The sequence below is a fragment of the Helianthus annuus genome, chromosome 1 (assembly GCF_002127325.2).
Source record: "Helianthus annuus cultivar XRQ/B chromosome 1, HanXRQr2.0-SUNRISE, whole genome shotgun sequence".
NCBI classification, from domain to species: Eukaryota; Viridiplantae; Streptophyta; class Magnoliopsida; order Asterales; family Asteraceae; genus Helianthus; species Helianthus annuus.
The window spans coordinates 96,575,354-96,647,442 of NC_035433.2; the positions used below are offsets into that span (position 1 = coordinate 96,575,354).

At 36.9% G+C, this 72,089-nt stretch overlaps 2 protein-coding genes and 2 long non-coding RNA genes across 5 annotated transcripts; 1 reads left to right on the forward strand and 3 right to left on the reverse strand.

Annotated features, from left to right (window-relative positions):
• Positions 1 to 19,081: 19,081 nt before the first annotated feature.
• Positions 19,082 to 21,762, reverse strand: LOC110930477 (putative ripening-related protein 1). Its single transcript, XM_022173780.2, has 3 exons — positions 21,604 to 21,762; positions 20,416 to 20,682; positions 19,082 to 19,291 (listed from the first exon to the last, which is right to left on the reverse strand). The coding sequence occupies exons 1-3, from the start codon at positions 21,760 to 21,762 to the stop codon at positions 19,148 to 19,150; spliced, it is 570 nt and encodes a 189-aa protein (XP_022029472.1). The 3' UTR covers positions 19,082 to 19,147.
• Positions 19,533 to 20,313, forward strand: LOC110876447. The gene is made up of 2 exons (XR_002556659.2): positions 19,533 to 19,748; positions 20,054 to 20,313. It is a non-coding gene; the product is annotated as an uncharacterized LOC110876447 (long non-coding RNA).
• A 9,198-nt stretch (positions 21,763 to 30,960) lies between the features above and the next one.
• Positions 30,961 to 32,740, reverse strand: LOC110876439 (kiwellin-1). Of its 2 annotated transcripts, none has more exons than XM_035990610.1 (2): positions 32,381 to 32,740; positions 30,961 to 32,070 (listed from the first exon to the last, which is right to left on the reverse strand). In XM_035990610.1, the coding sequence occupies exon 2, from the start codon at positions 31,649 to 31,651 to the stop codon at positions 31,103 to 31,105; it is 549 nt and encodes a 182-aa protein (XP_035846503.1). In that variant the 5' UTR covers positions 31,652 to 32,070; positions 32,381 to 32,740; the 3' UTR covers positions 30,961 to 31,102. The 2 variants fall into 2 exon arrangements, with proteins under 2 accessions (XP_035846503.1, XP_021980307.1); XM_022124615.2 differs by having other exon boundaries at positions 30,961 to 32,075; positions 32,381 to 32,732.
• Positions 32,741 to 37,900: 5,160 nt separating this feature from the next.
• Positions 37,901 to 39,499, reverse strand: LOC110939546. The gene is made up of 3 exons (XR_002592320.2): positions 39,381 to 39,499; positions 38,582 to 38,646; positions 37,901 to 38,502 (listed from the first exon to the last, which is right to left on the reverse strand). It is a non-coding gene; the product is annotated as an uncharacterized LOC110939546 (long non-coding RNA).
• Positions 39,500 to 72,089: the final 32,590 nt, after the last annotated feature.

The following is a 72,089-nucleotide window of genomic DNA, read 5'->3' on the forward strand; positions in this document are numbered from 1 at the left end:
TGTACTGTAACAGACCTTCTGGAACTTGATCATAAGTTAAGTATGCCCTAAATATTCTTTACATAGCTTAGAAATAGGCTTTGAGGTGTTTGGTGCGCAAAAATAAACTTTATGCTCATTCAGGGACTAAAAGTGTCAAAAAGTGCATAAGTTTGCATTTTCGCGCATATTTTACGTTCTGAATACTTCCGGACTTCCAAAAATTTATGTAAGCATTAAAATATTTTGTTTTAGTGTTTGGTATGATAAATTTCATTCGTCGCTTAATTTGGATCGTTTTTGCGTTCATTACGACTCCCGTCGTAATTAAGCGAATAACGCAACCGTACGACCAAACGAACCGACATCCGTGATGTCTTTGAGCATATTTTAAGTTCCCTATACTTTAATATCATTTTAGAGCCTTGAAATGAGGTTAAAGGGGTTTAAAAGTGCCAACAAAAAATCAAGTTTTACAAGTGTAGGGCCCATTTTTAAAATTTCTGGCAGATTCAATGAACCTAGTCCATTTTGAAGTGTTAATGGTTTTCACCCATGGTTTTGCAAAACCATGGGATGGTATTCAATGAACATAGTCCACATTAGGGGCTCCCATGGTTTTTGAAAACCATGTGCCCACATGTAAGGTCTAGATCAAATCACGTTTTTCGATGAACGATCTTAACGGTTCAAGGAAATCTATAAATACCCCTCACCCATTTCATTCTTCCTCACATTTGAATCTGATTATACACTCTCTAAGTGGAAGTATATGCTTCCTACCTAAGAGTGAATCGGGTTCGAATCTTGCGGGACCTTCTGTAAGTATTCTTTCGCGTTTTTCATTCGTTTTAGCGTTAAAGTCAAACTGCGTTTGACTTTCTGCATTAACCAGTTTATGGTCAATGCAAAGTTCGTTTGAACTTCATAACGTGAGCGTAATCACGATGGTTATAGTCCCTAGTAACTATACCTACTGATTACCACGTTATCTAGGCTTAGTGACGAGTCGTAGTTTCGGCCAAAATGCGTTTTCTCGCGTATTTTGTAACCAACTACTCTAGGGTATTAAAACCGTTTGTTTTAATACCAAACCTGTTTTCTAACTTTACTAAACATGTTCTAGCATGTTTAGCTCGTCGCTTTTAGATTTGTGCTTGTTTAGGGTCGTAAAGGTAAGCGATCTAATCAATCGCTTATGCTTACGAACCCGACCCATTGTTCGATCTTTAGGATCCGACCAAACACATTAGGTGACCATAGTTGTATAGGGAATAACCTTCCGAGGTTATACCTAATGGTCACGACGTTTAGTTAGTTATATGATAGGTAGTTTATATGCCTTAGGTAAATTACCAAAATGCCCTTTTTACGCATAAATTCATTTTAAGTCTATGTAACGAAATTTTTGACATCTAAACTGATTTAACAACAATATTAAACATGTTAAGGCATATCTTGCTTGTCATAGGACTAGTTAGGCATTCCAAACGCGTTTTACGCAAACGACGCGTTAAAGTGGCATAAGCTACCTAAACGGGTCGTAATGGGTCAAAAGCACTTAGGATAGGTTTCGTTTTAGTACGTAGGCTTTGTTAAACCATATTACATAAGTTCCCATACTTATTTGGTTTACGAACCCTTGTACTACCCGATCCTCCGATAGGTCCGTTTATTAATGTAGATACCTATATAGGTGCCGTTTGATTCCGTGATCTTCTAGCTTTGCTTGGTGGTTATCCTAAGACTTCTAAGCACCCTCAAGTGAGTACATGGACCCCTCTTTTACTGTTTTCCAAACATTTTGGGGTGAAACACATGTGCCTACTTGTTACTTTCATGATTTCATGCTTTTATATCATATACTTGCTATGTTCATTAGTACACTATTAGTACATGATTTCATTATGTTTTTGCTATGTATGCCCATTGTGTGCATACTTAGTACATCGTTTTACATAACATTTCATGCTATGTATGTTTATCATACTTAGTACATTTTACATCACATGCTATGTATGCCCATTGTGTGCATACTTAGTACATCGTTTTACATAACATTTCATGCTATGTATGTTCATCATACTTAGTACATCGTTTTACAAGACATCTTATACTTGGTATCATGCTATGTATGTCCATCCGTCGCATACTTAGTACATTGTTTGTGCATTCTTACCTATGGTTTGGTTGTTACATATTTCACTTGCCATACATGACATTTTGTTTACACAATACTTGATTGACATTTGACAACGGTTTAGACATGGGCAATTTACATTGGTGGTTTATGTGGGTAAGTGATTTGAGTAACGAGACGTGTGTAATGTGATACAAGCATGGTGGATACGCCGCTGGAACTTCCTATATATAAGTGCTTGTATTATATTACATGGCGTAGCGTTATTTAAATCATTCATTTGGATTTATACATTTTTACACAAATAACATATTTTTCACAAGACATTGTTTTACAAAACAGTTTGTTTTATACAAACTCATTTTTACTTGGTTATTCATTTAACCTTACATCATTCTTTTAACTATACATATCTATCATCGATTTTCAAACGTTTTATAAAAGCAAACACTTAAACTGGATTCATGACAAGTTTTTGGTTAAACATTTTCTTAAACCTAAGTCATGGATCCTATTTTTCATAAAACCTATGTACTCGCCGGCATTTTTATGCTGACGTATTTTCACATGTGTTTCAGGTACAATAGTTGATGATATTTGATGATGATATTGATGCATGCTCACATAGGATTCGACGAGACCTTAGTGACATTAAAAGATGCAAGACTAGTTAATTTTTGTTATGTTTCTTTATTGTTAAGACATTGTAACTCATTTAATTCAATAAAACGAAATTTGTTTAATCCATGGTTGTGAAACAATGATTCTGTTACAACACTCCCCCACGTTTCCGCCACGTTTTGTTGTTTTACGTGGTCGGGGTGTGACATAGCCCCTGGCTCCCAGCACGGTGTGAGGTTTGTCGAACCTAATAGCGCTATTAACTAGTACCCCATTTGCCAAACCCGGAAACTAATCGGTATAATGCGTAGGGACTTTTCAGATAGAGTTTCGTTTAGTCTGCTGAAGACATGAAATATAAACTATAGTATTTAATGGTTGGCGAGTTCACAATTTCAGCTTTTAAGTAAAGTAAGTTTCAAATACATTAATTTAAACATGTCATGTGTAGCTAACCCACGGTTAAGCCACTAAATTGTGTAGTACCGAATACCTGACTGTAGTAAGTTGTCGTGCCCCATAACAATGTCAATCGTCATTGATATAAAGTCAAGGTCAAAAGTTAACCTGTGACACCTGTGTCACCACCACCATCAAACAAATACCAAGCCAATGAAATATTGTATTTCATACTTGGGATCTGTATAAATATGTGTATCTTTTGCACGTATCAATTTTTGTTCGATTTCGAGCTTTAAATCGCTTTCTGGAAGGTTATACGCGACCTGATGCGTAAATATAACCAGTTTAATGCAACAAACACTCCGGAATAGTGAAATAGGCTTAACATACCTTAAATAACCATTACATAACTTAGAAATAAGTTTTGGGTGGTTTGGTATGCCGAAATCAAGTTTATTCGCTTACAGGGACTAAATTCGACAAACTGCGAAAGTATGTCAATTTGTACTGTAACAGACCTTCTGGAACTTGATCATAAGTTAAGTATGCCCTAAATATTCTTTACATAGCTTAGAAATAGGCTTTGAGGTGTTTGGTGTGCAAAAATAAACTTTATGCTCATTCAGGGACTAAAAGTGTCAAAAAGTGCATAAGTTTGCATTTTCGCGCATATTTTACGTTCTGAATACTTCCGGACTTCCAAAAATTTATGTAAGCATTAAAATATTTTGTTTTAGTGTTTGGTATGATAAATTCCATTCGTCGCTTAATTTGGATCGTTTTTGCGTTCGTTACGACTCCCGTCGTAATTAAGCGAATAACGCAACCGTACGACCAAACGAACCGACATCCGTGATGTCTTTGAGCATATTTTAAGTTCCCTATACTTTAATATCATTTTAGAGCCTTGAAATGAGGTTAAAGGGGTTTAAAAGTGCCAACAAAAAATCAAGTTTTACAAGTGTAGGGCCCATTTTTGAAATTTCTGGCAGATTCAATGAACCTAGTCCATTTTGAAGTGTTAATGGTTTTCACCCATGGTTTTGCAAAACCATGGGATGGTATTCAATGAACATAGTCCACATTAGGGGCTCCCATGGATTTTGAAAACCATGTGTCACGTTTTTCGACGAACGATCTTAACGGTTCAAGGAAATCTATAAATACCCCTCACCCATTTCATTCTTCCTCACATTTGAATCTGATTCTACACTCTCTAAGTGGAAGTATATGCTTCCTACCTAAGAGTGAATCGGGTTCGAATCTTGCGGGACCTTCTGTAAGTATTCTTTCGCGTTTTTCATTCGTTTTAGCGTTAAAGTCAAACTGCGTTTGACTTTCTGCATTAACCAGTTTATGGTCAATGCGAAGTTCGTTTGAACTTCATAACGTGAGCGTAATCACGATGGTTATAGTCCCTAGTAACTATACCTACTGATAACCACGTTATCTAGGCTCAGTGACGAGTCGTAGTTTCGGCCAAAATGCGTTTTCTCGCGTATTTTGTAACCAAACTACTCTAGGGTATTAAAACCGTTTGTTTTAATACCAAACCTGTTTTCTAACTTTACTAAACATGTTCTAGCATGTTTAGCTCGTCGCTTTTAGATTTGTGCTTGTTTAGGGTCGTAAAGGCAAGCGATCTAATCAATCGCTTATGCTTACGAACCCGACCCATTGTTCGATCTTTAGGATCCGACCAAACACATTAGGTGACCATAGTTGTATAGGGAATAACCTTCCGAGGTTATACCTTATGGTCACGACGTTTAGTTAGTTATATGATAGGTAGTTTATATGCCTTAGGTAAATTACCAAAATGCCCTTTTTACGCATAAATTCATTTTAAGTCTATGTAACGAAATTTTTGACATCAAAAATGATTTAACAACAATATTAAACATGTTAAGGCATATCTTGCTTGTCATAGGACTAGTTAGGCATTCCAAACGCGTTTTACGCAAACGACGCGTTAAAGTGGCATAACCTACCTAAACGGGTCGTAATGGGTCAAAAGCACTTAGGATAGGTTTCGTTTTAGTACGTAGGCTTTGTTAAACCATATTACATAAGTTCCCATACTTATTTGGTTTACGAACCCTTGTACTACCCGATCCTCCGATAGGTCCGTTTATTAATGTAGATACCTATATAGGTGCCGTTTGATTCCGTGATCTTCTAGCTTTGCTTGGTGGTTATCCTAAGACTTCTAAGCACCCTCAAGTGAGTACATGGACCCCTCTTTTACTGTTTTCCAAACATTTTGGGGTGAAACACATGTGCCTACTTGTTACTTTCATGATTTCATGCTTTTATATCATATACTTGCTATGTTCATTAGTACACTATTAGTACATGATTTCATTATGTTTTTGCTATGTATGCCCATTGTGTGCATACTTAGTACATCGTTTTACATAACATTTCATGCTATGTATGTTTATCATACTTAGTACATTTTACATCACATGCTATGTATGCCCATTGTGTGCATACTTAGTACATCGTTTTACATAACATTTCATGCTATGTATGTTCATCATACTTAGTACATCGTTTTACAAGACATCTTATACTTGGTATCATGCTATGTATGTCCATCCGTCGCATACTTAGTACATTGTTTGTGCATTCTTACCTATGGTTTGGTTGTTACATATTTCACTTGCCATACATGACATTTTGTTTACACAATACTTGATTGACATTTGACAACGGTTTAGACATGGGCAATTTACATTGGTGGTTTATGTGGGTAAGTGATTTGAGTAACGAGACGTGTGTAATGTGATACAAGCATGGTGGATACGCCGCTGGTACTTCCTATATATAAGTGCTTGTATTATATTACATGGCGTAGCGTTATTTAAATCATTCATTTGGATTTATACATTTTTACACAAATAACATATTTTTTCACAAGACATTGTTTTACAAAACAGTTTGTTTTATACAAACTCATTTTTACTTGGTTATTCATTTAACCTTACATCATTCTTTTAACTATACATATCTATCATCGATTTTCAAACGTTTTATAAAAGCAAACACTTAAACTGGATTCATGACAAGTTTTTGGTTAAACATTTTCTTAAACCTAAGTCATGGATCCTATTTTTCATAAAACCTATGTACTCGCCGGCATTTTTATGCTGACGTATTTTCACATGTGTTTCAGGTACAATAGTTGATGATATTTGATGATGATATTGATGCATGCTCACATAGGATTCGACGAGACCTTAGTGACATTAAAAGATGCAAGACTAGTTAATTTTTGTTATGTTTCTTTATTGTTAAGACATTGTAACTCATTTAATTCAATAAAACGAAATTTGTTTAATCCATGGTTGTGAAACAATGATTCTGTTACAACACTCCCCGACGTTTCCGCCACGTTTTGTTGTTTTACGTGGTCGGGGTGTGACAGAAAAGTTGGTATCAGAGCCAATGGTTATAGAGAATTAGGTTATTAGTAATGCTTTGAACTAGACTATAACCTTCCTAGGACCCTAACGCGAGTTTACTTGCGTTTAGTCATAAAACAATACCGTCACTTATCCTTAGGTGACAACCACAACAAGAACATAAATTTGATCTGCTTTGAAAACTAATCATCTGTTCTAGGATGATTGATTACTAGGTTTTGAACCCTTTGTTATAAGGTTTCGAACCCTTTAAGTTTTCAAAATTTCGTCAAAGTTTGGGTCTAAATAATGTGAACACGTGCAAACTGGAAGAGTAGGTGCCTGTACCCTGAGTTTTCTGTCTAAGGCTAGAGTGTTCGTACAAATCCGCAGTATCGGACCAGTCACTCTTACCTGGGAACTCTTGGGGTGAGTGTCCACTTATAGGCGAGCATGTCTTCGCGATACATTATATTGACCCGCTTACTTTGATTAGTCACTATCTCATTTGTTTGCCTTTGGTAACAAACAAATGGTCACAATCTTCATGCGTTGTCATTCTCTTTTGACTATCTTTTGCTTATTTCCTCCTATGCCTTCCATTGTCTTCAAGATGCCTCTTCGTCTCAACAATACTCAAATGTCTAAACCTGGTGCTGCAATTACCCAGCGAATAGGCGTCGTACTCAAGAGGACCGTTGATTTAGCTACCACCATGACTCGCCTCAGGGATGAAGCTGTCTAAGGGAACTGCTCCTTGGTGCAATCAATGCCACCGTCATCATCCGAATCAAATACCCTGTTTTAAGTGTACCCACAGTGGACGATGGGGACATTTGGTTAACATGTGCCGCTTTGCAATCCAAAGCAAAGCTGTTACAATCTTGCTGCTGCTTAACCTTCAATTTCTGCTTCATATGTCGCCTTGGCATATCTAGCGCCTCAACCTCATGAACTTTCTACCTTGTGTATCGACGTAAGCACGCCTAGTGCAGGGTGTCGGAACACCTCTCGTTACACAAACTCCAAAATCCATATAGGATCTTTCTATCCTCATAATTAGATCCTTGTGGGTGAGTAACATTCATCGGAGTCCTTAATTAAATTCTCTGTATGATTCAATACGTACATTACAATTCAATAAGGACAAAGCCGAATTCCTATTAAGATTTTTCTATCTTCATAGATAGATTCTTGAAAATGATTAAAGTGCCAAATGAAATCCACGGATTGGATTCCTGGTGTACTTTAAGTATCCGCGTCCAAAGATAACAAATTAATAACTGAGTTAAGCAACTATGTGATTATGTGCTTATGTGTTCCCTTTTATGCTTTTGGTGTAATCCAAGTTTTTGTTATCCAAATCCTCGTAGAATCGTCCATATCATTCGTATAAGGGATTCATAGTAGGATATCCAAAGGTACTATATTAAATCCTCAATGGGCTTTTACGTAATAGTAAAGACCCCTGGATTATATTGTACTATTCCATAATTAGACCCCTTGAGTGGTCTAGTTAAACAGATTGATCCAAAAATCTAGTTAGGAATATCATGTGATGATATAGCTGAAAGGACTCCTTGGTGGCCTAGTTAAAAAGATCATCTGTCGATCTAATTAAAAGGACCCTATGGTAGTCTAGTCACCCTCATCACAAGTTTGATATTCTTCCCCAAAACATTACAAAACAAACTGTGCGGACTGTGCAAGGAATTACGTAATTATGGATGCATACATAATTATGGAATTTAGTGCATAGAAACCACAGCAAGTTTTGTCGTGTATCTAGAGTTAACCCTGTTCATTTTCGTATCTGAAGAAATTGTGAAAAATGACTCATTCCGTTCATTTTCGTATCTGAAGAAATTGTGGAAAATGACTCATTCCGTTCATTTTCGTATCTGAAGAAATTGTAGAAAATGACTCATTCCGTTCATTTTCGTTTCTGAAGAAATTATGGAAAATGACTCATTCCGTTCATTTTCGTTTCTGAAGAAATCGTAGAAAATGACTCAATCCGTTCATTTTCGTTTCTGAAGAAATTATGGAAAATGACTCATTCCGTTCATTTTTGTTTCTGAAGAATACCCATTAAGGAAAATGACTCATTCCGTGCATTTTCATTTCTAAAGGATACCCATTAAGGAAAATGACTCATTCCGTGCATTTTCGTTTCTAAAGGATACCCATTAAGGAAAATGACTCATTCCGTGCATTTTGGTTTCTAAAGGATACCCATTAAGGAAAATGACTCATTCCGTGCATTTTCGTTTCTAAAGGATACCCATTAAGGAAAATGACTCATTCCGTGCATTTTCGTTTCTAAAGGATACCCATTAAGGAAAATGACTCATTCTGTGCATTTTTCGTTTCTGAAAATTTTCCCTCGAAGGGAAATGAATATCCCTAATCTTTCCTTCATTTCCGTTTCTGAAGAGTCTCCGTTAAGGAAATGACAGGATATTGCCTTGCATATCTTTGGTGTCTTTTTGACACAAAGTCACAGATAGACTCCTACGAATAAATTTCGGGACGAAATTTCCTAAAGTAGGGGAGACTGTGACACCTGTGTCACCACCACCATCAAACAAATACCAAGCCAATGAAATATTGTATTTCATACTTGGGATCTGTATAAATATGTGTATCTTTTGCACGTATCAATTCTTGTTCGATTTCGGGCTTCAAATCGCTTTCTGGAAGGTTATACGCGATCTGATACGTAAATATAACCAGTTTAATGCAACAAACACTCAGGAACAGTGAAATAGGCTTAACATACCTTAAGTAACCATTACATAACTTAGAAATAAGTTTTGGGTGGTTTGGTATGCCGAAATCAAGTTTATTCGCTTACAGGGACTAAATTCGACAAACTGCGAAAGTATGTCAATTTGTACTGTAACAGACCTTCCGGAACTTGATCATAAGTTAAGTATGCCCTAAATATTCTTTACATAGCTTAGAAATAGGCTTTGAGGTGTTTGGTGAGCAAAAATAAACTTTATGCTCATTCAGGGACTAAAAGCGTCAAAAAGTGCATAAGTTTGCATTTTCGTGCATATTTTACGTTCTGAATACTTCCGGACTTCCAAAAATTTATGTAAGCATTAAAATATTTTGTTTTAGTGTTTGGTATGATAAATTTCATTCGTCGCTTAATTTGGATCGTTTTTGCGTTCGTTACGACTCCCGTCGTAATTAAGCGAATAACGCAACCGTACGACCAAACGAACCGACATCCGTGATGTCTTTGAGCATATTTTAAGTTCCCTATACTTTAGTACCATTTTAGAGCCTTGAAATGAGGTTAAAGGGGTTTAAAAGTGCCAAAAAAATCAAGTTTTACAAGTGTAGGGACCATTTTTGAAATTTCTGGCAGATTTAATGAACCTAGTCCATTTTGAAGTGTTAATGGTTTTCACCCATGGTTTTGCAAAACCATGGGATGGTATTCAATGAACATAGTCCACATTAGGGGCTCCCATGGTTTTTGAAAACCATGTGCCCACATGTAAGGTCTAGATCAAATCACGTTTTTCGACGAACGATCTTAACGGTTCAAGGAAATCTATAAATACCCCTCACCCATTTCATTCTTCCTCACATTTGAATCTGATTCTACACTCTCTAAGTGGAAGTATATGCTTCCTACCTGAGAGTGAATCGGGTTCGAATCTTGCGGGGACCTTCTGTAAGTATTCTTTCGCGTTTTTCATTCGTTTTAGCGTTAAAGTCAAACTGCGTTTGACTTTCTGCATTAACCAGTTTATGGTCAATGCGAAGTTCGTTTGAACTTCATAACGTGAGCGTAATCACGATGGTTATAGTCCCTAGTAACTATACCTACTGATTACCACGTTATCTAGGCTCAGTGACGAGTCGTAGTTTCGGCCAAAATGCGTTTTCTCGCGTATTTTGTAACCAAACTACTCTAGGGTATTAAAACCGTTTGTTTTAATACCAAACCTGTTTTCTAACTTTACTAAACATGTTCTAGCATGTTTAGCTCGTCGCTTTTAGATTTGTGCTTGTTTAGGTCGTAAAGGTAAGCGATCTAATCAATCGCTTATGCTTACGAACCCGACCCATTGTTCGATCTTTAGGATCCGACCAAACACATTAGGTGACCATAGTTGTATAGGGAATAACCTTCCGAGGTTATACCTAATGGTCACGACGTTTAGTTAGTTATATGATAGGTAGTTTATATGCCTTAGGTAAATTACCAAAATGCCCTTTTTACGCATAAATTCATTTTAAGTCTATGTAACGAAATTTTTGACATCTAAACTGATTTAACAACAATATTAAACATGTTAAGGCATATCTTGCTTGTCATAGGACTAGTTAGGCATTCCAAACGCGTTTTACGCAAACGACGCGTTAAAGTGGCATAAGCTACCTAAACGGGTCGTAATGGGTCAAAAGCACTTAGGATAGGTTTCGTTTTAGTACGTAGGCTTTGTTAAACCATATTACATAAGTTCCCATACTTATTTGGTTTACGAACCCTTGTACTACCCGATCCTCCGATAGGTCCGTTTATTAATGTAGATACCTATATAGGTGCCGTTTGATTCCGTGATCTTCTAGCTTTGCTTGGTGGTTATCCTAAGACTTCTAAGCACCCTCAAGTGAGTACATGGACCCCTCTTTTACTGTTTTCCAAACATTTTGGGGTGAAACACATGTGCCTACTTGTTACTTTCATGATTTCATGCTTTTATATCATATACTTGCTATGTTCATTAGTACACTATTAGTACATGATTTCATTATGTTTTTGCTATGTATGCCCATTGTGTGCATACTTAGTACATCGTTTTACATAACATTTCATGCTATGTATGTTTATCATACTTAGTACATTTTACATCACATGCTATGTATGCCCATTGTGTGCATACTTAGTACATCGTTTTACATAACATTTCATGCTATGTATGTTCATCATACTTAGTACATCGTTTTACAAGACATCTTATACTTGGTATCATGCTATGTATGTCCATCCGTCGCATACTTAGTACATTGTTTGTGCATTCTTACCTATGGTTTGGTTGTTACATATTTCACTTGCCATACATGACATTTTGTTTACACAATACTTGATTGACATTTGACAACGGTTTAGACATGGGCAATTTACATTGGTGGTTTATGTGGGTAAGTGATTTGAGTAACGAGACGTGTGTAATGTGATACAAGCATGGTGGATACGCCGCTGGTACTTCCTATATATAAGTGCTTGTATTATATTACATGGCGTAGCGTTATTTAAATCATTCATTTGGATTTATACATTTTTACACAAATAACATATTTTTCACAAGACATTGTTTTACAAAACAGTTTGTTTTATACAAACTCATTTTTACTTGGTTATTCATTTAACCTTACATCATTCTTTTAACTATACATATCTATCATCGATTTTCAAACGTTTTATAAAAGCAAACACTTAAACTGGATTCATGACAAGTTTTTGGTTAAACATTTTCTTAAACCTAAGTCATGGATCCTATTTTTCGTAAAACCTATGTACTCGCCGGCATTTTTATGCTGACGTATTTTCACATGTGTTTCAGGTACAATAGTTGATGATATTTGATGATGATATTGATGCATGCTCACATAGGATTCGACGAGACCTTAGTGACATTAAAAGATGCAAGACTAGTTAATTTTTGTTATGTTTCTTTATTGTTAAGACATTGTAACTCATTTAATTCAATAAAACGAAATTTGTTTAATCCATGGTTGTGAAACAATGATTCTGTTACAACACTCCCCGACGTTTCCGCCACGTTTTGTTGTTTTACGTGGTCGGGGTGTGACATAGCCACTGGCTCCCAGCACGGTGTGAGGTTTGTCGAACCTAATAGCGCTATTAACTAGTACCCCATTTGCCAAACCCGGAAACTAATCGGTATAATGCGTAGGGACTTTTCAGATAGAGTTTCGTTTAGTCTGCTGAAGACATGAAATATAAACTATAGTATTTAATAGGCAATATTCCAACCCAGGAATATAGAGTTGTCCCAAATCCAGGGATAGTGTGGTTCCCAAACCTAGGAACGCATGCTTTTAATAAAAGTGTGAACTCACCTTAGTTTAAGCTTGGTTAGATTTAGATGGAGAAATAATGAGGATAGTCAACCACGTCCTAGAATGATTACCATTTAATTTGTTAGGGTGTGTTCATGCAATACATGAAATTCTACATGCATCTAACACATAGCACACCACATGTTGACACCTGAACATTTAACCAAATAGATACATGCACATCACCATAACATTCAACATGTTAAAAAATTCCCACAAAAGTTTCAATCAAGTTCAGGCATTCCATGATAATATATGCAACTTGCAAACACAAATAAATCAACTTGTCATAATTCAGCTTTGACTCCTAAAACAAGGATGTTTTCGGTGATTCTATTAAAATAGTAAACAAGCTTGAAAATGACGAATATTTTATGTGACGCTTATTTTGGTTGGCTAGGATTTGTGTAAAATTCACAAGGCCTAACAGTTTATACAAAAATTATGAAAATTCATTTACTAAGCAGTTATCAGATTCATTACTTTTTGACTACAGTTTACGGAAAAATTCATTTAAAAATCCTCGTTTATTCTTTCTATGAAATTCCAGTTGGCGATTTCCGTGACCTCCTGGAAATACCTACAGTAAAAATTTGAGATCATAACTCATTTCCTACATTGAGTTTTGACATTCGTAATGGGCTGCAAATTCTGCCAGAAAACGTAGCCTGAACCTTTGATATGGATAAATTCATAAAACATTCAGTTTTCATCGACAAAATGCAATTCCAATGAGGTTTGTAATATATTTCCTGGAAGTTCATCATGGACCGAAGAAAAATCAGTTTTTAATAAGATTTGACCTGGTTACAGCCGTTGAAAGTTGGCTGAAAATTTCAGACAGATTGTATTTGCTTACAACTTTTCACAAAAACGTTTTCATGATGTTATTTGACCTAGTTTCGACCTTTACTCTATGTATAACATCAAGTACATCAGATTCAACAATAATCTACCACCAATATCAAGTTATAATTGAAACCCTAGCATACGTGCATAATTATTATTATTTTCATTACTTTCTCAGCTGGATAAGCTTGGTATCAACCAATACTGGTATCGAAAATACAGGTACGGTCCGGTTCATTATCGGTACATGAAGATAAAAATCGGCACCAGCCTGATACAGAAAACGCCAAAAGTCGGTACCGGATTGAGTTTGAAAATCTTTTAGTTCAGGAAATTCGGTACTGCCACACGGTACCATTTTCTCATCCCTGATCACGGGTGCCGTACAAACAACAACGGTATCATACAACTTTTTCTTGTTGATTTTCTTCAACTTTTAATGATTTCCTTTTTTAGTTTCATGGGTAGGGATGAGCTCGGTGGCAACCAATACCGAAAATACCGGTTACGGTACTGACATATGAAGGTAAAAGTTGGTAGCGAACCGGTACTAGGAACGCCAAAAGTTGGTACCGAATTGGTACTTAGGATCCTTCGGTTTGGGAATTCGGTACCGGTACCCAGTATTATTTGCTCATCTCTGGCCACGAGTTTCATATGAACAACATCATTAACATACAACTTTTTTGGTTGATTTTCTTTGGATTATTTTTTAATGTTTTTTACATTTTCTTTTATTCTTGTTAGTGGTTCCGCGTGCAACGCGCTCGTATTGATTTCAAAACACATGTAAACACAGACTAAATAAGAAAAGAAGTTCGCCGCAACGCGGCTAGGGTGATAAACCTAGTTTTAATTAAAAGCTAGAGTAAACTGCAATTTTACCCCCTGGGGTTTAAGCCACTTGGCACTCTGACCCCCTCCCAGGAAAATATTGCTATTTCACCCCCCAACATTGTTGTTATGTCGCAAGATTACCCTCTGCCGTTAATGAACTTAACAGTTCTATTAAATGGTATGTAAAATGACTATATTATCCTGTCTTCTTACCCCCCATGATTTGCTCTACTCTACAATATTACCCCCTATGTAAAATGACTATATTACTCTTTCTTTTAACCCCCTATGGTTCTCTGTATTCTGCAATATTACCCCCCAGTGTTATAGATTGTTCCAAACATTACCCCCGCAGGAAACAAAAGCTTTTCCCGCCTAAAAACCTGCTGCAAAACACATAAATGATAACACATACCTACTGCAAATTGTTGCCTGTTTGTTGAGGTAGATTATGTACACACTCATCAACAATAACAATAGATTAACTCCAAAACATGATGCAATGCAAACATGATGCAAACTGATGCAATGCAAACCCGCCGCAAACATCAGTCTCCACCAGCAAACATGCAAACATGGAAACCTGCTGCAGTTTCTACCTTTCTAAGATGATTAAGCTAATGTGAACAAACTACACTTTTCTATCATCGGAAAATAAAATATCAAGCATAAACCTTATCCCGAGATCAACAAGTATAAATTATGTATAACATTGGCACATATTTATCATTTCTGCATCCAAGGCCACTTCAGCAACAAAATAAGTCAATCTATATATAATCTACCTACATTCCTAGTCTGTTTGTGGTCCAAAACACCTTTTTAGCATCCAAACCACCATCGCTTTTCTTTGAATACTAATAAACATTCGGTTTAGAGATTTTACATCTCGTTTAATATACGCATATAGTATGTCATCACTCTACCTCTTACAGATAACTAGCTTGACTACAAAAGTCAAAATCAAACCTAGAAAGCCAATTTCACTTCAAAACATTGTAAATAGAAAAATTATAAACTCAGATCCAACGTATTTCAAAACTAACAGACAGTACGGCGATAACTACAGATCTACAGTCATACAGTGATCATTAAACATTTAAACCTAACACTACAAGAACAAACTAGCAGGTAATTGATCCATACAAATCAAGCGACTAAGCAATCAACAAAGTGAGATGTGAAAACTGGAAACGACCTTGTGACTGGATGATTGAAGCTCTAGAAATCCGTCCCGATAAACTTTGCTTTCTGCGTTTTGTGCTTCGTGTAGGTTATGGACCATCTGCTTACGTCATCCGCCATTATCGTGCTTCTTTACTACTCTGTTCTTATCTGGATTCAAGCGATCGTATATTTCAAATTCAATGCCTGTGGTGTAGGGAGTTGATCGCCAGTGGTGGAAGGTGTGGGGAGTGGTGGGTAGGAAGCTTAGGGGGTAAGATGTTTATTAAGTTAATATATAGGATGTTTTATTGAGTAAGCCATAAAAACCTAGTGTAAATGACAATAATACCCTTTGACCGTTTATAAGTTAGGTTGACTTTAAACACTTTTTAACGACAGGGGGCAATCTTGTGACATAACAACAATGTTGGGGGGGGGGGGTCAAATAGTAATATTTTCAAGGGAGGGGGTCAGAGTGCTAATTAGCTTAAACCACAGGGAGTAAAATTAATTGCAGTTTACTCTAAAAGCTAATTTGCATGTTGGATTGTTGTATGTTTATTTTTAATAAGATAATGTACGCCAGTTCATACAAACCAAAATGCTGTTGGTAATCGAACATGCGAATCACAGGTTTGAATATAAAAGAATTGAGAATCAAGAATAATAAACTTGCTTGTATTGAATGAAAAGTGATGATTACAATTGACATACATGAACCCTATATATACTATACGAATAGATGCGATTGTAGAGACGTGTCTCTTCATAAACGGTTGCGATTCTTGAACTTGTGGATGAGATTGATCTTGAAGAGGTGTGTCTCCTTGAAAAATCACGTCCCCTTTGTCTCTGTGATGTAGGCATCGATGTGAACAGGTACGTCGATGTGAACAGGTACGTCTCCTGGAGAGGCGTCCCTTGATTAAGTTTGTAGGTTACAAACTTTCATCTTGTCGCTTCCGGTCCTCGCACTTACTAACTAATCTAATTATAACATAAACTGACTATCTACTAATTACAGAATGACCCCTATACCTATATTTAGTTTAAAACACCAATACTCCCCTGTAAACTAAATATAGTTTAACAAAGGTCTTCAACTTGCTTGACTTGCAGTAGCATTGGTTCCTCTTCCAATGCGAGATTGGCTTCTTGTTGCGTGTCTTTCTCCTTTTCCTTCCACTTGGTGCAATCTTTTGCAAAATGACCAAGTTCTCCACAATCATAACATCTGAACTTGCTTTTGTCTTGGTTTCTTGGACCCATATCTTTTCCACGTCCTCTTCCTTTTGAAAGATCCATGTCCTTGACTTCTGCCATGGTTTTGAACACCACGACCCTTTCCATGATGCAAACTTTCAAACTGATTATTTGTGCTTGCCATCATGAGTCCTCCTTGATTATTATCTTCTTGCTTGTCTTGACTTTTGAGACGTTCTTCAAAAGCTATTATTCTTCCTACTGCTTCTTCAAATGGTATTTTGTCTATTTCCGAATATTGTTCGATATTTGCCACGATGGGTAGGAACTTCTTCGGAACGGAGATGAGTAATTTCCTTACGAGTTTCTTGTCTTTGATAGTGGTACCGAGAGTTTTAAATTTGGCTTTTATACCACTCAACTTGCTTGCGAAACTACTTACTGTTTCGTTCTCATCCATCTTTAGAACTTCTAGTTCGCTCCTCAAAGTTTGTAGACGTGCTTTCTGAACCATATCTGCTCCGAGATAACGAACTTTGATTGCATCCCATACTTCATTTGCTTTTTCGTATTGCGCAACTTGCATCAAAACATCTTCTGGTAACGTTTGGAAGATAAGTGCTTTCGTTGTGTGCGCCTTCTTTTCATTTATCCCTTCCGTTGAAACAACTGTTTCCCAAAGACTATATGCCTTCAAGATTGTTTCCATCATAACTGCCTATTGGGTGTAATTCGTCTCTTTCAATTTTGGGCATTGAAGAGATACATTCCCTTGCTCGTGGAGTGACGTTGCGTTTCCATCTTTTTTTGTCATGCCTCTTTTCTTTCTCGCCTTGCTTTTCTTGCCTATCTTGCTTATGATCGGATGATCCCTTTCTTGACCGAGTAGATCAAATTTCTTCCTTAGTACTTGCGTCTGGCCAACTTGCTAACCAGGTTCTTGCGTTTCTGACCGACTTGCTAATCAGATTTTATGTACCCTGACCCACTTGCTAATCAGGTTCTGACCGACTTGCTGATCAGATTCTTGCTAACTTGCTGTTGCGAGTGATAAAAAAAAATATCCAACCAACTTGCTAATTGGACTTAGTTTGATCGACCCGCTGTACTTGCTTTTTCTTGCTTTGAATCGTGATGATTCAACGTGCTACTTGCTAGTTTGAACCAAACGGTCCGGAACTTGCTATTTGAACCAAGAATCGGTTTGACTTGCTAGAACCGATACGGGTTCGATTTCTTGCTATACGTATCGTTTATGATTCAAAATTGACTTGCTACTTTAAAGATTTTCAAAAAAATTTACTTGTAATTTTGTGTTGGAATCATTTGCTAAAATATAGATTTGAACATATTATGTTTAAATTCACATGAACTATCAAAAAGTCAAAATATCGTTTGTTGTTTTTTTGCAAGAAGACAAACAATTTGAAAAAATAAACAAATCTGACCTTTCAGAATTTGTTTAAAAGTTGTTCCTTGTTGACTTTCTTTGCTTTTCAAATAACGAGACTAATGAATTTCATAAAATCATTCAGAACTGAAAAATAAAATCTGACTTTTACGATAAGGGACAAACTTCGATTGTTTTCCACTTTGATTCCAACACAGATGTATTCTATTTTAAAAAAAAACTTCTGATATGTTTTCGATGATGATCACTATCCGTACTTGTTCGCTTTCTTATGGTTCAACTAAATCAAAAGAAGAAAAAAAACGCACTTACGAAATCGAAACACGTAGCCTGGTTCTCTGATTCAAACAGCAAACCCCGATTATCGTTTCTTGCTCGTAATCTTGTAATCTTGCACTGAGATTTTTCTTTCTTGCTTCCTGGATCGATTAACGTGGTGCTCTGATACCACTGTTGGTAATCGAACATGCGAATCACAGGTTTGAATATAAAAGAATTGAGAATCAAGAATAATAAACTTGCTTGTATTGAATGAAAAGTGATCATTACAATTGACATACATGAACCCTATATATACTATACGAATAGATGCGATTGTAGAGACGTGTCTCTTCATAAACGGTTGCGATTCTTGAACTTGTGGATGAGATTGATCTTGAAGAGGTGTGTCTCCTTGAAAAATCACGTCCCCTTTGTCTCTGTGATGTAGGCATCGATGTGAACAGGTACGTCTCCTGGAGAGGCGTCCCTTGATTAAGTTTGTAGCTTACAAACTTTCATCTTGTCGCTTCCGGTCCTCGCACTTACTAACTAATCTAATTATAACATAAACTGACTATCTACTAATTACAGAATGACCCCTATATCTATATTTAGTTTAAAACACCAATAAATGCTATGTTACTTTATTTAAACAAAAGAATAACAACAGCTACATTATAATAAATACTCCTCAAATTTTAAAAGCCAATAAAATAAGTAGCATCATTTTACTTGATAATGGACCATAGAAAGAGAAAGTTATGCATCTGACCAAGTTATTTCTAATTCTCCCTGATTAACTTCTGATACATCCAAAGCTTCCCAAACTGCTTTAGAGGCATCAACAATGTTATTGCGGCATGGGGGTTGATAGGCATGCTCTTCATCACAACCCATATTAGACAGGGGCGGACTTACGTACAAATTACGGGTTCCCGGGAACCCAGTCTTTTTTTAATTTTTAGTGTAAATATATATAAGAAGCTGAAAAGGAACCCATAAGTATATTGTAAAAAGAACCCATAAACATGAAAGGCCTTGGTTCCACTGGTTAAAATCGCGCTTTTCTTCCTAACCCACCCGGGTTCGAATCTCGGCACTGCATATTTTTTTGTCCGTTTTTTTTTAATTTCTCTTTTAATTTTTTTTCTTTAAAGTAATAAAAACATTAAAACCCATTTAGGGTTATATTGGAAAACATACGGCCGCCAAATACACGAACAGCAGCAGCGAACAGCAGCATCTCCGCAGCAAACAAGCCTCCGCCCTCCGCCCTCCTCCGCCTCCGGCTGCTCCGCCGCCTCCGGCTCCTGCTGCTCCACCGCCTCCGCCTCCGTCACTCCGTGATTACAGATTTACAGTTAGTTTTATGTCTCTTTGTTTTATACGAACTAATTGATTATCCTCATCTTAGTTCGATTGATTACTCGATTGATTACTTGATGTACAGCTTTCATCTGTTGATTACTTGATTACATAAAAATTGGGGTTAAAAATTGGGTTTTTAAGTTAACAGTGGGTTTAAAAATTGGGTTTAAAAATTCGATTAAGTGGTTTTTAATAAAAATTGGGTTTAAAAATTGGGTTTCATCTGTTCATCTGTTCTGTTGATATTGCTTACTTGATTAAGTGGCTTTTAAGTTAATATTGCTTACTTGATTACAGAACAGTTCGATTAAGTGGTGGATACATGAACGATTCTTGCATTTGTTACATTGAAAAGGAGTTCTTACAACAAGTTTCCGTTGAGAGTGTAATGCAACGTTTTCAAAAGATGAAAACTCGTCGTCAACAACTTTAGGTAGTTTTTTTATTTGTAAAGACTATCGTATTTTATATTGTGTTTTTAAATTTCTAATGACGATTTTCTTTTCATCATTGTATCGTACTTTTATTATGTGATGAACCTTACCCGATCCGAACCATCGAACCGACCCGAAATTCTTTATGTTTGGTTACATGAAATTGGAGTATCTAAAAAAGTGAACCCAGTGAAAAATATTCCTGGATCCGCCACTGATATTAGAGTCACACTCATCAACAACCATGGCCTGTACACTTCGTCCATTACCATTGATAGTGATGAAATTGCCACACCTGCTACCTCCATTGAACCACCCTGTTGATAGTGCTACTACCGCGGTGTCATCGGAGTGGAAACTACCATCGCATGCTGATTCGCTACCTCCATCACCTCCTTCTTGGAAACTGTTCAATGTTAGTGTCGCCTCCGTTGTACTTGAAACCGGTGGCGAACATTCGTAGGTCGTGTAATATTTGGTGCATGTACAAGACTAGTCCCACTAGTTTGTATTAGTTCGTTTGTTATAATTTACACGTGTGACACAATGCTTGTACGAATGTTCTATAAATCATAAAGGTTTAACTGAGAAAAGTTAAAGGTGTTAACCTAAGAATCTCAGTTGTCAAAGTTAATCTCGTTAGTTAAGTTGTTAGTGCCCTAAAAGTAGATGTTAGAAAGTTTGGGCTAATGATGTAACTTGTATTAAAACAATTGGAAACGACGTGTTCATTGTGAACATCACAACGTTTCCTCCTATGACTATAAATAGAGTCGCCGGCAACCCCATTTGTATCTATCAAATCAAATCAGTTTATGTATAAATCGTTCGTTCGTCATAGATTGTGTTTATGCAAGTTTATATATTCTCTATTATTTGAGTTAAACTAGTAGAAATACATGCGCTATACAACGGAGTTTCGGTTGGTATCGGTTCGATTTAGTTCGACGCCGGTACTAGGCATAGAACTCGAAATAAATATGCCAAAGAAGATATTGGCATGTATTCTACACTGATCAAAAATCAAAAAAATAATTTTACATTTGAACAGTATCATTGTGGCAAGTTAAACCGCAAGAGAAATTAACGTTTTCAAAACTAAAAAAAATAAAAATAAAAAAAATATGTTTTTTAAAAACTAATGAGTAAACTTCCGTTTTGCTCCCTGTGGTTTGGTCACTTTAACGGTTTTGCCCCAAACCTTTCAAAATAGCCATTTTACTCCCTGATCTTTGAAGGCCTTCATGATTTTGCTCCCCATCCCTAACTCCATCCAAATTGTTTATTAACTGAAATGGTATTTTGGTAATTTCAAATATAAAACTGGGTGTATTTTAGTAACACTATAAATAAAAGATTATATTATATATATAATAATAATAATACAGATTCATCTTCTCTCTCTTAACACACATTCCAAACCCTACCCCCCATTCCATTTTCAAACCCCCTCTCATATTCTCTGCCGGCGACCGGAGAAGTTCCGGCCGACCACCGGCCTTCTTGTTTCTCCGACACACCAACCCCGCACAACCATCCCTTCCCCTCACCTACTTTACTCTGACGATACATCCCCAACTTCCTCTGCAACACCCTTTGCCCCGTCTTACACACACCACAACGAGAGAGAGAGAGACGCGGAAGAGAGATGCCGGCAACGTCACCTGCTTTCCTCTGATGAAACACCCCCAAATGCCGCTGATTTTCGATGATGATGATGATGTTGCCGTTGATTGTTGAGGACGATGATGATTTACTGATACTGTTGGTGTCGACGGCGAAGGAAGCCGCTGGTGGCAGCCTCTCAACTGGATCTAGGGTTTCGAAACAAGGTTGTGGTGGTCAGGGGCCGTTCTTAGAAGAGCTTTGACAGGGCCACGGCCCGAGCAAGTTTTTTTGCCGTAGTGCTAATTTTCCGCATCTCGATCGAAATTTTTTATATATACTATGTTTGGCCCGGGCTTGCCCGGGCTTTTTTGAGTGCCCGTGTCTTTCGGCCCTGGCATGTTCAACGGGCAAGATCCGCCACTGGTGGTGGTGGCCAGATCTGTGGAGTTTGCGATGGTGGTTGAGGACTGGTGGTGATGGCGGTGGCGGGCTGGTGGTAATGGTGATGGCGGTTTGGTGGAAATGGCAGGTAGTGGTGGTAGTCGATTAGCAGCAGATGGAGGGGATAGGTTGTAGGTGATGAGTGGTGAGGCCGTTGGATCTGTTGACCAAGTATTGATTTCTATATATTTCTTGTTATTACTTCCATTAATCTTCAACACTACAAAAAGGGTTGCAGCGTGTTCTTAATGGTTTTTGATGCTAGAATTAATGATCAAGATTAAGGGATTTGATCTAGTATTGATTTCCTAATGGTGATGTACTGGTGGTTTGGTTTTGAATGTGTTTGATGATACATAACAGACAAAAATAGATTTATCAATAAACAAATTGATTTTAGGAATTAATAACAAATAATTTAATACTTACATTTATAAAATTACTGAAATGCCCTTTTACTTAACGAATACTTTGGATGGAGTTAGGGACGGGGAGCAAAATTATGAAGGCCTTCAAAGATCAGGGAGTAAAATGGCTATTTTAAAAGGTTTGGGGCAACACCATTAAAGTCACTAAACCACAGGGAGCAAAACAGCAAAACGGAAGTTTACTCAAAACTAATACTAATTAATTTCTTTTTAAAGTAATATGTTTTTTAAATGCTAACACCACCAGTGGTGCAAAGGTTGGCTTAATGAGAAAAATTTACTTTTACTGTACATCCTCTTTACATTAATATTGTTTATATAACTTGCCGTCGTGGATCTGCCACAGCTCAGCCGCGCGCCGCCGTGGCCGGCTCCATCATCTTCGACGCTGCATTCTCTCTCTTTCTTACAGGTTACACAGAGTCTTTATTTATTGGACAAGACACGTGTTCCCTTTGTATACAGACACCTATTTACTGTTTGGTATGAAATCTCTAAAAAGCCCTTCGTTACTGTTCATTGCATTCGTTTATTAATATATAGGAGAATTGATCCTTTGGGCCATCAATAACACCACATATTATTCAGCAATACATATTTCTGTAGTCACGTGCTATGCACAGCTGTCATTACGAATTTGTTACGTTTGTTAGATCAGTTAGTTATCTGTATTATTTGTAATATATATAGAATAGCTTCTTGTAATTAGGTCAGTTGAATAAAAATCAGTTTTTCCCCAATTTCAATTTCTCTCTGATTACATGGTATCAGAGCAGGAATCTTTCTTCTTCTGATCGATTTTTCATCCTTTCAATCTTCAAATCGTTCATAATCTTCAAAGATCATTCGTAATTCTTCAAATCGTTCATAATCTTCATCGATTTTCAATCACATTTTCTTGTTGATTCACTATGTCTGGTTCAAATTCAATGATAATCGATCCATCAAATCCGCTGTACCTTCATCCTTCAGATCATCCTGGCATGATTCTCGTCTCAAAAACGTTCGATGGCGTTGGATTCACAACCTGGAAGCGAGCTATGACCATCGCTCTTTCAGCCAAGAACAAATTTGGATTTGTCAAGGATGATTCTCTTCGACCTTCTGATACTACTCAATTTGCTCTTTGGGAACGATGTAATAACATGATAATTTCCTGGATCTTGAACACGTTATCGCGAGAAATCGGTGAAAGCGTTCTCTATACCGAATCGGCACATCAACTTTGGGCAGAATTAAATGATAGGTATGGCAAAGCGAATGGTGCAAAGCTATATCAGTTGCAAAAAAATTTGTGCGAAATTACTCAAGGTAACAATGATATTGCTACCTATTTTACTAAAATCAAATCCAATTGGGATGAATTGAGTGCTTGCAATCTTATTCCATCTTGTTCCTGTGGAGCATCTCGTGTTCTTGCAAAACGAGAAGAAGATCAGCGCTTAATTCAGTTTCTTATGGGATTAAATCCTTCTTATGATGTGGTTCGGGGTACTATCCTTATGATGCAACCTTTACCTTCAATCAATCAGGCGTATGCACTTCTTATTCAAGATGAGAAACAACGAGAAATATCATCTGCTGCTCAATTCTCCACCGAGTCTGCTTCTATGCATGTTAATTCTCAGTTTCAGGGCACTTTGAATGGAAAATTTGAAAATAAAAAACATCTTGTTTGTTCACACTGCAAGAAAAATGGTCACACTGCTAGTAAGTGTTATCGACTTGTTGGTTTCCCCAAGGAGCTGCAAATATGGCATTTGAAGATGATTCTGATCCGTCGAGCCACAGTGAATCTTTCATTACCACAGAACAATACAATGATTTGATGAAACTTTTGCAAAAGGCACAGTTGACCAAAGAGCCTGCTGAAATTCAGCCTACTACAACAATTAGCCATGCAAATTTTGCAGGTATGATAACTTCTAATTCTAAAAATTCGAGTATCAATTGGATCATAGATACCGGTGCTAGTGACCACATGTGTCATGATGCTAGCTTGTTCACAGACATTAAACTCCTTTCCAAACCATTTCTCATCGGTCTTCCAAATGGACATGTAATTACAGTTCATAAAATTGGCACTGTTCATTTAACTCAAGACCTTTCTCTTTCTCAGGTCTTATTTGTTCCAGAATTTAAACATAACCTTTTATCCGTGTCTAAACTTTGTCAAGATACTCATGGCATAATTTATTTTTCTGATAAATGTTGCATGCTACAGGCCCTTTCACTGAAGAGGCCACTGGCTCTTGGTAATCTCGTGCGCGGTCTCTACATTTTGAATGCAACCAATAAGCTGTTCATTGATTCCGTTTCTTTTACTACTTCTCATTGTAATTCTGTTGTTACTAGTGCAATTTGGCACAAAAGACTTGGTCATTTACCTTCTTATAAAATGAAACAATTGCCTATTAATTCTAATATTTCTTTGCATTCTTTTGAGCATTGTGATGTTTGTCCTAAAGCTAGGCAACATAAACTTCCTTTTCCACATAGTACTAGATCAACTGTTGCTATATTTGATCTTGTTCATATTGATGTTTGGGGTCCCTATCATACTCCTACTTACAATGGACACAAGTACTTTCTTACTATTGTGGATGATTATAGTCGTACCACTTGGACACACTTATTAGCCACCAAAAGTAATGCCTTTCCTGTTCTTCAAGGTTTTGTTGAAATGGTTGCTACACAATTCAATAAGCACATTAAATGTATTAGATCTGATAATGCGTTTGAACTTGGTTCAGGAAATAAAGAAAAGATTATTTTTTAACCAAAGGTATTATTCATCACACTAGTTGTGTCCAAGTTCCACAACAGAATGGCATTGTGGAACGCAAACATAAACATTTGTTGGAAACCTCTCGAGCTTTACTTTTCCAATCAAAGCTCCCTCTTAAATTCTGGGGTGATTGTGTCTTGACGGCCACATACTTAATAAACAGGTTTCCTTCAAAAGTTCTTAATGGATTGACTCCATTTGAGGTGTTGACATCCAAATCACCATCTTATAATCACCTCAAGGCTTTTGGTTGCCTATGTTATGCTTCCACTCTCAAACAAGGCCGTGATAAGTTCCAACCAAGGGCCTCTCCTTGTCTTTTCATAGGCTATCCTTATGGCAAAAAGGGTTATAAATTTATAACTTACACAGTCATCAGATTTGTGTTTCAAGAGATGTTGTGTTCTTTGAACACATGTTTCCTTCAATACAATCATCTCATACATCTTCGATTTTTCCGTCTCTTGATAACATTTCTTCTTTCTTTGAAGATATTCCTTCTTATTCTCCTACTTCCTCTCATTCTCCTGATTTTGTACCCTCTAATTCTGATCCTCACTATCCTGTTTCTTCTCAGCCTGCTGTCATTCGTAGGTCTTCTAGAACAGTTGTAACCCCTTCTTACTTGAAGGATTATGTTTGCAATCATGTTTCTAGTTCTTCTGAACTTTCTGACTGCACTCATACCTTATTACATGCGTGTTCTGCTGCTGTACAATTACCTGTTACCACCTTGAATATGCCAAGCCAATCTTTACTTCATTCACTTGACCTGTTACACGAGCCTACTTCTTACAAACAGGCTGTCAAATATCAAGCATGGCAAGAGGCTATAAATAAAGAATTTACAGCCCTTCAAGCTAATCATACATGGGACATTGTTGATTTACCTCCGGGTAAGAAACCAATTAAGTGTAAATGGGTTTATAAGATCAAATATCATGCCAATGGTAGTATTGAACGATGTAAAGCACGATTGGTTGTCCGAGGTGACACACAACAATCAGGAATTGATTATAATGAGACGTTTTCCCCTGTTGTAAAAATGACGACCATTCGTAGCCTAATTGCTATTGCGACTAAATTGAAATGGCCAATGTATCAACTTGATGTCAATAATGCTTTTTTGCATGGTGATCTCGATGAAGAAATCTATATGTCTCCTCCACCGGGTATGGATATTCCTTCTCATCAAGTTTTGAAACTTCAAAAATCTCTTTACGGTCTAAAACAGGCTTCTCGTCAATGGTATGGTAAATTGTCCACTGTTCTCAAACAGAAAGGCTTTGTTCGATCTTCTAATGATTATTCATTATTTTCAAAGTCCATGGGCAATTCTACGGTTCATGTTGCAGTTTATGTTGATGACATTTTGGTCACCGGTAACAATTCACAAGAGATTGTTGATCTTAAAGATTTTTTACATACCACATTTCAAATTAAAGATCTTGGGATACTTAATTACTTTCTTGGTCTTGAAGTCCTACATCATTCTACTGGTACCATTTTGACTCAACGAAAATTTGCTATGGACCTGGTCAAAGAGTTTGATGATTCTGCTCTTCCTGTTTCTGCCTGCCCATTACCTCCTCACCTACAGCTTCGTACTTCAGATGGTGATGTTCTTCCAGATCCTCTAAAATACCGCCAATTGGTTGGTAAGTTGAATTATCTAACTCACACTCGTCCAGACTTGGCATTTGCTGTTCAGTTTCTTAGCCAGTTTATGCAAGATCCAAGACTTCCACATTGGACTGCTGCATTACATACTATTGCTTATGTTAAAAGAACTGCTTCTCAAGGCTTGTTTTTTAATAACTCTCCTACATTTGAGTTACATGCCTACTGTGATTCGGATTGGGCATCGTGTCCTAACACTCGTAAATCTGTCAGTGGATACTTTGTATCATTCGGAGGTAGTCCTCTTTCTTGGAAATCAAAAAAGCAACCTACTGTGGCTTTAAGCTCTGCAGAAGCAGAATATCGATCGATGAGACGCGTCACTGCTGAACTTGCTTGGTTAACAAGATTATTGTCTGAACTAAAGGTTCCCAGTGTCACTCCAATCCCTCTCAAATGTGACAGCCAAGCCGCTATTCACATCGCTAAAAATCCTCTTTTCCATGAACGCACTAAACACATTGAATTGGACTGCCATTTTGTCCGAGAAAAGCTGCAAGAAGGTCTGATTACTTTGTCTCATACTCATACAATTGATCAGGTTGCTGACATTTTTACCAAGAGTTTGCCCACTGCTCAACATTCGGTTCTGCTGCACAAGTTGGGTGTCTTAGACCCTCCAACTTGAGGGGGGGTGTAGTCACGTGCTATGCACAGCTGTCATTACGAATTTGTTACGTTTGTTAGATCAGTTAGTTATCTGTATTAATTATTTGTAATATATATAGAATAGCTTCTTGTAATTAGGTCAGTTGAATAAAAATCAGTTTTTCCCCAATTTCAATTTCTCTCTGATTACAATTTCCCACCCCACACCAAGCTTTGAATGGCTTACAATATTTATTGCATGTTCTCTATATTCCTTGTTATACTCAAGGGGAAGCCATTGTGGATTTACATACGGATAAATAAGATATAAGTTGAATGCAATTGCATGTAGAAACGTTGTAAAACAATTATTAAGGTTTTGGTACATTCGTATGGTAATCTTGCATTTCCAGAGGCCCCATGTGAGTATTTAGATGATTTTAATTTTGGTTCAAAGTTTCAATTCCTAAGGTAAAAGAATGTTATAAAGGGAAGTGTTGTTACAACTATATCCTTCATGGACTAGTTCGGTTAACTACTATTTGATAAGGGGTCTACTGTAGTTTCCATTATTGTAAGCAACAACTAAATTATTCGTTAGTATTACATTTAAGCTGATCAGCCAATATTAGCCAATACTTGGGATCAGATTAATTATCTCTCTCTCCATCTCTCTTAATTAGTTTCTTAATTTCTCTAAATCTTATAGATATTGAATGGTTATGTCGTAGATCTCAAAATGAAGTGCATGTGGTGTGTTGGCTTTTTCTTCACCGGAGATGAGGGGAGCCTAGGCATTGAAGAACATGCAACCAAATTTTTTAGGAATTTAGGTTTTTCATTTTTTATGTAAAAGCATAAGATTGTCATTTATATAACTTTAACGTAAAAATATAATGGGCATCCACCTAAATGACCAAAAGCGTTATCTGCTTGTGACCAATTTGTACCAAATGTGCAAGTTCTTATACTTTGGGATGTCATACCACAAACCGAGCTTGTTATTTATGTTGGATTTTCTCATCACATACAACAAAGACTTTAAACTCATTACAATATTTCTTTACAAATTCAAACTTTACACAATTGAACTTCAATTTAAGATGTTTTACTATACTTGTTAGATATTTTGACGAGGCTTGAAAACCCACCATGCTCATCTTAACATACATGTTTAAAACATCCGTTATCACTGATGAAACTATAATTCAAAAACCTGGCTACGAAACCATGTCTACCATGTGCATCATATCATAAGATGCAAATCCAAATACTTACATAATAAAATCTGCCAATATTAGCCCACATTCACACACAAGACTCACATAATACATCTGAATCTTTCCAAAAAAAACGTTCACAATAACTAAGAAATCAATTGGGTCATTTACACCATCGCCACTTCTCAAATATTGGGACACACTTCCTATAATCATTACAAAGCAATCCTAAACATATATTATTAATCCAATTACCCCATCCTTATTTTCGAAGACTAGGGTGTGAATTTCACTCAAAACATATGCCGACCACGAAATTCATGATATTGAGTCGGTTGTAGGTAAAAACCAAGTTGACATTTAATTAAACAGGTGAGATTCCAGTAAATGGAGTGGGTTCACACATTGGATGGTTTATATTTTCATTTTCTTGAAAACATATTTTATGTGATCATAGTTATTTTAATGTAATGTTTTGTAGACATTTGTATATATATATTTTTTGTTTCGAATTTTTTAAGTGAACTTCAATACGCTTTTCAGGTTGGTGCCACAAACACGCATAAGATTTTCTGGTAAGTAAAATGCTTGGATGCTCCCTGTGGTTTGTTAAAATAACACCTATAGTCCCCAACTTTTAGAAATTACATGTATGCTCCCTATGGTTTGCTTGTTTGTTACTTGGATAATCCCTGAAGTGGATGGACGTTAGTTTTCTCAGTTAAGTGGATATAAAATGACAATTTTATCCTTAATGATAAAAAATAGAAATTGATTTGGGCCCACCCTTTTTATTTTATTTTATTTTATTTTTAAAACCCCACCACCACAGGTCCACAATTCATCTTCAACCTCTATCCACCACCATCACCCTCCATCCACCACCGTCGGCCGCCTCAAACCTTCACCATCACCGCCACAATCACTATCCACCATTTGTGGACTAAAGATCCCACCATCACCCTCCACCATTTAACACTAAACAGTAAACAACTTTTTTGAACCTAAAATCTGCAACTAAGATCCCATAAAAAGATCCCATCATCACTCTCCTCCATTTGTGGACTAAAGATCCCACCATCTGTGTTTAACTTAGAAAAATGAAACAAAATCATGAATAATCCAACTGAGATAACATAACCCAACGAACATACCTTAAACATAAATCATAATATGAGCCTCAAATCTAAAAAACCATCGTTTATACCATAAACAGGTGTCACTGGATTTCTCATAACATATCTAGCTAGAAAACATATGTTTACCCTGTCGCCGAAAATTTTGTCTGAACCACCTGATAGCCCCTGCACCATTAATCCCATCTTTGATCATCATCAAAAATCCACCATGGAACACCACAACATTAATCTCTTTGTATTCTTCCATCATCGCCGCCATAGTAACATCCTTCACCGGAAACCCATAGCAATGCCAATAGTAACCATCATCGCCAGAAAACACCGTGATGGTCAGATCTCTTCCGTTCACTCTGCTCTCTTTCTCTCTCTGCGAATCGATCCAGTGCGAAGTCACGATGGCGTTTGGTGGCTGTTTAGAGTGAGAGACGATTTGGGGGGTTTTTTAGAAGAAGAAGGAGCTGGGGGTGGATTTTTATATATTATATTATATTAATAATTAACTGTGGGGTCTAATGATATTTAACAAGGGGTAGTTTTGTCATTTTACATAGACTTAACTGAGAAAACTAACATCCATCCACTTCAGGGACTATCTGAGTAACAAACTAGCAAACCATAGAGAGCACACATGTAATTTCCAAAAGTTGGGGACTATATGTGTTATTTTACCAAACCACAGGGAGCATCCGTGCATTTTACTTTTTCTAGTCGGTGTAAATTGTTCGTGACTTGATTAACCCATACAAATAAAAATTGAAGACATAAGTCTATAATAGGCTTGTAGTTGGCTAGCTCTATTTTTGTGTGCATTTGAATTAAAAGCTAATTTGCATGTTAAATTGTTGTATGTATATTTTTAATAAGATAATGTACGTCAGTTCTTACAAACCAGATTGCTATGTTACTTTATTTAAACAAAAGAATAACAACAGTTACATTATAATAAATTCTCCTCAAATTTTAAAGATAATAAAATAAGTAGCATCATATTAGTTGATAATGGAACATAGAAAGAGAAAGTTATGCATCTGACCAAGTTATTTCTAATTCTCCCTGATTAACTTCTGATACACCCAAAGCTTCCCAAACAGCTTTAGAGGCATCAACAATGTTATTGCGGCATGGGGGTTGATAGGCATGCTCTTCATCACAACCCATATTAGAGTCACACTCATCAACAACCATGGCCTGTACACTTCGTCCATTACCATTGATACTGATGAAATTGCCACACCTACTACCTCCATTGAACCACCCTGTTGACAGTGCTACTACCGCAGTGTCATCGGAGTGGAAACTACCGTCGCATGCTGATTCGCTACCTCCATCACCTCCTTCTTGGAAACTGTTCAATGTTAGTGTCGCCTCCGTTGTACTTGAAACCGGTGGCGAACATTCGTAGGTCGTGTAAAATTGTCCTTCGACGCAACACTCCGAGTTATTTTCGGTGTTGCATTGTTGAGATGGTTCTTTACCAGTTATGCCTGCGCTAGGCTGGCAGGTTTGAGCCTCAATCTGTGGGGAGCATGCAAGAACAAGAACCAGCAATGCAACCAGGAAGGCACCCATGCTCAAGATCTTTGTATTTGATTAGTTATTCTTTCGTTCTCTACTACAGTTATGAAAGGTAGGGTGAAAGCAGTGGCGGATCCAGGAATATTTTTCACTGGGTTCACTTTTTTAGATACTCCAATTTCATGTAACCAAACATAAAGAATTTCGGGTCGGTTCGATGGTTCGGATCGGGTAAGGTTCATCACATAATAAAAGTACGATACAATGATGAAAAGAAAATCGTCATTAGAAATTTAAAAACACAATATAAAATACGATAGTCTTTACAAATAAAAAAACTACCTAAAGTTGTTGACGACGAGTTTTCATCTTTTGAAAACGTTGCATTACACTCTCAACGGAAACTTGTTGTAAGAACTCCTTTTCAATGTAACAAATGCAAGAATCGTTCATGTATCCACCACTTAATCGAACTGTTCTGTAATCAAGTAAGCAATATTAACTTAAAAGCCACTTAATCAAGTAAGCAATATCAACAGAACAGATGAACAGATGAAACCCAATTTTTAAACCCAATTTTTATTAAAAACCACTTAATCGAATTTTTAAACCCAATTTTTAAACCCACTGTTAACTTAAAAACCCAATTTTTAACCCCAATTTTTATGTAATCAAGTAATCAACAGATGAAAGCTGTACATCAAGTAATCAATCGAGTAATCAATCGAACTAAGATGAGGATAATCAATTAGTTCGTATAAAACAAAGAGACATAAAACTAACTGTAAATCTGTAATCACGGAGTGACGGAGGCGGAGGCGGTGGAGCAGCAGGAGCCGGAGGCGGCGGAGCAGCCGGAGGCGGAGGAGGGCGGAGGGCGGAGGCTTGTTTGCTGCGGAGATGCTGCTGTTCGCTGCTGCTGTTCGTGTATTTGGCGGCCGTATGTTTTCCAATATAACCCTAAATGGGTTTTAATGTTTTTATTACTTTAAAGAAAAAAAATTAAAAGAGAAATTAAAAAAAAACGGACAAAAAAATATGCAGTGCCGAGATTCGAACCCGGGTGGGTTAGGAAGAAAAGCGCGATTTTAACCAGTGGAACCAAGGCCTTTCATGTTTATGGGTTCCTTTTACAATATACTTATGGGTTCCTTTTCAGCTTCTTATATATATTTACACTAAAAATTAAAAAAAGACTGGGTTCCCGGGAACCCGTAATTTGTACGTAAGTCCGCCCCTGGGTGAAAGTTGTTGGTATTTATAAGAGGTCTTGGTTGCTGAGGAAGAGTTTTTCTCTAATGTGTTCATATTCTACAATGAAAGAGGACTTGGTCTTCTAGCAAAAGCTTATTTGGTTAACCACCACTTGCACCAATAAGTAAATGCCCATTTGTAAAACCCCCCAACCCCCCCCCCCCCCCCCCCCCCCACTTGCACCCAGAATTAATACGGATATAAACAAAAGAGCGGATTTTTTTTGTGAAAGGATCATTTCATGTTCGAGCCATTTTCTTTCGCAAAACATATAGCAAAAAAGTTGCAATATTAAAAAAATGGTTTTTAAATGATTTCCTATATATATATATATAACTAAAACCACGTTAACACTTACAGAGTCAAAGCATGAAAAACTTTTGTATAAACCATAAAAGTTAATAAACAATAATATCTGTCTAAAATAAAATACTAAGTACTTATATCAAACATAACCAAATTACCATAAGGAGAATTTAATTTGGTTCTTGAGGTTTATGAGGAAATTTCTAGCAAATTACACCCTGCCAACTTACTAGCATTTGGTCCATTTCAACCACCACTTGCACCAATAAGTAAATACCCACTTGGAAACCATTGACTACTAGGAGCTCCTTGTAATAAATGTAGGAGTTAAGGGTTTTTTTTTTTTTTTTTTTTTCCTTGTTTTGCAAAAATTACACTTCAATACAAAAGTTATGTCACTGCTGGAATTCATTCTGAATTGACTAACTCCAATTTCATTAATATTTTATGATATAACTACTGGTTAATCTTGTTAGTTAAGTTAGAAAGTTTAGTTAGTATTGTTAGTGCCCTAAATGTAATTGTTAGAAAGTTTGGGCTAATGATGGAACTTGTATTAAAGCCAATTGGAAGCGACGCGTTCATTGTGAACGTCACAACGTTTCCTCCTGTGACTATAAAAAGAGTCATCGGCAACCCCATTCATATCAATCAATTCAAATCAGTTTTATGAGAGATCGTTCATTCTTCATAGTTTGCGTTTATGGAAGTTTATATTTCACAATCGTTTGTGTTAAATTGATTCTTTGGGCCATCAATAACATCACATATCATATATTTCCCCACACCAAGCTTTGTATGGCTTAATATATTTATTGCATGTTCTCTATATTCCTTGTCATACTCAAGGGGAAGCCATTGAGGATTTACATAGAGATAAGAAGATATAAGTTGAGAACAATTGCATGAAGAAAGGTTGTAAGGCAATTATTAAGGTTTTGGGACATTCGTATGGTCATCTTGCATTTCCAGATGCCACATGTTAGTATTTAGATGATTTTAACTTTGGTTCAAAGTTTCAATTCCTAAGGTAAAAGAATGTTATAAGGGGAAGTGTTGTTACAACTATATCCTTCATGGAGTAGTTCGGTTAATTAAATTTGATAAGGGCTGGGTAGGTCCACTCGGAGGATCAAGATAAACCTACTTCCTTGTTAGTTAACACACACACAGGTGTGGAATCCAAGTCGGTATGCAACCAAGCCAAAGAACACAAAATACAAGAAGAAATTCAAAGTTTAAAGCTCATGTATTTATCCAGCAGAGTTTTGTTACAAGATGATAATACAAGAAATTCTCTCAAAACTCTCTGATGTGTGCTCTCTTGTCTAAACTGTTTGCTACAAGCTGTTTATATAGGCATAGTACTGGCCCAATAAGAAGCCCACGAAAGACTTAAACCCACGAAAGAAGTCTTTCGTGGACTGCAACCAACGAACAACCAGGGACGAAAGATGTTCTTCACTGCCATGTTCTTTGTGGTCTTTAGGACAAATAATGATCTTTTGTTGGCATGATCTTTCGTGAAATATAATCCCACGAAGAAGGAGTTCTTTGTGGGTTGGCCGCACACATACATACAGACTTGCAGACACACATAAGCAGCAGCAAACAATTTATAAACAACTAACAGTTTGCACATGCGCAACTGTTTTACATTAAACACATAATAGACATCGTACCAGGTCAAGATAGGAGGATATGTTGACCTCGGTCTTCACTTCATAATTGAGCCGAACCGTAATGAGCCGTATCCACACAATATGCATTAACAAACTCCCCACTGGATGTTGCTCGTGATGGTTCGTTCCTCACACTTTCGGATCTTCAGATGTCTTCACTTGTAACAAACAGGAGGTGCATCAGCAAACTCCCCCTTAAACATTGCTCGTGAGACGTTGATCTTCAAATATTTAGATCCTTGTGGAGTTTATGAGTGGTCAGCTGCAAATCGATCATCTTGATGCTCTGATTGCATCCATGTCGTGTCTTCATTCCGAAGCTTATCATCTAACACGTTCTCTTTGCCTTTAGTTGGTTCGGATGCCTCATCTGCACACGCAACAGAGCTTAACACGTAATGAGAACAAACGCTTGGAATATAGTCAATATAAACAAATGATACACATGTGACCAACTCTCAATCAACTACCGTCCAACAACAGTTTGAAAGTTTAAAAATTTGATCATTTTTAGAATTTTAACTTTCAAAACTTGTTAACTTCGACCGTTTATGAAGATGCAAGTGTTTTGGTTTTGATCAGGTTTAGTAGGAAAAGACTCGAGTTCCAACATCGGGCAATCAAAAATAAAATAGAAATAAAATCTTTTTGGATTTTATAAAGTTTATATTAAAACACACCTAAAATCTTTTTGGAATTTTTGCATATTTCAAAAGTAAAGACGGAAAGCAGTAAATAAATAAATACAGAGATGCAGAAAGGGAGAAATTTAAATAAATATTTACAGATATTTTTTTGCGAGTTTCGAGGGTAAGAGAATCATATCAGTGTAAGGTCACGCCAAAACGCTCTTGTTGTTCAATTAGTTAACATTTAGATAAGCATCCTACAACGATTATCAGTATTGTTTTCCACTTAAACTAAACAATCAGATGTACTCGCGGTTAGGCGATACGATTAAGGTATGATTTATACTTACCAACCGGTGTTCATCCACACACGACACATTCCCGTATCAAGGTATCCACTCAAACTCAACTTGATATTCGATGCATGCAGGGCACGAGAGCAAGTCCGTGAATTGGTTAGTACCATCGTACCTACAAAGAGACGAACTTGACTCTCGGATGATAAATGTGATTTAGAATCACTTATTCTGTGATATTTTTATCACTTATTGATGGTCGTATGCTTCATGTATTATATACATGTATGTATGATATTTACACGTATGTATGGTATCATGGAAGTTCTAGACTTGCGTCCCCGTTGTTTTCGGTAAAAAAACAACTATGATACCCAGATGAGAAACAACATAAAGACCACGTATCTCAGAACCTCGGCAATCTATCAAACGAAATTTCGGTACCAAGACCATATGCCAATGAGCGGTTCCCACACGGTCTTCAGTCGATTTAGGTTTATATCACCCTGCACGCTTTAAAATGATTGTGAGCCTACCGATACATCTTATATAGAGCTACTTATCGTTTTTCATTTTAAGTTCAAAGAGGTTTCGACAAACCACTGATGCGTTTTCTCTTTCTCTCTCCAGGAAACTCATTTTTGTTTTTCTATTGTTTTTTATTTTTCTGATTTGGAAATTACTCCCCCTAAAATTCAAAAAGAAAAAAAAAATATATTCACAAAAACGATTTCCCGATGTGGATTAACTCATGTTTTACCTCGATGCCGTTTACAAAAATTAATTTTAATCAGAAATGATTTATCGAATTTTGGAAAAATGAATTGGCACATTGGTAATCGGTGTGGACCAAAACAATATTGATGAGTTTCATATTGAAACAATCACGTATGAGGTAATATTCGAGATCAACGTGTCTGGTCAAGAGTGTTGTATGAGATTTTAGTAATTCGCAAAGCAGCTTAAATATCGACAAAGATAGGAGAGATTAGAAATTTAAAGCCGTAATCCGGCAATTTCTGCGTGCATTGCCAGGAATCTGAATGTTCTCCCAAACTAGATATCCACCCGGTGTGGATTTCAAGGTCGATTTTGCAGCTACTTCAATGAACCGAGAATTCTCTTCATAGCAACAAGATCAGAAACCTCCGGGTCTACAACAACAAGATAGGAGGATATCTTGACCTCGATCTTCACTTCGTAATTGAGCCGAACCGTAACGAGCCGTATCCATACAATATGCATCAACAGGGTGTACTGTAGTTTCCATTCTTGTAATGTCGTTTGTATAACATTTAAGCCGATCAACCAATATTAGCTAATACCTAAGTTCGGATTAATTGGCTCTCTCTCCATCTCTCTTAATTAGTTTCTTTCTCTAAATCTTACCGTAATGTTTGTATGAACATTGAAGATCTTTTGACATGCTACGCTTATCTGAATTATGGATATTGAATGACTATGTCGCTAGATGTCAAAATCAAGTGCATGTGGTGTGTTGGTTTTTTATTCACCGGAGATGAAGGGAGCCTAGCGTTGGAGAAGATGCAACCGGATTTTTTAGGAATCTAGGTTTTTCATTTTTTATGTAAAAGCGTAAGATTGTAATTTGTATAGCTTTAACATAAAAAATAAAACAGGCATCCACCTAAATAACTAAGAGCGTTATCTATCTGCTCGTGAACAATGTGTACAAAATGTGTAAGTTCTTATACTTTGGGATGTCATACCATGAACCAAGCTTGTTATTTATGTTGGATTTACTCATCCCATACAACAAAGACTTTAAACTCATTACAACATTTCTTTACAAATTCAAACTTTACACAATTGAACTTCAATCTAAGATGTTTTACTATACTTGTTGGATATTTTGACGATGCTTGAAAACCCACCATGCTCAGCCTAACATGCATGCTTAAAACATCCGTTATCTTATTACTGATGAGACTATAATTCTAAAACCTGGCTACGAAACTATGTCTACCATGTGAATCATATAATAAGATGCAAATCCAAAAACTTACATAATAAAATCTGCCAATATTAGCATACATTCACACACAAGACTCACATAATACATCTTAATCTTTCTAAAAAAACATTCACAATAACTAAGAAATCAATTGGGTCATTTACACCATCGCCACTTCTCAAATCTTGAGACACATTTCCTATAATAATTACAAAGCAATCCTAAAACATATATAATTAATCCAATTATATTTATAAATGTTTACCCCATCCCTCTTTCCAAAGACAAGAGGGTGTGAATTTCAACCAAAACATATGCCGAACATGAATTTCCTGATATTAAGTTGGTTGTAGGTGAAAATCAAGTTCACATTTAATTAAACTAGGGGTATTCGAGCGTTCGCGCGTTGCGCAACATTCACTTGGTTACAGCAGCGAGATTTGGTTATGTCGATAACTGAATAGCATTATGTTATCACGCTGCTGTTAACAAACGCAGCCATCAAAAAATTGTATGTTCAGGCATGCATGTTGGTGTGATTAACAACATTCAGCCATGTTTTACAAGGCTGATTTGTTACGCTGCTTGTATATGCAGCGTGTAGTTAGCAGGCAGTCATCATCATCTGCACAAAAGGAATTAGCTCTTGACCGCCATCCCACTTGCCGTTCTTGTATTGGTTGACAAAAGGACGAACTTCTGTTAACTGGGTCTTAGTTCGTGAGGCTCCCTTTGCCAGGCCTTTTCAACGGTGGATCTGAGTCTGCAGGTGAAATAAAGCACGTTTGATGTGAGTATTTGTGTTGTGTAGATGTGTAAATGTTTTGGTTGACGAGGCTTACCGTGGAATTCCAATTGACGCTTCGCTCTAGTTGTAATGCTTTCTTTTTGAGCTGGAGTTGAAGACCTGTTTCAATGAAACCAGTTTGTATTAGCAGATTATGTGTTTATTTTATTTCTCTGGCCTGTTAGTTTGATTTAAAAACTACTTGTAAATTAATAAATTATTGTACAATAAAACATATTGACGAGCTATCAACAACCTAGGTTGTATTCTACCTGTTGAAGTGGGTAAATTATATAATTTAAGCAAAGACAAAATGGGTCAGGGGCTAAACAGGTCAAAATGAATCTTATTTGTACTCATATGTTCACGACGACCAAAATTGTTCTATTTAAAAAAATATATATTCTCATTTCAGTGCTAAAGCTCTCGTTAATATAGTTCCAACATTAAATATTCAGAAAACACAAAAAACATGGGCAAGTAGTGGCGCGGCCAGCTCAATACGACCCTGCACATTTTGAGCGGCCTATGAAAATTACCCATTCAAACCACCAGCCACTTGCCTCATCCTGACGTTTTAATTTTTAAGTTAGCTGAGGTCACTAACAGAATGAAAGCTACTAGACAAAAAAAGTAATAGTAACCATCAGATTCGCCTATTGAAACAGTTGCTGAAGGAATTAAAGCGTATAATACCGAGTTTAGTACTATAGTTATCCTAATGCATCTAAAGCGTATTCACGACACTCTTATATAACAACTTCTGCATTTTTAACCTGAACGGGTCAAATAAATTGTTAACTGTGGGATAAAATGTGTTTCAGTTGTTTAAGATAACACGAAAGCATTACCACCTTGGTTTTTAGCTTTCAAACTCGTGAACGCCACAATGGCAAGCGAGGCAGACGTCTCGATGCTTCGACGATTGAATCGATGGATATAGGTTGCTATCTCCTTCAACAGAGCGATGCTCATGTCTTGATTACTGTCAAAGAAGAAGTTTGTTAGGTGAGCGTTCTGTCAAGGATTGTAATAATACTTACCTTAATAACATCACAGTTTAAACGACTAAATAACAATTTAAGATTTAAAAGGCGAAATTAAGTTGATATATCTTTGTGTGCTGACAACCTAAATAACAGCAGTATTAACCTACTTTTTTCACTTGATATATCTTTTAGTGTACTGTTTGATATATCTCTCATAATTGCCTAAGTTGATATATCTTGAAAGTTGAAAGAGCGACATACAGTTGATATATCTTACTGGTCATGGTCAACTGTACTGTAAGAATCTGATGGATACAGTTTTTGATGGTTACAGTTTTTGGTCATAGTCAACCGTATGTCACTCTTTCGACATACAGTATAGTTGACCATGACCAAAAAAACTAAAAAAATCTAAAAAAATTAAAAAAATCTATTTTTTTTATTTTTTTAATATTTTTTATGTTAAAATCGCTACTTTTAGTAGCCAAAACAAAAAAAAAATATTTTGGCTACTAAAAGTAGCGATTTTTTTATAAAAAATATTAAAAAAAAATTCTTTTTTTTTTGTGTTTTTTAGCAATTTTTAGGCAATTTTGGTTGTGTTCACATTGGTTATCGCGGTTCTCGCAATAAAGGGTGGTTCCTAACGGATCTTTGTCCTATATATATATTAAGTGAATTTCAATACACTTTTTGTGGTGGTGCGTAAAACACGCATAAAATCAGTCCATAAATGGTTTATTAACCACTACTATTCCTTGTTTACACGTATGTTTTTTAGTTAACTGTTATATATTAAAATAATAACAAAAACAACACAAATATTAATACTAATAAACGTACCTGCGTATAAAGATATGTATCGATCTCATCCTCCATGTATATGCCGCAGCGGACGGCAAAACCTGCAAGTGCTATAGCACACTCCACATAGGCTAGGCAGAATGAAACCTTTGCGCGAGCGGGTGCGCCTGTTCCTATGCCTCCGCAGGCTGGTTGGCCAGATAAGGATAAAAGTTCAACGACGATAAAACCTCAACGAAGATCTCTATGTAGCTCGACATATGCGGTAACTCAAAAAGCCGATTTCATGGTGAATCAATCGAATAAACTCATGGGCTTTACCCGTCTCACCGAGGGTCTCAAGAGACAAACAACACACTCCACTGTGACCTGCGACACCCATTCGTCTAAGCTAGGCATAATGGCTACTGGCTTCGAAATCAGGGGAAACTCCAAGTATGGGTGACCCGGAAGTGGCTCCACATGTTGCTGCTCCTACTCCTCGATCAGGTCATCCATCTCCTCGCCCATCATCCTGGAAAACAAAATAATAACATTATGTATTTTAGACTATATTCACTCGTCTTACCGACGTCGAACTCGACAAAATAATTATATTATATATTTTAGCTTATACATGGTTGTTATACCGACATCGGTGTCGAACTTGAAAAAAATAATTATGTTATATATTTTAGACTATAGACGCTCGTCAAACCAGAGTTCGAGTCGACAATACAATAACATTATGTATTCTAGCCTATACATGTGCGTCATACCAACGTCGCCGACGTCCAACTCGACAAAATAATTATATTATATATTTTAGACTACACACGTTCGTCATACTGACATTGAAGTCAAACTCGACAAATTAATAAGATTATATATTTTATGCTGATATATGCTCGTCATAACAACGTCGACATCGAACTCGACACAACAATAAGATTATATAGTTTATGCCAATATACGCTCGTTGTACCGATGTCGACGTCGAACTCGACAAAAAAATTGTATTATATATTTTAGCCTATGAACGCTCGTCACACCGACGTGGATGTCGAACTCCACAAAATAATAACATTATTTATTTTATCCTATATACGCTCGTCATATTGATGTGGATGTCGAACTCCAAAAAATAATAACATTATGTATTTTAAACTATATACGCTAGTCATACCCACATCGACGTCGACGTCAAACTCGACAAAATAATAATATTATATATTTTAGCCAATATACAGTCGTTATACATGCTCGTCATACCGACGTCGACATTGAACTAGACTAAATAGTTATATTATATATTTTAGCCTATACACGGTCGTTATATTGACGTCGACGTCGCACTCGACAAAATAACAATATTATATATTTTAGACTATTCACGCTCGTCATACATACTTGAGTTCAACGTCAAACTCGATAAAAAAAATAACATTATATATTTTAGTGTATATAGGAGTGTCATACTAACGTCGACGTTGAACTCGACAAAATAATTATATTATATATTTTAGACTACACAATCTCGTCCACGATTAATGGAGACCAAAATCATTTCTTTTCTTTCTAGATGTCGTTGACCGACTTTGTTGTAGTTTGGGTTTCTGAGAGTTTACAACTGAAGTTGTTCCACGAGAGCCCTGTGACAGTATTGTAGGATCGTTTGCTGACCCGAACGAGTCGTTCAGAGGTGTTTTCGTCAAGTACAGGTGCGGAAAACAAGTAAATGACGTAGGAATAGCTTGTATAACACTTTAAACTCCTTTTCTATTGATTTGACGATGAATACAACCTGTTTTCGATCCGGCAGCACTTTGGTACGAAAATCAGGAACGTTTACAAATGAATCCGCTCATAAGGTATTTATAGGACATTGGGACCGCTTATTGGACAGGCCCAATAAGCGGCCCAACATGACATATAAGCGATCCATCATGTTGTCACATGAGCGGCCCATATACTTGACACATAAGCGGCCCAAGATAGTGTCATATGAGCGGTCCACTATCACCATGTACCTATGAGCGATCCAAACATTATAAACCTATACAATCTCATAATTTCTCGTATTACGTGCCTAGATCTAACGTTCTAAGATAATGACTCGATACAAGACGTAATCAGCAGATGTAATGCACCAACAGACTCCCCCTCAGATGTTGATGGAGTCGACTATCGAGTCACACCATGCTGTATCTTCACATCTTCAGTCTTGATCAGTCTTCGAGCTTTTCTTTCGCTATCTACAGACTCCCCCTCTCGATTTACTGGTATTCACATCTTCAGTAACATCTTCAGGATCGACGCCTGGCTTTCCTGCATACACTCTACCTCAAAGTAAATTTCTTTTGCAAATTGATTTCAACAACTATGCACCAACATTTTACTCCCTTCAAAAAACAATCTATGATGAACCACTTGAAGAAGGCTAGATTTAACGACAACAGTTAGATTTACACAAACACTCCCCCTCAAATTCTGTTCATCATGTTTAGCATTCGGAATTTTGAAAATCAGTTTTCCAATATCAGTTGTCGAAAATCTTTTTGACTTTTTCAAAAATTATGCTAAAACACACACAAAATCTTTTTTGGATTTCTCAATGTAAAGAAATGAAATGCACACAATGAAATATTTACAAACAATATTTTTTGTGAGCTCGTGCAAGAGGATCATATCAGTTTTGAGACATATCACCAACACCATTAAGCTTTAAACATATTCAGTTATAAACAATTTACCTAGATTGTCAGTATGTTTGTCCACTTAAATCTTCACACAAATTTCAATCGATTCGAGATACGAAATTAATGTTTTAGAGACTTAAACTTAATTGTGTATCACTCCACTTGAATATACTCCCGTATCCAGATCCCAAATATTCAATCTTACAGGTGAATATACCACAGCTGATATCTGTAAAGGGGTTAGGTGCGAAACCGTGAGAGCTCAGGTCAGAACTTCCGTTCAGCAGAGAGATGACGGCTCGACTTTTGGTGGGTCCCCTTTAGAGGATCTTTTGCATTTCAACAGCAGCGACTATCAATTTTATTGTTTCATCAGCATACTGAGGGCGAAGCTTATGTTTCAAAGCTTTTAGCAGAAAGTATTATCCGGGGACTAGGTCAGTACTTCCATACAGCAGAAGTCCCGGGATAATACCCCAGATATCACTGAGTATAAAGACCTAGTATCTCAGAATACGGGACCTTTCAAACAAGATTTCGGGGGTTACCCATATATCCAAGAATAGTTACCCACGAATCACGCAAGTTTGATTTAGGTTTATATCTCGTTTCAATTTACTAAATGTGCGAGAATCTACTGACACATCCGCAGTAAGATTGTTTAACACTTTTAAACTTTCCAATTCTTTAGCGTGTTGTGATAGTCCACTGATGTACTATCATTTCCTCTTTTTCGCAACAAAACTCATTTTTGAATTTTATCATGTTTTTGGCTTTTTCAAATTTTCAAATGTTTTTGGATTTTCTGAAATTTCCCTACTCCCCCTAAAATGCAAACACATTTTAAAGAGAAATTTGAAAACTTCTATACTCTTGACCTACTAGAAACATAAAATACAAAAACAAACTGTACAGAAACTTGACAACTGACACTGAAACACATCAAATCGCCATCCACTAGGCATAAACAATCTGAACTCCCCCTTTCACAAATCATTTTCTCATTTAGATTTCAAAACACTTAAGTTTGTTTTAATCAAAATGATTTTTCCGGAAAATGAATTTGTGTTGATAACAACCACTTGTAGGAGTATCAATTTTAAGTACGGGGATGTGGTTCATCATCTTGTCTATCTTTTGTCATGAATAGTAAATCAAGTACAATCTAATGTCCCTGATTTACCATTTACATTTAAGAACTTTCTGTACCACTAGTAAATGTAATTAACTCAACGTATCCAAGCATCTCAAAAATTTAACCACAATTACCACTTGTGGGATCAAGATTACCACTTGTCGATACCCAAAAACTACCACGTGTAGGAATATTACGTCTACATCACCATTTTACCAATCAGGATGCCGATTCCTGCTTCGCACTTACCAACTTGGAAGCTCCGGCGTAGTCCTTTCACCTGCAAAACAACCAAACATGAATCACATTCATTCAAACAAACATATCATAAACTAGAATGATGCCGATTCCTGATCCACGATATAAACTTGGGATCTCCGGCGTAGTCCTTTGACTATTCTGGGAAGCAAACTTCCCTCCAAGTCTTCTCAGACTTGAGGGCTTTCAACTCTTCAGCTGTAGGGTTGTATGTCGCCTTTTTAGTTTCGTAAAATTCTTTTACCCCTTTAGCTTTACCACTCAACATTTTCCCAAATATCTTCTTAACATTCCCGTTGAATGTTTTCTCGACATCAAATTCTTTTTCATCATCATAAAATTGATTTGAAATTTCAATTTTTCCAATTTTCTTTTTAACCTCCTCAAACTTCAATGATGGAAGAACATCATCATTTTCTGAACTTTTCTCCATAACTAGTGGCTCTTCTGGCTTTGTGGAACCAGATTCATTGCCGACTTTGTCTTCTACCTTTTTAGCAACCCACATTTGGTTGTCATTTCATTGTCTTTTGTAAAATTTTGTCTTTTTCTTTGAACATTCTCCAACTTCATTTTTCGAATTTTTAAAAATTTTGGATTTTTCAGATTTTTCCACAACTTTGTCTTTCATCTTCTGAGAAGCTCCCTGTTTTGCTTTGATATCTTTCGAACAATCCGATGCAATGTGACCAGCTTCATTGCATTTCAAACAGGTTTGAGTATTTCTTGGATGAAATACTCCAGTTCCATTCTTTCTCTTCTCAGCAAGAAACTCTTTGTTAGTTTGTCTCCAAAATGGTTTCTGCTGTTCATCTTTCGAGCTTCCACCTGTCACAAATTCAGTGTTTGAGTTAGAATTTTTCTCATTTTTATGATTTTCTTGTGGAACAAAACCTAAACCTTTCTTTTTGTAGCTACGATTTTGGTTAGGTTTCTTTTGAAAACCAAGACCAGAATTGTAACCTTTTTTCTTGTTTAGACGTTGTTGAACTCTGGAAGTATATTTTTTAGGTTTATCAAAATTTTTCAAAACTTTTAATTCAGGAATATTAACCTCTATTAGTTTAAAAGTTTTGTTGATTAATTCCGTTTTGATACTCATTATCGGAAACTCTTTGTTGTAATATAATTTGTCAGAACCATTCAAAGTATAAACAACTTCGAATGTTTCATCATCCAAATCTGCCTTTGATAACAAAAATTCTTTACTATAAGACCGTTTAACCGACAAATTTTGACTGTTGACAGACGAATTTGGCTTTTCAGACTCCGATTTTGACTCTGTCTCCTCATCAGTATCCAACACCTGATCGACCACCTTTTTGACTAATTCAGACTCATGATCAGTATCGGATGAGGTAAACGTCACATCAATGTTTTCTGGTAAGACGTCAGTTGTGTCGGTTTTAAGCTGTATATTGACTGCTTTTGCAAGTTGTTCCTCATTTGGTTTCCTAGGTGAATACCCATCCCAAATTGGAGGCGGACACTTGTTATAGCTAACGGTCGGTTTCTTACCACAATCTTTCTTTTCTTTCGGCTTCTCAGCTTGAAAAGCTTCCATACCTGCAACAGTTGGGTAAACACGATCAATAACATAATCAGAGGTAGAATAGCTCAACAATAACCTCCTAATCCTCTCATTTTCAATCTTTTCAGTTTCCAACTCTTGCTTCCATTTTGCACTTTCTTCAATGTAGAAATTTATAGCTTTTTGCTTCGACATTAAAGTTGCATTCATCATCGTCAACGCCTGTTCTCTTTCTGTGTTTGTCTTTTGGAAACCAGTTACTGTTTTGTTCAACACATCATACGATTCCTTCACATAATTAAGATTGAACAATAACTGCTCTTTCTTTTTCTCGTACTCAGCTATGATGTCGTCTTTTGCTGCACACTCTTTGCAGGCTTCCAAACACTTCTCACATGGCTTGATGACTTCAAAAATTTTTTCAACTTCGACTGTTTTCATAACTTCAATCACTTTTTCTACTTCAATCACCTTTTCTACTTCTTTCACAACCTCACCAATCTTCTCAGCCACATTTTCAAAATTCTGAATATCACTTTCAGATTCAGCTTGTTGTTCTTTAGCATCTTGTTTCTCTTTTAGCTTCTCCATTTTTTCTGCAAAATAAAAATGAAAACTTTCAGGAGACATATGAGATTTTGCAATATTTATATGTTTCTCTTCCTCATCATCACTGCTGCTGTGATCAGGTGATTGATCAAAATGTACAGACTTATCAGAATCACCATCTGATACATCAGAATCCGATGGTGTTTTGTCAAATACAACATCCTGTTCTTGCACATTTTCATCTTGTACAATTTCATCTGAACTATCTGAAACATCTCCAGAGTTTTCTGAAAGTTTATCAGTACTATCTAAACTTTCATCAGATGATACAGACTTTTCATCTTCAATTCTCACATTCTCTCCAATTGATCTCATCCAAGTAGCAAACAAATTTGGCTCTCGGACAATCTTTGCAATGAAAGCTTTAAAACCTCCCTTTTCATCTACGAACATATCCCAACTGAAACCTTCTGGTAGTTTCTCATCATCTTGATCGATAACTCGTTCTGCTGTAGCTTCAGATGATATGTAATCACTCCAGCTGAAATCTACAACACAAGCTCTTTTGGAATCTTCAATCTTTCTCCCATGAGCTGTCTGAGGTTCTTGGGATTGACCAACTTGTTGATAGATTGCTTTGCGGTAGTAATCATCTTTCCCGAATGGATTTTGTGCTCCGCTAGCTTCTCTTCCTTTGCACTCTCGCTTGAAATGGCCCTTCTCCCTGCATCGAAAACAAGTAACTTTAGATTTATCAAAACCTAAAGTTGAAACATGAGCATCAAGAAAGTCATTTCTCCCGGTAATAGTTTTGAATTTCTCAGCCCGACGAAGAACACTTGCAAGACACCATTTGATATCCATGAGTTCCATTTCCTCAGCATCTATTTGATCGTAATCCTCTTTGGTGAGCATAGGATTTCCGATCCGACCAGCAACAAGACCTTCATAAGATAACAGAACTGAACCCAGAAGTGCCATGTGGTCTTTAGCAGTGTCTTCAGAGAAGCTTTGACCTTCTGGAAGGTTGAGAGCTATGTTGCACTGAATCACATATCCGTTTCCAGTTTTTGTACTCTGAGACTGAAAACTTGTGTTAGTCTCTTTCGGATTCACACTCGGAAACGATGAAAACCCGCTGCTACTTTTGTTCGAACCCTGATCAGCTTTCTCAGATGAATCACCAGCACTGAAAGCGGTTTGAATTTTCGGACTTCTTTCAGTTTCAGAAACTGGAATACTACCTTTATAGTACATTTTAACATCTTGTTGACCACTAGGATTATTCATCCTCGCGATCTTTTGCTGCTCAAGATCCTGACTCTCAATTTTCTCAATAAACTGACCAATTGTAAGTTTGTCATAAACACCCGTGTTTTTCAGTATCATCAAATACGTTCCCCACTCTTTCTGAGGTAATGCGTCAGCCAATTTATCAACCCATTCCTCACGACCTTTTTCAACTCCCAACATCGATAACGAACGCACTAAGTGGCAGTATCTCTCAATCAACTTTTTAGTATCCTCTCCCGGCAAACTGCTAAACAAATCAAATTCCTTTTTAAGCAATGCCTTCTTACTTTTGATCATACTTTCACTACCCTCGAATTTCACTTTAAGAGCATCCCAAATTGATTTTGCAGTTTTGTCGTGTTGTAGCAGAATGAATATATCTTCTTTAATTGCCTGCTGTAACAAACTTATCATCATTTTCTCTGCTCTGTACATTGCACGTTCTTGTTCTGAGAATTCAGATATCTGTTTAATGACTTGCAATTCTGTTCGAGGCAATGTGTACTTTTCCAATATGCATTCCCACGATCTGAGATGATTTGCCTGAACCCAGTTTTCAAAGCGATCTTTCCACCCATAGTATTCTTCAATACTCATCAGTTTCGGGGGTTTCTGAGTGGTTCCAGTCTCATTTTCCAGGTTCATAGCTTGAGCAATCGCGGCTGGAGTAGTCGATGTAGCAAAGGCGTTGTAAAACTCAGAATTCATGATGACTTAACACGTTTTTCAAGGCAACTGACAGAAAAGCGGTCCAAAGAATTTCTTAAAAGCGATCCAGTCAATTAATTTGGAGCGATCCAACACTCTTCACACGAGCGATCCAAGAATGTTGTCACAAAGACGGTCCAAATAAAATGTCGAATAAGCGATCCAAGTGAAATTTGATCACAAACGCGGTCCAAATAAAATGCTATTCGAGCGGTTTAAGAAATATTCAGATGAGCGGTTCAGGGAATGATGTATGAGCGGTTCACAAATGTTTTTGGGGCGGTCCAAGTAACTCGACCGAATAAGCGGTCCTAAACACGTACGGATGAGCGGTTCACAGAAATTAATTTCGAGCGGTTCAAGTCAGACCGATCGAATGAGCGGTTCAAGCTAGGTCCAATAAGCGATCCAGAGTTGTTCCAGAAAAGCGATCCAACTTCGGACAACGATTTAACCCACTATTTCTTTGAATTTCAACCCCAAACTTTCAAGGGTTTATCTTTATACCATCGCGCACAATCCCTGAGATTTTGAGCAAGTTTAGACCGTGAAAAATATCTTAAACTGAAAAAGAATGAGTAGAAGACAGAAATTTCTCCAATTTTCAGCTATTTCCTGTAGAACTCCTCCTCCTGAAGCTCTGATACCACTTGTAGGATCGTTTGCTGACCCGAACGAGTAGTTCAGAGGTGTTTTCGTCAAGTACAGGTGCGGAAAACAAGTAAATGACGTAGGAATAGCTTGTATAACACTTTAAACTCCTTTTCTATTGATTTGACGATGAATACAACCTGTTTTCGATCCGGCAGCACTTTGGTACGAAAATCAGCTTGTATAACACTTTAAACTCCTTTTCTATTGTTGGAACTAGCAAAGAAGCTACTTACCTCGCCGAACGAGCTGTTTCTCGCAGCTTCGTCTATCCTTTGCTGCACTTTCTTTGATGTTGGCTGACCGCGGGTATCTTGTTCGACAACCGGTTGTTTCTTGGTAGATTTGGTAGGGGTCAACACCGCTTTAATCCTTGACAGCAAGATTTTCTTATGAACAGGGGGTGCGACTCTAATTTGTGCCTCACAATATTGAGCTCTTCTGCCACACCGACTTCCTCATCCGTCAGTTTTGTAGGTCCACTTGGAGGATCAAGATTAAACCTACTTCCTTGTTTTTATAACACACTAACGAGTGCGCAATCCATGTAAGTATGCAAACCAAAGCAAAAAGGAACAAGCACAAAGTAACCAATGATTCACAAACTTTGATTAAGTGAAGAGAATCAGTACACAGATACACACAGTGTTTACAAACTTTCATAGGACTCTCTTAACTGAACTATGGAACAAGTCTCTGTTTATATAGGCCTCAATACCCAGTAACACTACGAAGAGTGTTACTAGGCCACGAACAGTATACAACCCCACGAAGACTAGGAGTCTTCGTGGACTGATCGGCAAACACTCAAAAGCTACGAACCCTTATCAATTCTTCTTGGTGAACCTTTAAAGGCCACGAACCCTTGAGGGTTCATGGTGAACAATCAAAGAAGTCTTCGTTGGCATTCATGCAAAAGAATTTCCATTATACACATGTGACATCATCATGACATCATCATGATGATGTCATGGTGATGTTAGCTCGTGGCGCTTCGTGCTTCGTGTGTCAAACTCTGGGGCACACGACGGAGGAATGTCGTGACATCGGGCTTGAACCGAACCGAACCGAGTCGAACCGAACCGAGCTGCATCCACAAAGTGCATCAACAAACTCCCCCTTGGACGCTGCTCGTGATGGTTCGATCTTCACATGTTGTCGGTGTTGGAGTCTGTATGCCCAAGACACATATTAGATTGATGTGGCTAGTACGTTATGATCCAAGTCGAGTCATACCCAAATACAAGCTAGACAAACACTTAAATATTTATTTGTGATATGATCAAACAAATAAATATTAACACTTACAATATTTAGAAATTGGTTTTCTAAATAATTACACTTGAGAAACCAATAAATTATATGGATAATTTATTTTGAGAGAATATTTTATTTTGTTATTTAATGGGTTAAATAACATTTTAAAAGGTTATATAAAGTCTTGTAAATCCATAATGTTATATTTATAAAAGTTATAAATATACAACCAAGACTTAAATTCTTATAAAAGAAACTTGTTTTTTTATATAAATGCCCAAGTGGGCCGCCCCCTCTTCCCAAGAAGTTGTGGTCCAATCACAATTCATGCATTTGGATGTGTAAGATGGGTCTTGATTGGGTGGTCTTCCCAAGCACATTTTGGTCCAATCACCTTTCATGCATTTGCATGTGTAAGATGGCACAAAATTGGTCAATTTTGGTGGCAATTCTCTCTCATGGTTTTATAAAAATTTAGATGACAAAAAAAATAAAGTGGAAGACTTGTTTTTGCTCTCTAAATTTTTGGCCATCAAGGGTTTCCAAGGAGTTCTTTCGGTTTTGATTCAAGTGTTAGAAATCCTAGCTAAACTTGTGGTGTTTGTTGGAAGCTTGGGGTATACAAGCTTGAGGCCTTCTACTCTTGAAGGCAACCATTCAAGAAGTATCATCCGTTTCAAGTTCTTTACTCCAAGAAGGTAGTTTTCTAAACATCCTATGGTTGTGTTTGATAGTATGCATGTTCATATATGGATCCGGGTTTTGGGATTTTGCTTTTAAATGAAATTTATATCTTAAAAGTAACATGTTTTAAATATTATTTCCGCTGTGTTTTTATTTCATATGGATGAAATTGCTTTGATAAACATGTTAAAATCCCTTCAATGGCATCTAGAGCCGCTTATACGAGTGCATGCTTCAATAGATTAAAAATTTCGGGTTTCGGGTTTGAATAAAACCCTATGGCCGAAAATTTTAATATGGTTATCCCTTTCTTTTTCAAGATAATTTTTCTTACATGCATAAGGAAATCTTGAAAAATTATTTCATATGGATGATTTGTTTGTTTGGTCAAAAATTACCTTTTCGGTTTTATATATATAGCCGAAAATGGTTATAAAAGGGAACCATTTTTTATGCTTCTTGAAATTAATATATATATATTTGGATATCTATTTTGGTGCATATGACCTAGCCATGACCTTGTGTTGAATGATTGTGTTGTGATTTATTTTATTTATTATTTCAATGGGTTGTAATAATTATTATTTTGTTCTTCCATTTGTAAGATATGTAATTTATTTATTTTCATTTGGTATGTAAAATAAATAGATTAGGTGCATTTTATTTTACTAGAAAAAATGTATTAGGATATATTTTGTAAAAGAAGATGCACACAAAAATGCGGTTTTGGTTTGGACCATAATATTCGGTCCAAAGAGCTTCATCGTTCTTAACGGGATTTTAACCCGATAACCAAAACACATTTTTGAAGTCCAAAGGAGTTTTGAGCTGAATATAAAAGACTTTTGGAAGCTCAAAGAAGGTGGAGAAATCACAACACAAGAAGGAGACTTGAAGCATTTGGATGCAGGATCAAGTGGGAGTTCAACGACACATCGCTTGTGTCATTTTTCACCCTTTAGGAAGGACCTTTTGGCACACTTGTTTCGGCTAACAAGTGTTGTCAAAAATAGTTGGTTATGGTTATACATCTATTGTAGTATATGTTATGCTTGTGTTGTTGTTTATTTATATTGTTTTAATCATATTTGGATATGCATGACTTAACAAACTAATAATCAACAACTAGCGTAAAATAGGTTCTTAACAAAATCATTAAAATGGTTCATAAAAGGTTTTATTAAAAATTAATGATTTTATAATAAGATGGGTTTTATTAAAAAGAACCTTGAAAATTTGTTTTCACTAAAGTACCATTGATTTGAATGCATGCAAATGAATGGTGCATAATATTTTCTAAACTAGAATTTTGAAATATTAAAAACCCTTTTATAAAACAAGTCAAACACCATCCTTTTATACAACACTCGAAACACTTGGGAACACTAATTGTAGGATAAAGGTCACCTAACCACATTTGAGGGAACTTGTATGTTCGAGGTGGGTTTACCATGTTTGTGGGATAAAGGTCACCTAACCACTTATGTGTATAAACTCATATGTGTGTGTAAGTTGGACGACTTGATTTGGAAACCATGAACTTAGGGTCACCGAAGCATGGGGAACAAAGGTGTTGATGGGATTAAACATGCCAACTAGACATAAAGATGTTTAACCGATCCCATATGGCTAGAAATTGCAAAGAGTTGTAATTGTCAAACGTTGACTACCTTGTTAATTTAAATAAAGGGATAAAGGTCACCTAACCAATATTTAAATGTAATGTTGGATTCTAGATTTTAATTATTAATTGTCTTTAAAGACACAAAAGGGTATTAATGATTAAAATATAATAATATCGAAAATACTAAATTGAACTTGTTAAATTTTGTAGATGGCCGGTAACAATGCAAACCCGATTAACCAAACCATCCGAAACCTATCACTAAGAACCATCCTTGAAAAGGATCGTCTCAACCATAACAGCTTCATGGATTGGTTTCGAAACTTGAGAATCGTTCTCAAGCAAGAGAAGATATCCTATGTGTTGGACGATCCTATTCCCGATGAACCTAACGTGGAAGATGTGGAAGCCTACAACGATTGGGTTAAGTATACCGAGGACTCCATGCAAGCCTCATGCCTCATGTTGGGAACTATGATTCCCGAAATTCAAAAGGATTTTGAACACCACGGGGCATACGACATGATTACCCAGTTAAAGGAAATGTTCCTACAACAAGCAAGGGTAGAACGCTTCGAAACTGTTCGGGCGCTTCATGCATGTCGAATGGAGGAAACCCAATCGGTATCATCTTATGTCCTTAAGATGAAAAGCCACATTGATGACCTCGAAAGGCTAAATTGTCCCGTCTCTAAAGAGTTGGCTACGGATTTGATCCTCAACTCTTTAACAAAGAAATTTGAGAGCTTTGTAATGAAATACAACATGAATGGATGGGACAAAAGCATTGGTGAGCTTCATGCAATGCTCAAAACGGCCGAAGCAAGTATGGGCAAAAAGGCTTTACCCGTTCTAGCGATCAATGAAGGAGGCAACAAGAAGAGGCCCCACCCCGACTCTAAAGCAAACTCTGCTAAAAGAAAGGGACACGTCAAAGGAAAGGGAAAGGGAAAAGCTAAAGCAGAACCCGCCAAACCAAAGGAGAAGAAGCAAAGGTTGCTACGAATGACCCATGTTTTGGATGTGGTGAGATAGGACACTGGAAGAGAAATTGTCCAACCTATCTCAACGAGTTGAACAACAAGAGGAATGCAGGGCAAACCTCAGGTACTATCTTTATGATACATGTTGAGCTTAATGTTATTTCTTCTAACACATGGGTACTAGATACCGGATGAGGAACTCATATTTGCAATTCGTTGCAGGGGTTCAAAAGAAATAGACATTACAAGAAGGGAGACGCTAGTCTCTTTATGGGCAACAGAGCAAAAGTTGAAGTCGAAGCTCAAGGAGACTACGTTTTAAAGCTTCCAAGTGGTTTGGAAGTTATTTTGAAGAATGTTTTATATGCTCCTAGTTTGACTAGGAACATAATTTCTGTTTCCCTTTTAAAACAATCTGGTTTTAATTTCGAATTTGTAAACCAAGACATTTATGTTTCTAAGAATGATGTGTTTTATTTTAAAGCTATGTCTTTTAATGGTATTTATGAATTAGATCATGATAACGCATCATATGATAGCTCAATGTACCAAGTAACCAACAAGAAACTCAAAATGGATTTGAGTGATTCCTATCTTTGGCATTGTCGCCTTGGACATATAAGCAAGAGTCGCATGCACACACTTTAGAAAAATGGTCTTTTGAATACAAATGAAGATAATTCATTTGATGTATGCGAATCTTGTTTACAAGGCAAAATGACCAATACACCCTTTAGTGGAACTTTTGAAAGGGCTAAAGACTTACTAGGTATGATACATTCAGATGTATGTGGCCCTTTTAAGCCGATGACTAGGAATGGTGAAAGATACTTCATTACCTTTACCGACGACTATAGTCGTTATGGTTGTGTGTACTTACTAAAACACAAGGATGAAGCATTTGAAATGTTCAAAGACTTCAAAAGTGAAGTAGAAAATCAACTCAAGAAAACAATCAAAGTCCTTCGCACTGATAGAGGAGGTGAATACCTTAGTGGTGCTTTTCAAGATCATCTTAGGAGTTATGGGATTATCTGACAACTTACTCCACCTGGAACACCACAACACAATGGTGTGTCCGAAAGGAGAAATCAAACTCTATTAGATATGGTTTGATCTATGATGGCTAGAAGCACATTACCTCTATCGTTTTGGGGTTACGCTTTGCTCTCCGCAGTCCATATATTAAATATGGCCCCAACCAAGAAATTGGAAAAGACAACTTTTGAAATATGGCATGGAACCCCTCCATCATTATCATTCTTAAGGGTTTGGGGTTGTGAAGCTTATGTTAAGCAATACACTCCAAATAAATTAGAAGTCCGATCTACTAAGTGTATCTTTGTAGGATATCCTAAAGATGATATAGGATATTATTTCTACGACCCAACCGAGAAAAAGGTATTTGTTGCTCGAAAGGGTAAGTTCTTAGAAGCTAAGTGCCTTATGGAAGGAACTAGTGGTAGAACAGTGGAACTTGAGGAGGATCAAGAACCACAAGATGATACACGTTTGGTTGATACTAGCGTTCAACAAGAGGTTGTTGAAAATGATCAAGAGGTTGATCAGAACACACAAAATGTTCGCAGATCTGGTATAATTAGTAGTCCACCTGAAAGATATGGATTTTTCATGGATGGATGCTATGTGGTAGATTCAGATGAACCAACCACATACCATGATGCCATGTTAAAATCCGATTGTGACAAATGGCTTGAAGCCATGAACATAGAGATGCAATCCATGTATGACAACCAAGTTTGGGAATTGGTTGTGCCACCACTTAACTCCAAAGTAGTTGGAAGTAAGTGGGTTTTCAAGAAGAAAACTGATATGCATGGTAACTTGGATACCTATAAAGCAAGACTTGTAGCAAAAGGTTTCACTCAAACTCAAGGGATTGATTATGATGAGACCTTCTCGCCTGTGGCGATGCTAAAGTCAATCAGGATATTATTTGCCATAGCTGCATATGATGACTATGAGATCTGGCAATTGGATGTCAAAACGGCTTTTCTTAATGGATATCTTGATGAAGATGTCTATATGGTTCAGCCTGAAGGTTTTGTCGATCCAAAACATCCTGACAAAGTATGCAAGTTAAAGAAATCAATCTATGGATTGAAACAAGCATCTAGAAGTTGGAACCACCGTTTTGATGAAAAAATTAAGAATTTTGGATTAATCAAGAACGGCGATGAAGCTTGTGTGTACAAGAAAGCTAGTGGGGGCATCATCACTTTCTTAGTATTGTATGTCGATGACATTCTACTATTTGGAAATGACATTCCAACCATGGAAGGTGTAAAAGCTTTGCTTGAAAGTTGTTTTTCCATTAAGGATCTTGGTGAAGTTGCCTACATTCTGGGAATAAAGGTCTATAGGAATAGATCAAGGCGCTTGATAGGTTTAAACCAAAGTGCATACATTGACAAAGTCTTGAATAGGTTCCAAATGGAGAACTCTAAGAAAGGTTTTGTACCTATTCAAAAAGGGACAATATTGAATACATCTCAATGTCCAAGCTCAAAGGATGAGCAAGAGAAAATGAAAGGAGTCCCATATGCATCTGCTATAGGATCCATCATGTATGCAATGATATGCACCAGACCGGACGTCTCATGCGCCTTGAGCATGACGAGTAGATACCAGCAAAATCCAGGTAACAGTCATTTGAAGGCTGTTAAAAGCATATTGAAATACCTTAGGAGGACTAAGGATATGTTATTAATATATGGATCTGGTGAAGAGGAACTCGTTGTAAAGGGTTACACGGACGCGAGTTTCCAAACCGATCGAAGTGATTCTCGATCGCAATCGGGGTATGTCTTCATTTTAAATGGTGGAGCAGTCTCTTGGAAGAGCTCAAAACAAGACGTGGTAGCATTGTCCACTACAGAATCAGAATACATCGCCGCTTCATTGGCAGCCCAAGAAGCTGCATGGTTGAAGAAATTCATAGCCGACCTAGGGGTGGTCCCTACCATTCAAGATCCCCTAGAAATCTTTTGTGATAACGAGGGTGCGATTGCTCAAATCAAGGAACCTCGTGCGCATCAAAAGACTAGACATATCGAGCGGAGATTCAACCACATAAGGGATGAAGTTGAAAAAGGAAAGATATGTATCCGCCAAGTTCACACCGATCAAGACAGTGCAGATCCACTCACGAAGCTCCTTGACAGGGCAAAACATGAGGGTCATACATGTGCCTTAGGACTTCGATATTCTAGTGATTGGATTTGATCTATTTTGTATTTGGATATTTAAACAATTGTTAATTTAACTCTTTTATGGTATTTTGAGTTACGTTTCATTTTAGCATGTTTAAATCCATGAATAAGTTAATTATTCTAAATGTCCATAGTCGGTCATACTTGTGGGAACAAATATGAATGTAAGACTATTATGAACTTGGATTGGTGGATATTCATTTAGTATGAATATAGAGCAAAGTGTTGCTGCCAAAGTTCATAGATATTTGTGGGATACAAATATTGGACTGACTCGCTCTCAAATATTACTGCATGGAATCATTTGTGATTGATCATAAGTAAAATTTGAGTAAAGGTGAATATCATAGTATCCTCTGACCTGAGATACATATTGGGTCTTGATATTCACCAAGTATTATACCTTGACCTAGTTCTTAGCTGTCTGTAATAAGGCAGTACATAAGGCTAAACTCAGGTGTGGTACAAGGTGAATGTGAGAGACGTATGTAGTCAAGAAGGGATTTGTTCCTCTTATTCGTTGAGAGTAAGATGTCTAAGGCCTGCTAAAGTTAAATCAACAGAGAGTGATCACTCTATGTCTCTGGATTTAACATGACATCTGTAACGAAAGGATAAATGATAGATTCACCTAAATCATGTTCAAGTAATGGACTTGAGAGGAATGATGTTATTGAATGGGAAATATAGTCATACGTATTAGGGGTAGTAAACTATAATTTGGTGGTCTTTACTACTTGCATCAATCTTCTATGTATCTTGTGCAAGTGGGAGATTGTTGGAGTCTGTATGCCCAAGACACATATTAGATTGATGTGGCTAGTACGTTATGATCCAAGTCGAGTCATACCCAAATACAAGCTAGACAAACACTTAAATATTTATTTGTGATATGATCAAACAAATAAATATTAACACTTACAATATTTAGAAATTGGTTTTCCAAATAATTACACTTGAGAAACCAATAAATTATATGGATAATTTATTTTGAGAGAATATTTTATTTTGTTATTTAATGGGTTAAATAACATTTTAAAAGGTTATATAAAGTCTTGTAAATACATAATGTTATATTTATAAAAGTTATAAATATAAAACCAAGACTGAAATTCTTATAAAAGGAACTTGTTTTTTTTATATAAATGCCCAAGTAGGCCACCACCTCTTCCCAAGAAGTTGTGGTCCAATCACAATTCATGCATTTGCATGTGAAAGATGGGTCTTGATTGGGTGGTCTTCCCAAGCACATTTTGGTCCAATCACCTTTCATGCATTTGCATATGTAAGATGCCACAAGATTGGTCAATGTTGGTGGCAATTCTCTCTCATGGTTTTATAAACATTTACATGACCAAAAAAAAAAAATAAAGTGGAAGACTTGTTTTTTCTCTCTAAATTTTCGGCCATCAAGGGTTTCCAAGGAGTTCTTTCGGTTTTGATTCAAGTGTTAGAAATCCTAGCTAAACTCGTGGTGTTTGTTGGAAGCTTGGGGTATACAAGCTTGAGGCCTTCTACTCTTGAAGGCAACCATTCAAGAAGTATCATCCGTTTCAAGTTCTTTACTCCAAGAAGGTAGTTTTCTAAACATCCTATGGTTGTGTTTGATAGTATGCATGTTCATATATGGATCCGGGTTTTGGGATTTTGCTTTTAAATGAAATTTATATCTTAAAAGTAACACGTTTTAAATATTATTTCCGCTACGTTTTTATTTCATATGGATGAAATTGCTTTGATAAACATGTTAAAATCCCTTCAGTCGGATCTTCAGATCTCTTCACGTGTCACAAATAGAGAGTGTATCAACAAACTTCCTCTTGAATGATGCTCGTGAATCTTTTGATCTTCAATACTTCAGATCCTTTCGATGTTGGTGAGTGGTCAGCGGCAACTCGATCATCTTGATTCTTTGATTGCATCCATGTCATGTCTTCATTCCACAGCTTGTCATCTAACATGTTCTCTTTGCCTTTAGCTAGTTTGAGTGCCACATCTGCACATGCAACATAGCCAAACGCGTAATGAGAACAACCGCTTGGAATATAGTCAACATAAACAAACGACACACATGAGACCAACTCTCAAACAAACACCGGCCGACAACAATTTGAAAGTTGAAAAATTTGATCAATTTAGATTTTAACTTTCAAAACTTGCTAATTGATTTCCGGCTTACGATCAGGTTTAAGGTGAAGACTCGAGATCCAACATCGTACAATCAAAAATAAAATAGAAATAACAACTTTTTGGCTTTTATAAAGTTTATATTAAAACACACCTAAAATCTTTTTGGCATTTTTGAGTATATCAAACATAAAGACGGAAAGTAAATAAATATATACAGAGATGCAGAAACTTAAAGCAGTAAATAAATATTTACAGACATTCTTTTTGTGAGTTTCGAGGGTAAGAGAATCATATCAGTGTACGGTCATGCCAGAACGCTCTTGTTGTTCAGTTAGTTAATATAAAGATAAGCATCCTATAACGATTATCGGTATTGTTGTCCACTTAAGCTCAAGTTATCAGATGTACTCGCGGTTAGGGGATACGTTAAGGTATGATTTATACTTACCGACCGGTGTTCATCCACACACGACACATTCCCGTATCAAGGTATGCACGAGAGTTCATCTTACTGGTGAGTATACCATTTATCATCTGTTTTCAACGTATATGATGTGAGATACTCGCTTATTTTTGGGTGAATACTAGCCCTATGTGATAAAATCACTTATTGATGAGGAACTTGATATTCGATGCATGCAGGGCTCAAGAGCAAGTCTGTGAACAGGTTAGTACCATCGTACCGACAAAGAGACGAACTTGACTCCCGGATAAACTGTGATATTTTATCACTTATTGATTGGGACATGTGATTGTTTATCACTTATTGAGGTCGAATGCATCATGTATTATATTCATGTTTGTATGATATTTACATGTACGTATGGTGTCATGGAAGTTCTAGACTTGCGTCCACGTTGTTTTCCGATAAAAGAAACAACCATGATACCTAGATGATAAATAGCATAAAGATCACGTATCTCAGAACCTCGACAATCTATCAAATGAAATTTCGGTACCAAGACCATATGCCAATGAGCGGTTCCCACACGGTCTTCAGTCGATTTAGGTTTATAACACCCTGCACACTTTAAAATGATTGTGAGCCTACCGATACATCTTATATAGAGCTGCTTATCGTTTTTCATTTTAGATTTAAAGAGGTTTCGACAGACCACTGATGTACTATCATTTTCTCTTTTTCTCGCCAGGAAACTCATTTTTGTTTTTCTATTGTTTTTGTGTTTTTGTGTTTTTGAGATTTTTCGATGTTTTTGTATTTTTTAGATTTGTCAATGTTTTTGTATTTTTCGTTTTTACTCCCCCAAAATGCAAAAAGTACGAGAAATTAAGAAAACATAATTAAATATTTACAAAAATGATTTTCCGATGTTGGTTTTACTCTGGCTTGACCTTAATGTCGTTTACTATTAGTAAATAGTCAAATCGTGATTTGTCAAAAGCTTTGCTAAAAAGGTCGGCACGTTGGTCATCGGTGTGGATTTTCACAACATCGATAAGTTTCTTTTCATAACAGTCTCGTATGAAATGATACTTTATCTCGATGTGTTTTGTCTTTGAGTGCTATACAGGATTACGAGTGATCTGTAAAGCAGCTGAATTATCAACATAAATAGGAGTAGTTAGGAATTCAAAACCGTAGTCGCGCATTTGCTGTTGGATCCACAGAACTTGGGGGCAACAACTTGACGCAACAATGTACTAAGCTTCACAGGTTAAAGTAGCTACACAGGTCTGCTTTTTACATTGCCACGTGACTAGACGATTCCCCAAAAACCGACATCCCGCTGATGTTGACTTTGCATCAATCTTGCAGCCGCCATGATCAGAATCACTGAATGCTATCAAATTGAAGTTATCATCCTTAGGATACCACAGATCGGTGTCTGGACAACCCTTCAGATAACGAAAAATCATCTTAACAGCCATCATATGAGAAACCTTCGAATTGTACTGGTAACGAGCAAGAAGACATGTTGGATACATAATATCAGGCCTTGAAGCGGTAAGATACATTAGAGATCCGATCATAGCACGATAGAGAGAAGGTTCCACATGTTCACCGGTACCGTCAGGAGTAATTCCATGATTCTGATCCAGAGGAGTTCCCGCAGGCTTCGAGTCTTCCATCTGAAATCTCTTTAAGATATCCCCAACGTACTTTGTCTGATGAATGAAGATCCCTTTCTCAGACTGATGAACCTGCAAACCCAAAAAGAAATTCATTTCTCCCATAGCACTAATCTCGAACTTCTCTTGCATCACCTGCTCGAATTCTTTGCACATTTCATCATTTGTAGACCCGAAAATGATGTCATCCACAGAAACTTGAACCAGCAACAAATCCTCGTTTCTTTCCTTGATGAAGAGAGTACCTTCGATCAACCCACGCCAAAAACCATTCTGCAACAGATAGGTAGACAACGTTTCATACCAAGCCCTCGAAGCTTGATGAAGACCATAAAGTGCCTTGTTTAGAAGCCAAACTCTGTTAGGATGAATTGGATCTTCAAAACCAGGCGGTTGCTCAACATATACTTCTTCCTCGACCACACCATGAAGAAATGCACTTTTCATATCCATCTGATAAACAGTGAACTTCTTGTAGGACGCATAAGCCAAGAAAATCCTTATCACCTCAAGATGTGGCACCAGTGCATAAACTTCATTATAATCAATGTCTTCTACCTGATTAAATCCCTGGACAACCAATCTCACTTTATTTCTCACAACGACACTTCGTTCATCCTTTTTGCACTTGTAAACCCATCGAGTACCAATCTTCTTATAGTTCGGGGGCCAGTCTACCAATTTCCACACACCCAATTTCTGAAACTGCTGAAGTTCTTCCTGCATTGCTTCAACCCATGAATCGTCTTTCATCGTCTCTTTCCATGATTTCGGCTCAACTTGACAAACATAGCAGGCAAATTTTGTTCCCCGGATTCTCTAATTGCCGAATACAACCCAGCATTCTGGTTTTTTCGAAGCTGATTACGTGTCTACACACCACTTTGGACATCTCCTATAATATTCTGCCGAGGATGAGTATCATGAATTCGAGTTTCTGGGACATCGGGAACTCGAGCATTAATACCCAAATTGTTGATATTCAAATCAACAACTAAATCGATGCCTGGAGACGTGTTAGATGTGGATGCATTCCCTTCAGCATTGTCTTGAACCTGCACCTGAGAAGTTGCTTCAGAAACACCTTGAACAGGAGCTTGAACAGAAGCTGAAGTTGCTTCATTTGCATCATGAAATTCCTCATCTTCCGACGAAACATTATAATCAGCTGCATCTTCAAATTCCTCATTTTGAAAAATATTATTAACCGAACCAGATTCTTGTCGATTAACAATAATTGGTCGTACTAATGATGAATCAATTGCTGCATCACCTTCAAGTAACATTTATGCTGCTGGAGACGCCTCATCAAAAGTTGGCAGATTAAAGGAATAAAACAGTCCATCATAATCAAACGTCCAAGGAGCACCCGGAGCTCTCACACATTCAGTATACCTTTGAACCCTAACTTCACCCCATTCTTCTATATTTTTAGTTTCCAGATTCCACACCCTGAAATTTGGAGTAGCACACCCAAGGAAGAAACATTCGATAGCCCTTGGACCAAACTTTCCATGTGGGTCAATCATAGTGCATGGAGCGCCAAAAGGTTCTAGATAAGACACATCCAGTTTCCTTTTCTGTAACAATTCAAAAAATGTTTTCCCATGCCTTTTAACAGTAAGAACCCTGATCAAAATATAACAAGCAGTAGCCACAGCCTCCCCCTAAAACTGAATAGGAAGCTCCGACTCCACTAACATAGTTCTTGCCGTCTCGATAAGCATTCGATTCTTCCTCTCAGCGACACCATTTTGTTGACGAGTGTAACGAGAACTGTACTCATGCAGAATTCCCTTAGAAGCACAAAACTCATCCATAACCTGATTCTTGAATTCCGTTCCATTGTCACTTCTGATTCGCTTTACCCTCAAAGTGTACAAATTTTCAAGTAAAGTGAGCAGATTTTTGAGGATTCCCGGAGTCTCACTTTTGTGTGCCATCATCGATACCCATGAGAATCTTGAATAGTCATCAGTAACAACCAAACAATAAGCATCTCCAAACGTAGTCTTGTGCTTCATAGGTCCAAAGAGGTCCATATGAAGACGTTCAAGAGGCATGTTGAGGGTGTTGATTTTCTTGATTGGATGGGACTTCTTCGTTTTCTTTCCTTTTCGGCACAATACACAGACGTCTTGCAAATGAAAACTCTTGACTGGAACACCATTCACAAGATTATTTCTCACCAGATGGTTCATTTTCCTCAAGTGAATGTGATCCATACGTCTTTGCCAAGATATAGACTCCTTTTCAGTGGCCTTTGAGACAAAACATGTAACTTGTGAAGACGTGGTAATAGCTTGGCTCATATCAAGAATATACAAGTCATTAATTCTTGGAGCCGTCAACAGAATCCATTCTTTGGGAATCTTGAAACCGGGTTTCAGCACATAACAACCGGTATTATCAAAATGTACCGTGAACTTCTTATCACAGATTTGCAAAACACTAAGAAGATTGTGATCAATTTGATGCACATAAGTGATCTTGTCGAAACTAACAACACCATTGGAAATCATTCCTTCTCCAGTGATGTATCCGCCTTTATCGCCAGCAAAGGCAACATAACCTCCCCGAATGCTTTTCACATCGTACAGGAGCCTTAAGTCGCCTGTCATGTGCCGGGATGCTCCATTGTCAACAATCCGAAGACTATTCACAGTTCCTCCTGGAACAACCTGCATAACACACTAAACGATCAGTTCGAGATGGGGACCCACCCTTATCATCAAGAAATGTGATTTCTATTTCTTGATGATTCGGAAATGGTGTGCCTCCCCCCGAAACTGTACCGGTTTTAGGTTTCCAAGATTGTTGTCGTTTACCAGATTGATTATTATTTACAGTTTTAGACACTTATGGTTTTGACAAGTTTGATGAACTTGGTCCCTTTTCAATAACATCCAGTTTTAACGCTTTTTCGATTACCTTAACATTTTTATGTCGTTGTTTTGCTTCTTATTCCTTAACAATTCGTTTGTCTTGTTTAGTTGACACAGGACGATGTTGGTAATCCTTTTCAGGAGGGGCTTTTTCAACAAACTTTGGTTTTGGTGGGTTTATACAATTTTTGATTATATGCCCAAATTCCCCACATTTAAAACATGATCTCCTTTCAACAAATCTAGAAGATTCTGATCGTTGTCCCGATGTTGAATTTTCCGGCCTTGAGGTACTAGCTTCATTATCACACTCATTTGTATGTTGAGTGTAATTGTTATCGCTGTTACGTTTCAAAATTTTTACTTCTTGAACAAAAGCAGTATTGGATTTGTTTTCAAAAGTCTAAATTTTGTCAGTACCGCTTGAGGCCACAAATTTAACATCCCTTCCCTTTTTCTTGTTTCGACCTTCTTTTTGTTCAAACTTACGTGTTTGAGCTCGTTTTTCCTGTTGTTTACCTTTAGGGGCGATTGGTTGTTTCTCAGTTGGTAATTTTTGATTTCCGTATCACTACTAGAAAATACACATTTCGTGACGCATATTGCACGTCATAAAACGGTAATTATGACACACAAAAGCATGTCATTGATTGAGAAGTCATAAAATTAACATGACATGCATTTGTGTGTCATGTTTTCATGACACACATTTATGACATGCTTTTATGACACACGTTTATGACATACATTCATGACACTCTTTTTTGACACGCATTTATGACACATATTTACGACGTTCATTTATGCATGTCATGCTATTTAATGTTTTAAAAAATTGTGGAATTACCAATTTACCATGGATAAATAAATAATAATCAAATCAATAAATCCATTTCTTAATAAAATATATATATATATATATATATATATATATATATATACACACACACACAGACACAGGCACCAAAAACCTATTGCATAATCATTTGTCAATTATACTACAAATTTTTTTAACGTTTACAAAAATATTGTTTATCAATACATTTGGCGACAACTAAAATACAGTTTGTCACTTAAAAATAACGTTTTCCGCATAACTCGATCATTCTTCATGAATATCACTGTATCTGTAGCCAAGTATCCTCTACTCTTTACAAGAGAAGACTAAAGAGAATGTTAGCCTTCAACCTCCATGTCAACAATTCCCCTAAAGAGCACAACCTGAATAGCCACCATATAAATAAATCTATAATCAAAGTGAAATTGTAATAAAAACAAGAAATTTCATATATGTGTAAAATATATTTAACTCACATCTTCTTGGTAAACAAAGAGTTGGAATCCACTCCGAGCACTTGGCCATTATAAGCATCTAGGTGCCGGTTTTATCTCTTGTCATTGAAGCTACACGATGAGCTTGTTTTAGTTAATTGATTCACAAAAAATGAATAAATTGCCCATTTGTTCACTACTTTACCTTAAAAGTATCCAAATCAAAGAGGTACAAGTACAAATCATTGAAGTATCTGTAAAAGAAAATAACGTAATTAATAAAAGGATCAAATCTTATAGCTTAGGTGCTAACTTAGTATTCAATATGTAGGCTAGTGCTAGGGATGGCAGCTTATCAAAATGTAAACTTTATTTGAAAAAATAGAAATAACCTCACTTCTCAAAGAGTATCATAGAAGTTAGAACCCACCAAAAATAATAAGCTTGTACTTATATAAAACCTACAAATAAACCATAAATTTAGCTTTACACACTAGAAAAAAAGAAACTGCAAACGCATTAAAAAATACAAATAACTTATAACATACCATCTGATGACCATAACGTCGACTAGGACAACCTTTATAATTCTATTGTTCCCTTTGATTTGTTTTCAAATCCAACATCCAAAAGTCCTATACTATCAGAGACATAAGAAAAGGTCAATTACAATATACATCGAAAGGAAAATACATTAAAGAACCATAAGTATTCTACCTTGTAGTGATGGAAACGCTCTTGATAAAGAGAGGTAAATTCACCACCTAGTAACAAAAAAATGTTACTTTACAGATATATCTTTTATGTATCTCTACCATAGCATAATTCATATCACCAAAAGAACTACGCTTTGATTTCTTATTAAAAAACTGTTCTTTACATGTCTCCCTAGAGACTAAAGACGTGAACACTTACATTATTGTTGTATTTCTCTTTTAACCGAGGTATTCCACCAAACTGCTTATTATAATACCAAATTTTTAGTGCATCATGAAGAGAAAACATATACTATTTTAATGTTTGACAATGCCTACAAAGATCCTAATTTATTCAATAATATATTTGTAAATAACACATTAAAATTGAAAGTTGAGATAGGTACAGACACCTCTTCAGCAACACTTGCAGCATAGACATTGACATCTTAATGGCTTTCTTCAAACTTATGGATAAATACTTTTGAAACTAAAATAATTCTACAAATGCAATCTGCCAGTTAATAAACACGAAATGACAAAATATATTTAAGTAATTAAAAGGTGAAAAAGAAGGACAAAGAATATTTGAGGGTCAACCTGCCTGACCTGTCACATCTATTATAAATTCACCATCTTTTTAGGAAAGAAGGATTACCTGGCTACTTCTTGGTTCATATAGACGAAGCAGAAGATCCACAATTGTGTTTATCCCTGTCACGGCCCCAGCCCCGGTTTGACCCGGTCCGGAGCCGCGGGACAGGAACCCCGTGGTATTTAATTAATGCGACAGCGGAAGATTTCAAACAGGATCTTTTAAAACTTTGAATTGCCCGTTTTATTTTATAATCCGTAATTTACAATAACATGATTTCATTGGAAAATCTTTTATTTTACAAAACATGTTTCTTTATTTTATATTGAGCCACTTCCTTAAGCTTGTAGTGCTTCACGACACTTTTCTTGGATCATACCAGATCACCTGAAACATGTTTGAAAAAGGTTTTGTCAGCGGGGAAATACTGAGTGAATCATTCTTTTTGTAAAAATGGCATATTGTTATAATTTACAGTATTAAGAGCGATTACAATGTTTCTGTTTATCAACCATATACCCACGGTATTTGTCACTCGACCACCTATTGGCTATCTCGTTGTCCAATTGGTGTCTGTGACTATGGTCATATCACCCATTGGCTAACCCGTTGTCCAATGGTGACGGTTATCAAGTAATGTATACAAAACCCCGCATATCGGCTGTAACTTGGTGATTACAAAGACTTAATCCCTGTAATTATAACTTTGAAATAAATAGAGTTTTGGAAATAATTTAATAAAAAGAGAATGACTCACATTGCAGATTTATACGGGCAGAGCTTAGCCTACTGATTAGCCTTTTAACCTAATTTAAATAACAATGCATACGAACCAGGTCAGTAACTAATACAGCATTTACGATAACTCACGAGATAAAACCCTCACGATAAATGACAAAGTGCAATACTTAAACATCCATCGAATTAACGACGAATGACAAAGTATAAACCCTAATTTGAGCAGCACTTAAACATTCATCGGATAGTTTTAATCGATCGGACATTAAATCATAACAACGATTGAGTTAATACCCGGTATTGTAGCAACACCTTGCTATTATGAAATTATAGCTTCAAACAGTGAGAATTCGTTTATAATTGAAAGTGTTTCGACAACAGAATGAAAGCCCCTGAGCTAGGCTATTTATAGCCTGAATTTGGGTTTTACGCGGCCCGCGTAAACCCTTAGTTAACTCTTACGGGGCCCGCCTAGCCACCTATTCTACGCGTAGGTTTGATGGGTCATGGGCTTAGGTTTGCCAGATGGGTTATACGTGGTCCGGATACTTATCCGGTTGAATTTCAAGTTGACGCGGCCCGCGTAAGTTTTCCTTATGGCTTACGCGGCCCGTCTGAAACCCTAAACGCTTATCTGATAATTTCCTAGTTAATTCGGCCCGCGTAAGGACATGCTTAACCCTTACGCGGCCCGCCTGAAACCTAATTTTCTTGATTTTCTTGATTTTGTATGCACAATAGGGTTTCAGGGGTCTGAGTTTGTATTTATGGGTTATTTAGGGACATTTTTGAAAGTCCTTACATCCTCCCCACCTTAATTAAAATCTCGTCCTCGAGATTTATTGGAATAAGTGAGGATACCTTTGCTTCATTTCCGATTCCAGCTCCCAAGTGTTTTCCGATCCCCTCTTTGAATCCCACTTGACTTTAACTAGCACTAGTCATTTGTGTTTAAGAAACTTGATCTTTCTATCTTCTATCTGCAGTGGTTTCTCTACAAATTTCAACTTTTCATTTACCTCTATCTCTGGAAGAGGTACTACCAGGGATTCGTCAGATAGACATTTCTTGAGGTTGGATACATGAAATATATCATGTATTCCAGCTAATTCTTCTGATAGTTGTAAACGATAGGCAACTGGTCCTATTCGTTGGATTACTGGAAATGGTCCTACGTACCCTGGACTTAGCTTTCCTTTCTTACTGAATCGTACTACTCCTTTCCAAGGAGAAACTTTTAAAAGTACCTTGTCTCCGACTTGAAACTCGAGCGGCTTGCAGCGATTGTCTGCGTAACTCTTTTGGCGATCTCGAGCCGCCAGTCTTTCCTTGATTTGAGTGATCTTGTCAGTAGTTTCTTGTACTATTTCAGGACCTGATAATTGACTTTCTCCTATTTCTGCCCAACAAACTGGAGTTCTACATTTACGTCCATATAGTGCTTCAAATGGGGCAGCTTTAATGCTTGAATGATAACTATTGTTATAGGAGAATTCGATTAAAGGTAGGTGATCATCCCAGTTTCCACCGAAATCTATCACACATGCCCGGAGCATGTCTTCCAAAGTTTGTATCGTCCTTTCACTTTGTCCGTATGTTTGTGGATGATATGCAGTACTTAAATTTAGTCGGGTTCCCATTGCTTCCTGAAAACTATTCCAGAATTGGGAAGTGAAACGACTATCTCTATCCGATACAATGGAGAGTGGCACTCCATGTAGGGATACTACTTCCTCAACATACAACTTGGCTAACTTTTCCATGCTAAAGGTTTCCTTCATAGGTAGAAAATGAGCTGATTTGGTTAATCGGGGTCTACAATTACCCAAATCGCATCATTACCTTTTCTGGTTTTGGGTAACTTAGTAACAAAATCCATTGTTATGAGTTCCCATTTCCATACAGGCATTTCTAATTGTTGTAGTAGTCCTGAAGGTTTCTGATGTTCCGCTTTAACTTGTGAACAAGTTAGACACTTAGAAACATATCTAGCTATGTCCTTTTTCATACCTATCCACCAAAAATTATTCCTTAAATCTTGGTACATCTTATTGTCACCGGGATGCATGGTGTACCTAGATTTATGGGCTTCCTCTAGAATCTTATTTCTTAATTCTCCTTGCTTAGGTACCCAAATTCTGTTCTTATGGAATTTCCAAATTGCATCATTTCCTTGTTCTAATTCTTTTATTCGTCCTTTCATTTCTTCAGCATCGTCTTTGATTGCTGTTTCTTGAATTTTCTTTAATTGTTCCATTAAATCTAATTGTAGATTTAACCTGAGAGTACGAACTCGTCGTTGCTTCTCATGATACTTACGACTTAAGGCATCTGCCACTACGTTTGCCTTCCCTTCGTGATATTGAATATCACAATCGTAGTCACTTAAGATTTCCATCCATCTTCTTTGCCTCATGTTCAATTCTTTTTGCCCAAATATGTACCTTAAACTTTTATGATCTGTATAGACAGTAAACTTACTTCCGTACAGATAATGTCTCCAAATCTTAAGGGCAAAAATTATTGATCCTAATTCTAAATCATGTGTCGTATAATTTTCTTCATGCTTCTTCAATTGCCTTGATGCATACGCAATTACCTTTTTGCGTTGCATTAATACACATCCTAATCCTAGCTTAGAAGCATCACAAGAAACTTCAAAATCTTCCGTTCCTTCTGGGAGGGCTAAGATTGGAGCGTTTGTTAGTTTTTGCTTCAGAATCTTAAAAGCTTCTTCTTGCCTGGGTCCCCATTCAAACTTAACTGCTTTACAGGTTAACTTAGTCAATGGCGCAACAATTTTAGAAAAATCTTTAATGAATCGCCTGTAATATCCGGCTAATCCTAAAAAGCTTCTAACTTCCAAGGCTGATTGCGGGATTTTCCATTTGGTAATTGCTTCTATTTTAGCAGGATCTACGTGAATACCTTCATGATTCACCATATGACCTAAAAATTGCACTTCTTGCAGCCAGAATTCACACTTCGAGAATTTGGCGTAAAGCTTCTCTTTTCTTAACAAAGTTAAGTGTGCATGCAGGTGTTCACAATGTTCTTCCTGATTTTTGGAATAAATAAGTATATCGTCAATGAAGACAATTACGAATTTATCCAAGTATGGTTTACAGATTCTATTCATCATGTCCATGAATGCTGCAGGTGCATTCGTTAGTCCAAAGGGCATGACTGTAAACTCGTAATGACCATACCTAGTTCTGAAAGCAGTTTTAGGTATGTCTTCTTCTTGTACTTTTAATTGGTGATATCCGGAGCGTAAGTCTATCTTAGAGAAATATCTAGCTCCTTGAAGTTGATCAAAAAGATCATCGATCCTAGGTAATGGATATCGATTCTTAATTGTAACCTTATTCAGTTCCCTATAATCGATACACATTCTCATCGATCCATCTTTCTTTTTCACAAACAACACCGGTGCTCCCCATGGGGATGTACTAGGTTGTATGAATCTTTTACTTAGCAATTCATCTAACTGCTTTTTCAATTCTAGCATTTCAGTGGGTGCTAACCGATAAGGTGCCTTGGATTTCGGTGTAGTTCCAGGAATTAGATGAATCCTAAATTCTACTTCCCTGTCGGGTGGTAATCCAAGTAGTTCTTCTGGGAATATATCGTGGTATTCTGAGACTACTGGGATTTCCTAAAGTTCTTTACTCTTAGTGTTAATGATTACGGAAATCATATACACCATTCCTTGTTTTCTTGAATAACTAGCCAACTTCATTACTGAAATGAATTTCAGTGGCTTTCGAGGTTTATCTCCTGTAATTAAAATTACTTCTCCTGTGGGGGTACGAATTTCTATGGAATTCTTATCACAAAGGATTCGACCATGGTTGGCTACTAACCAATCCATTCCTAACATGACATCGAATCCGGCTAATTTCATGGGTAACAGATTTGTAGAAAATTTATGGCCTAAAAGTTCTATCTTCCCTTCTTGCAAAACTTTATCTATGTTAACAGAATTTCCATGTGCCGTCTCGACTGTAAAAATCTGCCTAAGGTTGGTTAAAGGTAATTTAAGAGCTTGGCAGAATGAAGTATTAATAAAACTTTGGTTTGCACCAGAGTCAAATAATACTTTTGCATACACGTTGTGAACTAAAAACGTACCGGTTATCACATCTGGAATGAGTTCTGCTTCTTGAGTGGTTAGCTGGAATGCTCTAGCATTTTTCTTAGTAGTTCCGTCAGTTGTCTTGGTTTTGTTGTCTGCTGGTTTGACCAATTTAGGACATTCAGTTTTGAAATGCCCCGCTTCTCCACAGTTATAACATATTCTGGTTTTCTTTCTACAATCTTCCTCACGATGTCCTACAACTTTGCAAAAGTTGCAGGTTTCATTACATTTTCCAAAATGTTTCTTTCTGCAATTCCTGCAGAAAGGCGGAGTGGAAGATTGCCCGGTTCCCCTCTTCTTAAACTTGTTATTATTATTATTATTATTACCCATACGAAATCCTTGGGTAATTTTCTGGGCCAACTCCTTCTTCCGATTTTCTTCTCTTGTGCGTACCAGCTCATCAGTTAGGGTGTTAGCTAATTCTACCGCATCGTCAATAGTGCGAGGTCTCGCAGCTTTAACGATATTACGGATCTCGCCAATTAATCCCCAAATATAATGAGAAATGAGTACCGGTTCTGGCGAAGCCAGTGTTGGTACCACTCTAGCATATTCGAAGAAGGTCGATGTATATCCTCGACAATCTACACCCACCATCCTATGGGTTAGGAATTTATTTGCCATTTGTTCTTTTTC

Excerpts from the sequence above, each read along its gene's own strand:
- LOC110876439 (XM_035990610.1), bottom strand. The coding sequence starts at position 31,651 with ATGGGTGCCTTCCTGGTTGCATTGCTGGTTCTTGTTCTTGCATGCTCC.
- LOC110930477 (XM_022173780.2), bottom strand. The coding sequence starts at position 21,762 with ATGTATCGTCAGAGTAAAGTAGGTGAGGGGAAGGGATGGTTGTGCGGG. Across the intron at positions 20,683-21,603 it reads TGGGGGGTAGGGTTTGGAAT|TCTTGTACATGCACCAAATA; the intron begins GTGTGTTAAGAG and ends TAGTGGGACTAG. Across the intron at positions 19,292-20,415 it reads TGGTTGTTGATGAGTGTGAC|TCTAATATGGGTTGTGATGA; the intron begins TCTAATATCAGT and ends AGTCCGCCCCTG.